Here is a 70410-nt window from a genome sequence, read left to right as displayed (position 1 = left end):
CTTGAAGTAGCCAACACTTTTTTTCCCCTCATTTTAAATTTCATGTTCTGAAATAGTCATCTTCTTTATGGTAGTCCTATCTAGTAAGCAGCTTACTCACACACTCATTTTAAACAATTTCCAATAAATTTTAGTTACAGTGCCATTTTCAAAGTTTTCAGAATGTAATGAAACTAAGTTTTAATATAGAGAGGGAAATTTTGAGGGGGAAACCAAACTTTAAACCTAATCAGGAATATTGCTGCTTACTCTAATACTGGTGTCATTTTATTACATAAACTGTTTGATAGCTTCATTTGAGCAGTGCTATACAGATGTAGAATAATTCTGAGCTGACACTCCCTTAGTTTATTAAAAGTGGTATTCCATCTTAGAATCTTTTTCTGGCTAACAGTAGCAGGGAAAAAATACTATATACAGACACCTCAGGGGAAAAACATATAATACATCTATTCCCTTTGAAGCTGTTAGATGAGCAAGGAGGTGGTTGCTAAAGATACTGAGACCTTTCTGCATGTGGCATCGCTAGACTGGGATGACTGATGTAGCAAGATGTGTTGCTCTCTGTGTAAGTAGTACTAATACAGGAAATAAAAGATTTAGTATATTAGTTAACAGCACATCATCCCAAGGTAGTTTAAAGGATGAGCAGCTTATGAAATTTCAGTTTCACTGTGGCTTCTCCATTTCTGATGAACTCTGCTTTTTAGTAGTGGATTGTGCTGGTAGACAGTTCTCCTTGATCATGTCTTTGTTCATGTCTTCCCTCTTGGAAGTAAATAGTTCTGCCGCACTGCTTTTTGTAATTGTGATACTTTGTTTGCTACTTGAATGTGCTTTTCTTCCCAATGAGCCCAACAACTTGCTCCCAAATAATCCTCTTGAAGCTGCCCAAGTAAAATGTTACTGATGGCAGTTTTCAAAATCTTGTGTACCTGGATATGCTTGTAGTATATTTAGGGGGGTGGGGATGGATATTGAAATAACTGGTTATCTGAAACATGCAAAGAGTTTGCTTTTTAGCAGGAATCTGGAACTTAAAGATGGTCTTATGGTACAGCATCAGATATAGCAGGCATTTAAAAGCTGGCATCCTTTTTTTCAGAGCTAATGTTTATAATCTAAACAGACACTCCTGTTAATTAGGCAGACTTTGAATTAATTCTAGAATGAAGTTTTAGTTGATCTACTGACAGAAGCTTGACCAGAAGATACTCATCTCTTATTTTCATTTGGGCAGCTCATCATATGTTTTCATTATCTTGCTCATTTTGACTACACAGAGCTAATGTGGAACTAAAATTTAAGCCTTTATGCTGCTTTTCACATCCTCTCAGCAAGGAAAGGTTTCTTGATTACTGGTCAGAAATGTGCTTGAACACCTCATCAGGACTTAAGCACAGAACCTCCTTTTCTGAACTTTGCCTGTCTGTGAAATCTTTGGGAGATTGTAAAAGTTTTTCTGGTTTTACTAATTTCCAGTTTACTGTAGTCTCTGATCCTCTCTCCTGACTCTCAGCATCAATCACAGAAAGAAAACAAATATTCCTTTGGGAGATAAGCATAAAATTAGAGCACAAAAGGGCTTTGATTTTGAGACTGTTAGAGTAATTTGGTGAAATTTTGTTGTTTTAATACATTGGTTCCATAGGTATTGTAAAGGTTTATTGGTAAGATACCAAGCATACATAGTACATTTTTTAAAATGAAGTGTTGAATGATACTCTGCTTTTACAAAACTAAAAAACTGAGTAGTTCAGAAATAGGTATCAGCTATATAAAAGTATATCTGGGTAAAGAAAATACAGAAGTATTTTGAGGAGTTTTTAAGAAATAGGTAAAAATCACATATGGCAGAGCAAGGACAACTCATCATCTTCCTGTTCGAATATGTTTATGCTTATAAATAATCTTATTGCTTTTCAGTGCTGTAACTGCTAGTCCCTGGTAACTTGAATGATTTGTAATAGTTCGTGAAACTTTTTCTGTGTACTGGAGGCTTAAAATTAATATTTGATAGTTATAGGGAAATTAGTTGGCTGAACAGTCATGTAAGGGGACAGCAGTGTAATTAATGTTAATGTAGGACTAAATATTCTGGTCAGATTTCTACAGTCAAGTTGTTTTTTTTTTTGCCATTCATCTTTAGCTAATCTGTTTGGTTAAGGAACAGAATTTGAAACCATTCCTCCCTTCACTAGCTCATTGGCAATACAGAAACTGTAATAAGCCTTTAACAGAACAAGCATGCTAATCAAACATGGTTACTGCTTCTCTTGGGATTAGGGACATCTTAAAGAACCAGATAGTGAAATTGAATAAATTTTAATGAAACACCATAATGATATACCATATTCTTGATAATTACTGGCTGTGTTCAAACTACTGTTTGTTTGATTGCTTAGAAAAAACAGAGAGAACTTGCCAAGATGAGAAGGTGTCTAAGACCAGAGGAGATGACTAATCAGTTGAACCAAATAGACCTAAACTTGCAACGTGAACAGTTAGAAGAGAGCTTCCAACAGCTTGTTTCAGATTACCGAAGAGTCCTAGAACGACTTGCACAAGCATGAGGATCCTACCTGTACAGGAAACTTGCAGATACCTATACAGTGTTGTAAAGCACATCCTTAATTGCCACTTAACTGCAAAAAATCTCATGTGACGTTTTAATCACATTAAAGGTGACTTGTGTTTCTGTGCATTTTGAATATTTTCTATTTTCTGCGTTGTAGATTTGAAAATGCTGTACTTTAGGTTTGGGGGGCACTTCTTTATGAAATAAACAATGTAGATTCTCAGATACAGTGTTATGTCAATTTTATTAATTTTCTTTTACCCTTATGTTTTGATCAAGACTTAACAAATACTTGAATAGCAAGTTAACACATAAATCTAGGCAATCTCAGCTTTCTCCTAACTTGATGCTCCTCGGGCTGTTCGCTTTGGATCCTGTTATACAGTGTAGGGCCTGTGCAGGTTTAATGTCATGAGCAAGATTGATTCTGTGGTCTCTCAGGTGTTTCCTGTGTACAGATTCTTTATACCCTTTGCTAAAAGGGAATCCTGCTGGAAATGAACAGACACATTCTGTTCAAGCCTCTAAACTACCTCAAGCACGTTCTTTTTCAAACCTCCAAGTTTTCAGGTTCATGATTTTCAGGAAGACACCTCACAGCTCAGGAACCAGCCAAGACAAGTCCAGTGAGGACTCCAAAAGCACTTCTACTAGTGAAAGAAACATACATCTCTGGGAAGCAAGTGCCTTTATATAGTTCCTTGATTCTGGTCTGCTATTCTGTTCTCTCACGCCTGGGATTAGTTTTTAACTATCCTGTCTGTCCTACTTCAAAGGAATAAATTATCTTTTCTGGTAGTTCAGACTTTAGAGGATTTAATCTGAATAAGGAACATTAAAATTTATTAACCGTGTTTGATGGTCCTAATGGGATTCGGGTCTAGCTTTCAAAACTGGAACTTGTAGGATGACAGTTCTCCACTCTGATGTGATGTGGAGGACGTGAAATAATTTTTAAATGTTTAGAACATGTATTTTTTTGTATTTTCTATTAAATTACTTTTAGAAATTTTAATTCTGGATTAGGATCTCTTGGCTGTTTGATATGTCTTTCATCTACTGCAGTATCCAGATCTTTTAATCAATTGTAACAGTTGTTAAATGACCTTTCCTGGTGGTAGTAGTAGTAAGGCTGAAGTTAAGTTGGGGAACTTGGGGTTTGTTTTTTTTCCTGTGAACAGTTTTGTTTTTTTACTGGACATGTTCAGATCTTGGTGATAAGTTGGAAGTGAGAGCTGAACTGAAGAATTGTGCTTAAATTTGGTTCCTGAGTAGAGGTCCAGGATATTTCTGGTGGTACTAGGTCAGCCTGCACTAACAGTCCCTGAGCTTAAGCCATTGAAGAAACTAGGACTGACAAGAAACACATTCTAGTGGGCTGTTTGCCCACTTAGAAATTACTGAGCCAAAAAGCACAAAATTGCTTTCCTTAATCACAATTTGCTTTTGCTATTCACAAATAGTGAAACTTCTCTCACACAGTGACGAGAGCAGATTTATTTTTTCGTAACAGATCAGATTTTTTTTTTTCTTTTTATGTTGATGCAGTTGAAAGAGTTTGAATTAGTGCTTCCAGTTCCTTTAGTGGTTTCTCATTCCAGTGTGGTCTTGGTAACATTCTAAGACGTTGGGATGTTCCTCTGAACTGCAAAACTTCTTGGCATAAAAAACAGGAATAAATAGCTTCTTAGAGGTCTAGAAACTTTGAATCTTTCCATCCTGCAACAGATTACAGCTTCTGCAGCTCTGCTGCCAGCAAAAACCTTGTGAGTACACCCTAATCCATTACAGTAAATTGTCAATTATCTGAAGCAATCGTTAGCAAATTAAACTAGCCCTGCTGACTTTGCCTGAAGTGATGTTAACTGTCTGGATTATCCTTTCCCTTGGCAGAGAAGGAGGCAATAATCGTGTTGGACAGCTACAAAACTACAACGGTTCTTCTGACACTGCTGGGGGTGTACATGCCAGTTTCCTTCAGTAGGCTTGTGGGATTCATCTGTTTGAGCTAACATTTTAGAGACTACGCATTTGTGGTAAAATTGACTAAATAGCCACATTTCAGGATGCTGCTAGACAAAGTCCTAGCTTGCCAGTGGATATTTTGTTCATGATTTTCAACAGGATAACAAATTTCTCGTACAGGTGAACTGCAGGCTGTTTGTCTCAAAAGTACACACAGCAGCAACTCCAGCTGTTCCGTGAGTCATATTGAGAAATAAAAAAAGTGTAATACTGTTTTATAAAAGTTTAGTAAGTTCTGTGTAATGTTTGAATTTCTATATTAACATAACTAAGAACAGGGACCTCCTACTATATTTAAACAAATACTTTGTGATGTAGTACACAACTAGTATTGTTTGACTTTTGTGTGCTGAGAAGACCTGTGAACTACTAACAGCTGTCTGTATGGAATTGCAAGTAGGTACTGGAGGGTTTCAATTGTGTGGATTTGTGAGCTGGCAAATTAACACAGGCTTAGTAGCAGCTCTTTCATTAGATATTGGGGGCATGAGAATTGGGGAGCTAAAGCTGAATGCTACTAGAGTCCTCTCCTATTCTCAGCACAATATGATGCTAAAGTAATCCTGGATTAAAAATATTTTTGTTCAAATACTTAAGATGTAATCCTAGGTTTCTTAAGGTCCTATGGTTCTTTTCAGTTATTACTAGCTAACAGAAACTTAAAGCAAGTACTAATAATAGTCTTATTAACACTAGGTTTTTGTGACTTTTTTCTGCATTTTGATAAAATCCATATTCTTCAGTCACTTCACTCAGATTTCAAGAGAACTTTGCACAACACTGATAAACCGTTTTAGAGAGTTTTTTACATTTGAATGTTCAGAATGTATATAAGATCTCTGAGTATATTTATAAAGTTTTTCATTGTAGATGCTTCTTGCATCAGGATGCTGGTTTGCCCTTCCATCACTTACAGATCCAGCCATGGCAACAGTGAATCTACTTCCAACTAATTCAGTAAAGTAGTGAATTTAGTTCAATTGACAGACACAAGTTTTCTTCCAATCTAAAGATATTGTCAATGGTGCTAATTGCAAGATTTTGCCCTAAGAGGTAAATAAAGCTCTGAAAAGTGTTCTGTGTTCAGAAACCTGGGTCAAACTGTTCCCTTTCAGGTATTTTGGAACATAAAAGTTACCTACTGCAGATACTAGCAAACAACTTCTCGTTCAACAAGTAATAATCTCAAGAAATACAACAGAATACCTATAGCTGCAGAACTGAGAAAGCAAACTACCACGAGCTGCAGGATTTGAAGAACAGTAACTGCTGTCGTTGTGGGAATAAAGGTCTGTGTGTTGCTGAAGGAGTGTCTTGGGCAGCAAATGTCTTTGCCTCCTAGGAACCAACACACAAAGCTGCTATGTGGCAGTTTAGGCAATTCAAGACTGACCTATTGTCTCTCTCTGCAATATCAGCAGGAGGGTAAGCAGCCCATAATGTCTGTATGAAGGATTTGTGTGTGCTTATATAGATTTTTTCAATTCCTTTTTTTGTCTCTTACTGAGATTTTGTTGTTCTTTATGCTTCTCCTTTATTTTATTTTATGACTGTCAGACACTAGAAAGCTTGAAAATCTGATGTTGTGTATTTTCCCATTTTACCTTTCCTCACAGTGTCAGTTCTGACCTCCTTTCTTCACTATCAAACTGTTAGAAGTAGAAATACCTGTTACATTGGTAAGCCTATCTATCATATAAAACCTTGGAGTTTCAGCCTTCAAATTTAAAATTATTCTGTAATGCTACTGCTTTGTAAAACATTGCTTGCTAGGATAAGGTGGACTTGAAAAAAAAGCACAGTAAAATATTAACATCTGTATCTCATAAGCAATTGTGTGTTGCAAATATTTCCATTTTCTGAAAAAAAAAAAAAAAAACTCAGCCTAAAGTCAGGGGAAATATTTTTCCCCATGGTGTCATTCATGATTTTCATTAATTTCAGCTGGTTTACACTGCTAGCTCTTTTTTCCAATGATCAGAAAGATTTCAGTCTAACCCTGGATTCTTTATATTAAAACATTCAATTTACAAAAGGCAGCTAACCACACCAGTGACGATACTTGGAATTGTGAGGCTAAAAATTTAGTGCAGCCAGTAAAAATGGTAGGCTATTACATAAAGCAATACAAATAGATGCAAGCTTGACTCAGGCAAGGCATGCTCTCTGCCTTCATACTGGCTTACAACTGGTGGGAAAATAGGAACAAGCTTGCCTCCCTATCACTTATCTTTTTTACAATGTAAAAAGAAAAATAATGCAACTACCAGTTTCTACCCATAGGTACTGATTCAAATACATGCTTACCAGGTTCTTTGTTCCTTGCACTGAAGCTTCAGTAATACACATTGCAAGAAACAAGATTACACACTGTATTTGTGCTTCCTTTTAGATCTTGAACAGTACAAGCTAGTGTACAAAGGCTCATTTATCTAACAGTTTTTAGATTTCCCTGTTCAGAATATTTTTAATTCTCCAGACCAGAGGCAGAGAGAAAAGGTTGGGAAAAAATGTCCTACTTTGGCTCTTCAAAGCTCATTTCAGGTACAAGGCTCCCACCCAAACTGGAGGAATCTCAGGTAATGAAGACAAAGCCTTGGAAAGACGATTCAGAATTCCCTCTTTGCCTTTACAAAAAAATCTATGTAGCAGGAGCAGTGCTGTGCACTGGGTTTTTTTCTGAGAGTAGCACTAGCTTCTTTCTTAAGTAAATAAAGAACATGTAATGCTGTAAACATTCCTCACACAGGAGGCATGTGCTCCATTTGTGGTTGTTGCACAGTTTGAGCTGAAGAGATAAAATGTAAAGAAAATCTAGATCAATGGGAAGAGCCTGACATCCCTTTTTCTGTTTCTAAATGGTAGGGCAATAAGGGAGATGTTCCATGCTCAATAGCTGCTATTTTTAGATGCTTCCCTTTCTTCTAGTTAAGCTTTTTTCTGAGTTGTATGGAGTGTTTATGTTTTACAACTTTATAGTTTCATAGAAAAGAGAAAATCTTTGCCTAGAATGAATTTAATATGATGGGGACCTGTAAATATGTTATTTTTCTTTCCCTTGAGTTGTAATATAAGTTTTATTTGGTGTAGCTTTACCTAGTTATATATATATTATATCACTGATGTAGGAGATTTCTGGGTTTTGCAAGTTCAAGGCTCCAAACTCTCTCACCCTGGATCAGATGAACATCAGTGCTGAAAAAAAGAACACATATTTGTTATTAGAGGAGGACCCAAACAGCTCCAGTGTCATCAGCAAAAGCTGCTGTGGAATTAAATCACCTTTTAAGACAATCTCAGGAAAGTCTAAGCCTCAGAAGTTAGGATCTAAGTCTAACCTCAACTGCTATACTTAAAGTAGAAGCATGTTTCTATATTACTGCATAAAAGATTTTGTGTGTGCATAAGATACAACTCTGTTGTCTTACAGGATGTTACAGATTGCTTTGAAACTTAAGTAAAAACTTAGCTTTATGTCTTCTTTAGCACAGTTTTGCTAATTTTAAGATCAGCCTGCCCAATTTTGGGAGGAAATAAAGTTGAGATTCTACATTTAGTGCTTGGTAATGTAAGAACAGAACCAACATAAGTGAAATGGGATGTGAAATATTCTTCAAGGAGAGTCTCACACAGACGTTAAATAAACCCTGCACTGAAAAGTGATTTCTCCAAAACTGCCTTTCAACCTGATGCTCAGGACATATTGAGACATCACTGTCCATCTTAAACATTTCAGGGGATTTGTCAATTGTAACCAAAAGACAATTATACACATGAAAAAGAAAGTGATGTATTGGTGACAATTTGAACAGAGCGGAGTATGATTTTTTTTTCAGGTTTGCTGTGTTAGGATCTGGTGTGTCTCTCTTTTTGGAGATATTCACCCCCACTTTACTGCTATAAAGGTCCTGAAAACTTAATCTGTTGTTTGTATTTCTTAGCAAAAGGAGAAAACCTGCATCTAAGCATAAATTAGAGGCTACTGAATAATGACTGTTGTTAGGCTTAAGATGCATCCAAAGACTGCAAAAATTACATAGTTCACTTGAAATGTTATTGATCGTAATTTGATTGATCCCTCTTGTTTTCTGGCATGCAAAAATAATTGGTCCAATCTAACCACTAGTCAGTACCTACAAGTATTTGTGAAATAGCCTGACACTTAAGGACAAGGTAATTACAAAGGTGGTAGCAGCATAACTAGAATTGCCTTCATTTTATTATGCCATCCACCAGTTTTCAGGCTGTTACAGTAAGGAATTCAGAGTTTACAGATGCAGACAAAAGCCAAGTGTTCACTTCATTTTCTCTAACAGTAGCCTCATTCCACTGAGTAGGAATGTACTTGCTGACTCAAATAAGAAAGGTGAGACTAGGCTACCTTAGAGATCTGTGTTTCTCTCCTTTAGTGACAGTTGAGGAAAACATGGCAAATAACTCGTCATACACGAATACTTCCACGTGAAGTGTGCTGTTCTCTTCAAGCACACACAAGCACACCCACTCAAGAGTATATATAGCTGCTTAGGCCAAGCAGCAGAATGTGTGATTGCTTTGCACTGCACACTGATGTTACAGAACTAGTGGTTGAGTGTCTGGATTCCTAAAGCCTTGCCAACATACAAAAGAGGGTAAAATTATGCCTAATGCAATTCACGCTCCTGAAAGAGCGTACTACATTGTAGAATTAGGGACAAAGTGAAGACATGCACATATCAGCCCTGCAAATGAAATGTGTGGAGTGAGCAGTGGGTAGGGGTGCTCCCAAGGTGTAACTGATCAGCTTAGCAATGCTTTCTCTGTATTTATTTTCTTTATCTTTATTTCTATGAAAATCTTATCATTCTCCCCTCACTGAATAACAATGATGAAACATGTCAGTTTATGCAGAACGTGGCTATAAAAAGTGGAATGTTTTATTTTTTGGAGGCAGTGCAAGGTATTGTATTGAACATTAAACTACTGTAGTCTGGATATAAGCCATATAATAGGCTGTCTATCAGGCTGTGGCAGCTGATAAAGAGATGCACCTTTACCAGCAAAGTTTAAGAGGATCACAACATATTTTTTTTAATAAGAGAATGCCTGGAATTTGCTCCTTATAAATCAGAAATGCTTGAAGTGTAATTTTTAAGTTAATAATTTTTGGGGGCTTTTTCTATAACACATGTAGGAAAATATGCTCAGCATTCCCATCTACCTTGGGCTTTGAGTCTATTCTTAATTATAAAGCTTGTGCATGGGAAGTTAAAAACTACTAATGGCTGTAACAGGAGGTAAATAAATCTGGAGATAAACAGCATCAGTTCTCATTTGACAGTTTCCTTACTTATTCTACAGTTTACCACTCTGTGTGTACACATCAACGCATGCAAGGACACGAATATCATTACATGTGTGCGAGGATGTCAGAAAGGATTACTTGGATTACTTCTGTATTTTGGAATGCATCCAGGTGGGTTTTGAATGTCTCCAGAAGACTCCAGCCCTTCCCTGGGCAGCCTGTTCCACTTCTCTGCCACCCTCAGCATAAAGCTCTGCCTCATGTTGAGATGAAATCTGTGTTTTAGTTATGGCCATCGCTGAAAAAGACTGCCAGACTGAAAAAGTTCTGGCACCATGCTCTTGGCACCTGCCTTCGAGATATTCCTTTGCATTAATTACTTAATGAAGGGTAGTTCGTATTTTATTCACTGAAGTGGTGTTTGTTTGCTTGCTTACTTACTTGGTTGAGTTTTGTTTATTTTTTAATGGCGAGAAATTATGAGGTAGTTCCAGCACTCATGGAATAGCACGGTTGCAACTCATGCGGGACGGAGCGTCCCTTTGGGCAGCTCTCACTGCCACGTCTCCCGCTGCCGAGGGAGCACTCGCCAAACCCGCTAGGGATGCTGTGGAGCTGAGCAGGGTGCGGCCGTACAGCAGGGCAGCTAGCAGCACCTCCGGGCACCGGGGAGCCGCGGACTGATGGACGGATGGACGGACGGACGGATGGACGAGCAGGTGAACGGACGGGCGCGGAGCGGAGCGGGTGGACAGGCAGACGAGCAGACGAGCGGGCGGCCAGACAGGCGGGCGGGCGGGCGGACGGACGGACGGGCGGGCAGGCAGACGAGCGGGCGCGGAGCGGGCGGCCCCGGCGCGGCGGATCCCGCCCGCCGCCCTCACGGCGGCCGAGGGTGGGAGGGGGCCGCTCCCGGCCCGCCCGCCGCCACGCTCGGCCACGTGACCGCCTCACATGGGCAGCATGGCGGCGCCCAGAGCCGCCCGCGCGCTGCGGAGCGGAGGTGAGTGCGCGCCGCCGCCGCCGCCGGGGTGAGGCGCGGGCCCGGCCGCCGCTCTGCCCTGCCTTGCCCTGCCTTGCCCTGCCCTGCCCTGCCTTGTCCTGTCCTGTCCTGCCTTGCCGTGCCCTGCTCTGCCCGCCGCCGCTCAGTCGGGGCTCGCTTTGAAATCGAGGAGCCGAAGGTCGCGCCGCCGAGAGCTGCGGCCGGGCGGGGGGCGGCGTGTGGCGGCCGGGCCTCGCAGCGGCGGCCGCAGCTGTCAAGTCTCGGCTGCTATGAAGGCGTGTTCCCCCGGCGCTGTGCCCGCCGTGGGGCCGGCACGCGGCAGCTCCCGCCCTCCCGGGGACCCCGCCGTGCGGGAAGGCTGTGGCAATGTTTTGCTCTAATTTTGCTGCGGTGATTTTTTGCTGCTGAAGTAATCTGACATAAGTATACGGGTTCCTTCTTTCTTCTGGCGACCCGTTCAACTGCAGAACTTGTTACCTGCCGGCACGCCCGCCTGTGTAAGGGCATTTCGGGCCTGCTGTCCCCAGTGTCCTGAGGTGCTCTGCCAGCACTTTTCCTACCACACAACCTTCCACGAGCCGAAGTTGGGCTCCCATGTCCTACATCCGTCATCAGCCCCACGCGCACTTAAAAACCCAACGTCTTGTCATCTGGTTAAAATAACTTAGCAAATTAAATTTGTTAAGCCTTCCTACCTTCCGTTCAGGCATCAAACCTTGTTCATCTTCCCTAGGAGGTATGCTTTGAGATTTGAGGAAGTGAAACTGTCATGTTTAAGACAAGACTGATTAAATGAAGTCAATTTTTCCCTGAATTGGACAGTTCAGTACAATTTAATTTGAAAATACTGAAAGACAAAAGTAATTTAAATTAGGTTTCTGTTCACCTAAGGGTATCTGTTCTACCTTAATTGTACAAAATTTACATATTTATAGTCTCTTTTGTGTTTTCTTTCTAATATATCTGATGCCGTTTTTTATAAATGATGAAAGTTTTCCTTAGTATGGAATTGTTTGTGCATAAGTGCGTTTGAGCAGCAACAATCTTGGAGGTTTGTATACTGATTAAATGATTTCTCCACATATCAGAAGGACTTAGGCTAGCCTAAAATAAACCCGTATTAAAAAAGAAAATTGGCTGAAAGATACTAAGAAAATAAAAAGTACTCTTTGGTAATCATATAGGGAAGTTATTTGAATAGTCTCTGCCTTGCTAATGTCAGAATTCAAGTACTTTAAACCCAAGGAGAAGGCACAAAACTCTTTAGGGTGTGAGTGATTTCCACAAACCTCTGTGAAATTCTATATGCTCAAATGCTGCATTTCAGAGTGGACTAGCAGTGGATTGAACTGCACTTTAGCTATGACTTTTTCTTGAAGAGTATTCAGAAAACTTTTTACAGGTGAGGCATAGGAATGTGAATTGAATTTACTGTTTTGTAAAAGAAAGCTGGGAAACACCCAGAACACGGACACATCAAGTCACTGTCACAGTTTGTAGTTAGAAATAGTCAGAATAGCTCACAAATAGATTGTGTGCTGATTCACTGGCTTGTAAATGGTCTGATTAGATATTATCACATTTTCATGTATTATCATAATTGAATCCCTGCTGCTTTATTGGTAATAAAGTAGATGACATGAAAGAACTGCATTTATATCTACAATTGTATCTTACATGATTTAAAGCATAGTAATCTCTTACAGATCTATTAATTTTATACAGGTAAATTATTGTAGAGTAGAAACCTACAGTAGAGTAGATTTCTTTATAATGAAATTTCAGGGTTTAGAGACATTGGGAAATAATTGATGAGAAAACATCCCATGTAAAATGAGTTACTTTCGTGTTACATACTGATATACCTGCTTCCTGATCTTGCTTCCCTAGCAATGAACAAGAATTCTGTGGTAATCTGTGTGATTTACTGTGGGCCAGGTTTTTAAAATCAGTTCAGTATAGACTGACAGGGTGTGATACATCCCTTCCATATGTAGTTTGTGTTCCCAGGCTGGCTGTTTGCTTGGGGAGGGGCTGAGCTCCTTGTTCAGCCCCTCGTGGAACTGGGAATTTGTCCACAGGCTCCTCCTCAGTGGGGAACCTGGAAACTGAGTCTGACTGGAAGCTGTAGCTGTCTCCAGTACCACAGAATGTGAGATGTTGTGAGGTGCTTCTTCTTCTGTGACTACAGAGCCTTTTAGAAATGTTTGTTTTCAAATTTTTTCTGAGAATGTTACTCTTTCCCCTCTGTTCTAAAATGAGGACATACATAAGTGTGGTTTTAAACCTTTTTTTAGTTTTTTTAAAAAAAGAGGGACATAGCTGGAGTTGATTCTGTTGCAGTACAGCTTCAAAGCCTCACACTTTCAAGTTTGCCCAGAAGTGCCAAGTCTCATTAGAAATGAGTTTTTTTGTTTGGTTGGTTTTTTTGTTTGTTTGTTTGGGTTTTTTTTTTGGCCATATAGGTCACAAGTTTGGTTCACAAATGTTGTCAGTAATGCATGGTTGAGTATTTTCTATAGTTCATAGTAAGGTTAGCCAAAACTGTGTATGTTAAAAGAATAATAAACTCTTCTCCAGCAGGGTATTTATATGAAAATCCTCAAACTATCCTGAAGCACTACACAAGTTAGAAACATTAGTTGGACTAAAAAAGAAGTTGTGGCAGGTGACTGAGGCAATGTGATCTGGTTTACATGCTTTATATAGAGTGCAGACATGTAATTTTACATAGTCTTTCTTTCTGGTCAGACATGGCTTTGACATTTACGAAGTAAACTGGTAATCAACTTTTAAATTGCCATTTTATGTTGGATTTTGTGTTTTACTGTATAGAAGTGTGCTATGGCGTCTCCATCTGAGAAGTGATTAAATAGATAAAGTAACTGCTTTACTGAATCTTTTACTGAGCAGTATTTCTGATACAGTTAATTTCTTACATTTTTTTTTTAATCTGCAGACCTTGGTAATGCTCATGGTTTTACAAAATTCAAACTTTTCAGTATTTCTGAGAGGAAGTGAAAAGACTCAAAATTAGATTTTTTTTCCCCCTGAAATCAAAGTATTCATTTCAACTTTTTTTTCAGCTGCCATGTGCTACTGAATCAGTGTGTTTCCTTCTTTCTGATGGTGCAGTTTGAAACAAAGTTATAACAGGAGTTATATTTATTTTTTTAAATTGTTATAGCTTGCTCTTTGATAAGCATATTTAACCACAAATTTCAGCATTTTAGATACCATTCTCATGTTCAGAATGAATCATGAAAATCTTCTTAGCACTGTTAATATTCAAATGGTAGAAATATCTCTTAGTATCTGTATTCTCACTGTTAAAAAGAAATTCAGAAATATAAAACTCAAACAATCCTCACCTATAGTAACTTCCAGTACTTTTAACCTAATGCTTTTTAAAAAATTAGCCACAGAATATACAGATAACACTTTTGGGGAGACTTGATTTTTTTCCTGGTATTCCAGACTTACAATTAAATGTCCTGTAGTTCTGATTTTTTTTGGCAAATGAGAAAAAAATATTTAAAATATGTGCAAGAGAGTTTTCAAGACCAAATGTGCTTGGCTGCACTGTGCAATATATGAGTTGGGCAATTAGCTGGAAGAAAATATTAATTCACATTATCCATTAATTTGTAGACAGACTCTTGTCTCCAGAATTTAACATTAGCATTATGAGCTGTAAGTGATGCATGGTGGAAGTTCAAACCATTTGACTGTAGTACACTTTCAACATTTTTTAAATGATCCTAAGGTATTTTCATCCCTGTTTCAAAAATAATCAGGCAGGCAAGGAGTTATTCCCATTTCAACTGTGCAGCAGCTCTGGGGAAGACATGCACTTTCATGGTTTGAGGCACGAGAGAAAAATATTCCCCTTTCAATAAAGTGTTTAATTGTTCTTTTCTTTCAGCTGAGAGGTAATGTGTTGTTGGCAGCACACTGTGTCTTTTTTTCTTACGAGATCTATCACTTCTGGTTGTGGGTGGATGTGTAGGGTGTGGTTTCTCTGTGAGCTTAGGTTTCTCAGCATTAGCTAAGATTGCCTTTAAATGAAGGAAAGTCATTAGCAGATGTCCTGGACAGCTCCTGAAAACCAACATTTTCTGCCACATCAACAGCTTTTGTGACCCACACCTACTCTTGTAGCCATTCATTTCAGACTAAGAAGTCTTCTCTCCTTTGTAGGAAGGTGCCCGTTGCCCTGGCACCAGAGCGTCACCATTGTGGTTACAGCTAAAACCCACATAGAGACAAAGTTAATGACAAGTTCCTGAAGAGTACTAAGTCTCAGCTTTTTGATAATGCTTTCTCTGCAATGTGTGCCTTATATCTTGGGTGCCCAGGTCCCAGGTATTGTCCTGTATCTGCCAGTGTTTAGGCTGTGATAAATCTATTACACAGGTGCTATGCCATCAGTTAAGGAAAGTAAGTCCAGCCATAATCCTTCAGGCAAAATCGACCTTGTTTGGAAATGTATTTTGCATTTATCACTTTTCACTTTGTGGAATTTTCCTTAAAGCTCACCTGGAGCTTTCTATAAGCAGAAAAGAGCTACTTTGCACTCCTGTGGCAGAGCTCTGAGACTTTTCCACCACCTGCAGAAACTCTCTGCCCTGGTGTGGTCGCTGAAGGACCATTGTCCAGCTTTGTGCATAGGCTGCTGACCCTGAAGGAAAATACCAGGAAGCTCTGGGAATGACTCTATCAAGAAAGTGGGATGCCCCATGGCAGGGAGTTGTCTTGCTGCTGTGTTTCCAAAGTGGATTTTACAGTGCTGTCTCTGTCTTCACAGTTGGACATGGGGATATCTGTGAGCAAGGACTGTTTGCATGCACAGCTTCCACACTCCCTGCCAGAGCCTGTTGTCATCTGGCATTTCCTTACCTGGCTGCAGACGTAGAGGCAAACGCTCAACATAATACCGTGTAGTAGGGTGGAAAGTCATGTCTGTGATTTTAATTCAAGACACTCAGTTCAGTGCTGCCTCTGGGCAGCACAGAAGGCAAACTTTGTCTCTCCTTTAGGTGTTGCTTCAGTCTTCTACTCTTCAGGCTCACAGATGCGGTGTTAACCAACACACAGAAATGTTAATGTTATTTTGCAAAGAACCAAATAACTGATTTAACTTCATCTGTACTCATACAGCAAATCAGGGAAATAAATAATACCACTTCACAATCTCTAGAGATTAATGAAAGGGAAGAAAAATTCTAAAACTCCTAAAATCTATACTGGAATGTGACCCTGCTGAGGCTATGTGCAGGATCAAACTGTGAAGTGTCTGGATGCTTGGTCCTTGCATGTTCTGTTACTTAAAACATCAAGAATAGTGGTAGAGTATATGACGTCTGTGGCGGCCTCAAAGTTTGTTTAGGGTAATATATAGCGTTTAAGGAGACAAAATGAAGGATTGAATCATTCCTAAAGAAATTATGGACCTCAGATAGTGAAGTATCTTGTATTTTAGAGCAGATAGCTTCACTCCCTAGAATCACAGGACCAAATGTGAGCATACAATAAAACTTTTTTTTTTTTTTTTTTTTTTTTTTTTGCCTCTGAGAACTCACAGTGCAGATCTCTAAGGCAGACAAAAGGGGCTGAAATCATGAGCACTAGCTGATGGATGGAGAAACTCTAGCACTGAGGGAGTAATTTCTGGAGGGTTTTGTGGCAGCACAGCATCAGCTGATGGATGAAACAGGGCCTGAGCCTGCCCTGCTGCCTGCTGCTCCTGTTCCAGGCAAACATCCAGTTTAGCAGTGGACTTTAGGTAAAGTGGCTTTCTAGACTGAGTTATTGAAGTTCTTTTACTCAAGTTTTTGCACTGAATTACTCTACCTAGACCAGAAGCTGAATTTAAGGTGCGTATAAAATCAACATGTGACATACCTGTAAAATTTGGGATTTGTGTGTCACAAGTGTTCTCTAGCTGTGCAGGGGAAGCCATGCTTAGCCAGTTTGGAGCACTTTAACTCATTCCTTGTGTGACTTCCCATGTACAGCTATAGTTGGAGTGTAAGATTGAGGCTACCAAAAATATTTCTATGGTGTTATGGTATTTCCTTTTTTTTTTATTCTGAAGAGATGTGAATTTTGGCTGAAGTCACCTTAAAGACAAGCTGCTTCTGGTTTTGAACCTGTTTTAATGCTAAAGCTGCAGTGGAGGCCTATGTCATGAAATCTAAGCTGGTTTTCCTTTCCATGATATTTGGATGTAGTAGACATGATGTTCTGATTGTGACAGTTGTGAATCAAGAAGAAATTTAAACAAAAGCTTAGGAGCTTTTGAACATTCTTCAGTGGCAGTCCTGCTGGTCCACTGCAATGTGTGATTTCAGAGTAGTATTTGGTCATGTATGCAGCCTGAAAAGGCCTTTTCTGTGCTAAAACTACCTGTAGGACACCCAGTTACAATGATCTTATCAGCTGAGGATTGATAATTTTCCTTTCTTTGGTTCCTCCTTCCTTCTCCACTCCCAAACAAGCGCATTCCTATAGCACTTCAAAATGCACATCTGGTGAGAGTCTTGCTGCCTCTTCTTCTGTTTGACAGTTTGACATGTTGATGTGCCATGATGGGTAGCTTGCAGTGCTTCTAGACACCACATCCCAGTGCTGTTGATCTAGCAATACTTATTAGCATGAAAATTTAATTTGAAAGTATTTTGAAGTAGTGTAGTGGGAGGAAGAGTAGGTTACAGGGCAATGACTTCTTTTTAGTGTTTTCTCTATTCAAGCCATGTGTATTTGTCACAGTAGTTTCTTTCCTAAGCATTTCTATTTAAAATCAATGTTTGTTAAAATATGGCTGTTTGCCCAATCCAGCTTTCTCATTATCTATGGGATAAGGCAAGAGAACATATATAAGAAGCAGTCTGTATGTTGTAAACTCTTTGCCTTACAGTTACTGCATCCTGTAGAAAGAGGCTGTTTGGCTACAGCCTTGTTTTAATTTCATTTTTTAGTTTTCAGTTACACATTTCTGGAGTCTCCCCGACCACTGCTGTTACCTGATGGCGCCTATATTTCATCAAGTTTAGACAAGCAGTCTACCTGGACTTAGGCCCAGAGGAGCTGCCGTAACTGATGAACATGATCCCCTCTGCCTGGGAATTCAAGACCTATAGAACCATGATTCCCAAGGGAATTGAAAGAAAAATGTGTTCAGACCTTGCCTCTTGCTTTTTTTATTTTCTTTGTTGTTTCTGTGGAGCATTGCCTTGTACTGATGGGTAGCATACTTTACCACAAGTGAAATCTGGTATTGGTTTGCGGATGATCAGGAGAAAAGATTCTTTTTAACTTACCCTGGAAACAGAAGCAGGGAAGAATAGAGTTCTCAGAGACACACATGAGTTGCTGTGACTTTCCTTCATTACTGTGTACAAATAAAGTGAGGAGTTATTAAACAAAATAGCAATAAATGTTGCAGTGTTACTGTTACAATTTTGGAAAATTGTTACAATTTTCTACTGCATCAACATTTTTAGGCTTCCAGAGTTTAGTGGATACAATTGCACAGTTTATTTTTTTTTCTTGTATGCTGCTCTTTAATCTGTTTAGTTCTGTTAGAAAAAACTGCATTATATAAAGATTGCATATTATTTTAGCTGTAGAATATTATGGTGGAGTTTTTAATTTAGAAAATGTTTTTAGATTCTTTTTTTTTTTGTGATTGCAGAGTGAATGTTAGTGTTCAATGTAATTAAATTTAATTGCATTTCCTGTATGTGACATTTTAGTTTGCTCTTATATGCCTTTATTTTCATTGGGAGTTGTAGATTTGACTTTTTTTTTTTAAGGATGGGGTTGGTGGACAGACACAAACTCACTTTAAATCAATGAAATAATAAGCTTAGAAGTCTTCTAAATTTGGGGAACTTGTAATTTCTGCTTAATGACCAGGAGTTGTTTCTTCATGTTGTTTTGGATTATATGGGCTTGTTTTTGTTTTTTTTTTTTAATAAGTTTAAAACATTAAGATGGGGAAGAGTAATTAAAGGCTGTTACTTTCTTTTTATTCTGCCTTTTATGCCCAGGTCAACTGGGCAGGCTGGCAGAGCTCTTTTAGCTACACACGTTTTTGCCATTCATTTATCTTTTGCTCCTCCTGTTTGCTTAACTAACATGTTATACCATTATTTGTACAGAGACTATTTTCTTCGAAAAAAGAAGAAAAAGTGGGGTTTGTTTTTCTGTTATTTTAACACTTTGTATGACTGACCTAGAATTGTGTTGTTTTATAATAAGGGCTTCTTCTCAGTCGGTGATTTTCTACCCTCTTTATATGACTTGTGTTTTGATTGCCAAATTCCCATGTTAACAGCCTTTTTTTTGTTTTGCCAACTGCTTCTTCTGACACTTCTTCTGACACTTTTTTGTCTGAATTACTGTAACTTTTCTCTCCCAAGGTACTCTCCCTGACCCTTGCATCTGTCTCTGCAGTTGCCATCAAGGCTTGTGTTCCTCTGACAGTGGTTCTTGGCACTCAGGTTTCCCTAGCCCTTCATCTACCCACTGCTCACTTTGGGGCTTCCTACACAGCAACCCTACCCCGAGAAGTCTCCTGCCCCAGGCACTCATTGCCAGCCAGTGCTGCACAGTATGGTGCTCTTCTTCAGGGTGCTCCTCCAGAAATGTCACAGTGAACTGCCTGGCATGCAGGCAGAAACTGCCCAACAACAGAAGGGACAAAGCTGCCCTGGGCTTGGGAGCAGACCTTCCTGGCTGTGACCTGTTGGTTCACTCTTCTTCAAGCTTTTTGAATGCTGTTTTTTTTAAGCATCCTTCAGGGGCAATGTGGACTCCCATGTGGAAAGCTGAAAAAAACTGTTAACTGACTTGCTTTTTGAATAAAAGTCTTGCTATCAAATTCCCAGGTTTTGTTGAGTCACAAGTTGTAAACAGCTGCATATCATTTGTTATGTATCAGAACCATGTAGTCTGTCCAGCTTGGATAATTAAATATTCACTTTAGCCCCAATCTTGGTTTGCTGCACTGGGTTAGAGATGTGATGGAAACAAATGTCCCATCTTAAATAGATTCACAGTCATATGTAATTACTTAACTGCAGTCACCCTCACTTCATAAGATGTGTCATGTAACCAGAATAGTGCATGTTTTAATTGTAGGAGTAAAATGCAAGACAGTATGCATGAAAATTTGCATACCACAGGGTAAGGTCCTGTAGTTTATTGGATGCAATTCAGGCAGGAAAATATTGTATGTAATTATGTTTAGTATAATAAGTGTCTCTAGAATTCTCTATTTTGTCACAGTTATTATGTTATATTGCTATGTTTCTAAAATTATCTAGGACAAGTGGATGGTAAATGTTACCAACTGGACTGTTCATTGGCAAAAGGCTTTATCTACATGATAACTGGCTGTTCCTTGGAGGACAAGGGAAGTTAGAAATTTTTTTATTTTTAATTCCCTCAAGGTACTTCATATTGAAAACTTCATTTGAGTGAAAAACTTTGGAAAGATTTTATGACATAGAAACAAGGTACGGAAAGTTTGTTTGTTGTCCTTTTAGAGATTATGTCCTCTCCAAATCAGTAATATCTTTTCCTTCGTAATTTCTGAAGAAAAAGGAGACTGTTAAAAACCGAGTGTTCAACAAGCTGCTCTGCTGCATGGAAGCCTTAGAAGGGAGAATAAAGGGCTCTTCAGAGCTCCTTGGAGGTCTTTTGGCAGACATACTCTTCTAGCAGCCTGAGAAAACTTCCATGGGTATTTTTGAAAGTCGCACTATTCTCTTTTGAGTTTAGGTTATAAATAACAGCCACTCTAACCAGCTCTATAAAGTCTCCAGCTTTCACATTTTAAAAATATTTATGTTCAGGTATTCATTGTTAAAACCTGTTTAAAGCTGAGTTTTGTTTTAGATCAAGCTTATTTTGAACCATGAAGAACTATTGCAGTAATGAACACGTTCTGAATTTATACTTTGATACTTACAGCATATTGGATGTTCTCTGTAGAAATTTGTACACTTCTCAGATTATCTGCTTCATGCTTTCTTGTACATAAATTTAAATTACATCCTGACTTAGGTATTTTTTAAAAAAGAAAGTCAATAGATGTGGTATAACATTGAAAGAAAATGCCAGGTTTGTCTCTCATATAAATTCCAGCTGTTCAGTCTCAGATGTACTGATAGACACAGGTGAAGATGGAGTTGGGCAGAAGCAACAGTGAACTCCTAGCATCCCTCCATGTAAAATGGACATGCTTTATGTAAGAAATGGTGCAGTCACTGCACATATGCTTGTATTCTGCTTGACTTCTCAACTCTTGAGTGTGCTTGTAAACTCATCTAGAGCTGTTGAGGTGAGGTCCTTGTCCACTGGACAAGGTGGATAGGCATCTCACAAAGACATGCTGGGTTGACACTGAGAGGAGGTGTTGCCTGTAGTCATTTGTGCAGGTCTGAGCATCGAGTCACACTTGTGCCTCGTGGTTGAAATGGTAGGTGAAGACAAGGCTCAATGTCATTGCCATGTCCTTTTTGAACTAACACCTGTGAGGTGCTAGGCAGGTCTGATCTCTCTGAACCATTTCTCGTTGTTCTGCACTGATTATTATTAACATAATTCCTATGAGTAGAAATGGTAGAAATGGGTGTTCTTTAAAGAAGTAAATACAGTAGTGGGTCTTGTCTGGGTTTATAAAAATTTATTCATGCTCTAATACACCCTGCTAAATCAGCAGAAGCTCATCTCATGAGAAGAGTTCTCTTCTGGGGAAGTTTAAATCAGTTGCTCAAAAAGATCAAGTTGTACCAGCAAGAATTTGTTTTGCTGGTATAACTGTCCCAGCAGCTTTCTGAGTAGTAACATTATGTTGTCTAAGAGTTTTGAGTTGTAGAGTACTCTCCTTAACTAATACATGTTTTCTGGCAAAAATGTAATTGCAGAGAAAACCAAAGACTGTAGAAGTGGCTGTTTCTAAAATCTCCTTGATAAATACAGTCTTGTTTTTGTTCATTTGGAGGCTGTTTTGTCCAAATAACTCTTCTGTAAATCTGCTTCACAAAATCAGGTATAGAATGAGGTAGCTGATGGGAAGACTTGGGCAGAGCTTGCTTCAACAGTATCCCCAGCTGTGGAAGCCAGATGTGTCTTGCAAACAGGTTGGTGAGGTTGGCAGCTGGAAGTTCTAGCAGATAAAAATAATCTGCTGATGTGTGTGGGGAAAGGCAGCAGTTCTCTCGTGTCTTCTCCGGTGTGACAAGCGGTGACCATGGACTACCAACCACTGCAGGATGAGAAAGCATGGCCCAGGCATGGACATAAGGCTTTCATTGACTGTGCCATTGCCAGGGGAACAGCCACATCAGAATCAACTTCATTGTAGCTTTTTGCCTGCTGAGTCCGATCAGGAGCCTTGACATTTAAGAAGTTGTGGCCGGGGCTGTAAGACTCAGATTCACGGTCACATCACTTTTCAGTAGGCCATGCATGTACATTGAGATAGACTTCCCATTTTCCGTGTGAAAAAATAATGCAGCAGGATTCTTAGCATGTAATTGACTGACTTGAGAAGTTCTGAGTTGAGTTTACAAATTAGTAATTGATTAAATGGATATCCCTATAGAGAATTTCATAGATTACTGCCCAGTTTTGCAGACAAGGTAGCTAAACATGCTCAGGAGAATTGCCTGTCATATTTTGCTGGCAAGTTACATTTTCTTCATCTTATGGAAAGCAAAACATTTATTTCTTCTTAGAGATTTACTATCTGTGCAGAAAAGACTGTGTAAACCCTTTTTGGTCTAGTAAAAGGAGTTTGAGACTTGAATTCTTGCAGACTCCTTGTTTACTCTGTCTACCTTAGAAAATCAGACAATAGAATAAGCCAATAAACAATAAACTGTACAAAGTGGGTGAATAATCTGGTGAAGATAGTTCAGAAATGAGGTGTTTTGGTTTTTTTTTTTTTTGTTTAGCTTAATAATATATTTTTTAATAAATTAGTCTGAATGGTAGACAATCATTCTGTTCCTTTCTGTCTGTTTTATACTTATGTTTTTCCCTTTAGCATTTATTAGAACGGCTTCCCTTTCTCTGGAAGGGCTATGTTATTTATAAATTGCCATTTTATTTGCCACATGCCATATATGAAGTGGGCCGTAGATAGCAGTTACATGGCTTGAGAATAGAACCCTTAATTTTTATGTGTTTTATAAACAATTGGCAATAAATGGCCTCATCCTGTGTCCTTTGACTTTAGTGGGAGCTCTGACAAGTGTGTTTACACCAGAAGAAGCCGGCTGCCAGCGCAGCGGAGCAGGCAGCGAGCCTTTGCTTTCAGCACAGTTGTGTGTCCCCGTGCCAGGAATGAATTTTGCCGATTCAGATTTGCTCAGTTTGTCAACACACAGCTCCCATTGAGGTTGGCAGGACGAGAATCATTCTTGGCACGGGGCCGCAGGCAGCCCGGGGAGCTGTGCCGAGGGGAGCAGTGCCCAGCCTGGCCTTCCCAGAGCCCCACTCCTGGAACATGTGTTTGCTGTTGTTGGAGTGCTGGGAAGAGTCAGTGATAAAAAGAGATTTCCTAGGTTAGTTTTCAAGGCTATTTTTTTGTGTGTGGCTGTCTGGATGATTAATGTGAATAGGAAAATACTGTTGACCCATTTAAATCATGTTAGACAACTTCCATTGCTCATCTACATAATGAAATACACACTGAACGTTACAGCCTAAGTATAAGAACCAGTGAACTACAAAAATAATATTTTACTCATTTAGATTATGAAGTAAAATATAGGACATTAGTACTAATGATAGTATTAAATTTTAAGCCATGCAAATTGCAATTGTCAGTGAAAAAGAACTATAAGTTGAAAAGGCTATTAGCATTTCAGCTTTAACAGTTAATTTGAGTAATTTCTCTTTTCTGCTGGTGTGCAGCTTAAAAAAGTCTATTGCAAAACATTTAATAGCAAGTGCAGAAGTGTTTGTTTTACATTGTTATTTAATTTCACTCATTAAAGAAATGTTAGAAATTAATTTGCAATAATAAAATATATTAACATTCTATATTGAGAGAGTGAACTGCAATTTCTACTTGGGTAAAATCAAATACAAAAGGCAAATTATTAGCAACCAACAGATGAAATAATTTTAAGCATTTATTTAAGTACCAAAGCAAAAATTAAAGCCTTTAAAAATGCGGATTTTGTCAAATAGTAACAGAATTGTCTGCATTTTAAGCTAAATACAAATTTTGAAGTGCTGAATTTAGGCTGACAGGTTTCTATGGTTACCTACCTTTCCAATAGTTTGGTGAGATGTGTAAATAGGCCTGTGAGTCACTAGTAATTATTTGGGTTTTGTTTGTTATAGTTGTAATTCTGTGTTCAGTTTGAATCTAATACAGTTCATACCACATGCTTTGGTTTATGTATATTTTAGTGTGTATGATTGACAGTGATTGAGCATTTCTTATGGAGTGCTTGGTTTTTTTGTCATAAGTGATGTATGTTGGTACTTCTGAAAACGTAAACAACTTCTTCCTGTATCACTGTTTGATAAACAGGGATTTTTATGCTAAAAAAGATCTTTGTAAATGTTGAGCGAGGAGATAAGTGAAAGGTGTTAAAAAACATTTAAAACACCTCCCAAACATTATACTGTACTCTTCCAAATTTGATCGATAATTCCATCATTGCAATTCACTCAGTGACCCAAATGTCACATATTTATGAATAAGCTTCCAAGTTACACATTAATAGCACACAGTAATGACTGACAGGTTTAAAAATAAATGTTTTAATCAGGATGCTACAAGTTATCTGCAGCAAGCTCTTGATTAGGACATCTTCTTGTGCAAAGCATTTTCTTGAAATAAAAATAAGAGCTTACTTCTGCCACCACCACAGCAGTTTAACAGAAAAAGCTGTAAACTCTTAGACCTCTCTGCTCATATATTTTGAAATCTGGATTATGGCATGTAATTCCCCAGCCTTAGACGCATTACTCTAGTAAAGGACCCATACTTAAAGGACTTATTGTCCTAACATAACTTGTGTTTTCATGTGAAAACAGGACAATAGAAGTAATTAACAACTTGTAACACAAGGCAAGAAATACTACTAGCTGTCAATTTTACTGAATGAGTAGTAACGTAATCTTACTTTATTATGGTATTCATCCCAAAGTTGCTGGCCATGTGCACTTTTCTCCTTAATTCTGAGATAAGACTGACCTGTGATTCAGAAATCATCTTGTGTCCTTAGAGATTTGGCTACAGGTGTGTGGAAGAATACTTACTGCAGAAAAAAAAAGACTGACTGCCTATTCTCTTCCCATGTGTCAAGCTACACAAAACATCCTGATACAATGTTCAGGAGCATTCCTAAATTTCCTATGCAAAGATTACTCTTATTTCAGCAATGTTGCTTGCCTACTGAAAGGGTGGGAAATAGATTTTATGGTGATCCAGACATATTTTTCCCATTTCAGGTGGAAATTTAAGAGGTTAAAGTAGATTTTTTTTTCTTAACACTTAGTTAACATTAGTGTCAGGCATATATACAGGACATAAACGTGCCAGTTGAAAAGCAGTTGTTTCACAGAGCACCTGAAAAGATTTTAACCCGGTAGGATTTAGTGAATGTTAGAGCTGTGGGTGGGTGCATATAGACAACAAGATTTGGTATTGTGCTGTGCGTAAGGACTGTTTGAATAGCTTATTATTTTAATCTGAGACAACTGCTATTTTTAAACTAACTTGTTCCAATAGTTGTTACTTTCCTACAAAATCAAAATCATTAATACAGTGACCAAATACAATACTCTTTCAAGCTAAAGTAATTTATCTTTTAAAAAATCTAAAGATATATAGAAAGTGCTTGGAAAATGTATTTAAATATGGAAGCCTAAACAAAAGCCTAATTTATTCATTTTATGATAAATTAATTTACTCAATAAAGGAATGCAGTAACATAAGAGGAATGTTTCTCCTGCTAGTCAGAGAAGTTGAAACTTGCCAGATGCTGTGATCTGGAGCCTGAATTCCCTTGCTAGTAACTGTGATTGAAACCCTTAATATTGCTTTGTCCAGCTTTTGTACTGGACTTATCTCATTTTGCAGTGATATTGCTTTAGACAACACTGTCTTTTTATTTTCTCGCGTTTTTCTGTCAGAGAGAGAAAATGTAGTAGAAATAACACTGGGATGGAAGGCTCTGTTGAAGGACTGCAATTCCCTGTTCCCAGTGTCTGTACTGCTTGATCCCATGTTCTGTAATAGACAATTCATTTCCTTTGGTATATTAATGAATATCACTCAGTTATAGTTAGATTGTACTCTTTATTTTTTAAATCCTATATTAAAAGGGGGAAGTACTGCTTAATGATACCTGAATTTTACTCAGTCAGTTATTGTATTTCTTATACTGCCTTGGTGTGACTCCCTGTGTGTATATATATATATATATACAGAACTGCTCAACTGGTCAAAGGAGATTTTGAAGGATATAATACTAATTTTTTCTTCTTGTTCATTAAAGTTGCACTGATAAGTTGCACTGTCAGTTGCTGCTGATAAAAGGTGGCATCGAGCCAGCTTCCTGAAGGAGCTATGGGGAGGGTCATGGCTTGTCATGACCTGGGCACCGGTACTTGAATGTTGTTATTATTGGGATGAAGTACCCTTAGGCTGTCATCCTTCCTGTAAATAGAAGGGGTTCTGATTCTCTGTGGTTTCCCAGTTTACCAACTTGCAGAACAGCTATTTTGTTGGCTCTGAGTTTGACTGAATAATGAATTTGAAGCACAACACTATTCCAGAAGGAACTGATTCATAATTTTAGCCTGTTAGTCTAGACTAAATCATAGTAAGTAAAGCTAAACAAGAATCTGTTTCCATGTAGTTTATATATTTACAAACTCATTTGTATTGGCATATAGCCAACAAATTGCCCAGTTCCACTCTGCATGAAGTAAGGGCAGAATTGTAATTAGCAGGGAGCGTAACTGAGGGCCACAACTGACTTCTTTCAGTGGCACGGAGGAGTGACAGTGATGCTGGCAGAGGGGCTGACTCTTCTCCCTTGGAGTCGGTCACTGTTTCACCACTGCTTTGCTTCATTGCCTCTTAGGAGAGTGACAAGAACAGTTCTGTTAATGCCTCTATTAACTAAACAAATTCTGTAATTAATTTCCAGAAAAATTAAATAAAACAATCCCAATTAGAATATCATGTTTGCAAGATACTGGCCTGTGTTTCGGTTTATCGGGGTAGGGTGGTAAGCACGCTGTTGTTGAAGTTTGCGCCAATGTGTTGCTGTTGTAACTGAAGTCACATCTATCCTGATGAATATTTCATTTCCCCAATCATGCTGTTAAAAACAGAGTGTTTTTACCCTTTCATTTCTGCTTTCTCTTTTCCAGTACCATCGTGACAGCTGTGGCTACGTCCTGTTTACAAATTGCTGCTAGTCACATTTTCAGTAGTCCTTACGGGTTTTGCTTTCCCCTAATACATCCAATTAGGAGGAAATATTTCTCACAAGCACGGACTTGCTCTTCTCCATGTAATGACATAGTTCTGCAATCCAGGAAACAGTGCTGCATGGTGTCCATGTCCACAATTTCCTGATGTGGGAAAAACGTGTGGAAAGCATCTGGAGAGGAGGAGACCCCCTTTACCAGCTTGTTTCCTGTAAGCGAAATTGGAAGACCTTGTCTGTGCAAATAGATTTCAAAATAGAGTCTGCCCTTTGACTGTCTCCATAATTACACAGCGTTCTCTGTATTTTATTTGGCTGCCAGAGCAGTTAACCCCTGGAAGTAAGGGGCTGATGATGGCGTGACCAGCACGGGTATGCAGACATGACCATGTGAATACACTCTTGTTTGGAAAAGCCTGTCGTTAAGACCTTCTTACAATATACTTTTACCAAATTTGAGAATTATCATGTGTTGGATCATGTTGATTAAGACACATTATATCCGTAATGTATGGAAAATGTGGAGGTATTAGTTGCAAAAAAGGGGGGAAAAAAGAAAAAAAAAGTTCTTTCATGGCTTTGATGTAATCAACATCTGTCAACAGAATGAATTTGCTTTTGTTTAATTTCAAGGGCTCTTGTCCTTCTACTTTGCCCAATCAGTTTCAACTTCTGCCTCAGGCATTTCCCTGTGTTGTTCTTGGAGGTTTTTTCCTTTTCCTTTTTTTTTTTCTTTCTTTCTTTTTATTTTTTTTTTTTAGCAAATGCACAGGTTATTGCATGTGAAATGTGAGCTGCTCTTCTGCTACACAGGTTACATGGAGCTGGAAAGAACCTTTAATCTTCCCCATGCTATTTTTGAAGTTTGGACATACCTTTGCATGGGGGGTTACAAAGTCAGTGTTTTATTAGACAGAGTTACAATTACAAGTAAAGATCTTTCAAACCACAGCCATTATTTTGGATTGAAAAATGGGAACACTTGGCAATTAGCAATAAGAAGCTATGTATTCTTACCTAGTTGCATTGGCTGGATTCCATATATTGTTACCCTTAGTGATTTTTTTATATCTAATTTTAAGCTTTAATCTTCAGAAGTTTCAGCAAAATGAGTATTTGCACAAGAACCTAAATTATGCTAGAGTATTAAAATTACCTGACAAGTCAAATGAAAGATCTCTAGTGTTTTACCTCCAAATTATTATATAGCAAAAAAATCTCCACAGTCATTCTTTTTTCAGTTTAAAAAGAAAGATTAAATCATGTATTTGTAAAAGAGTTGTCAGAACAATGCTTTTGATGTTGTTAACTTTATCAAGAGCAAGTTGATTTTATTTCCTAAATAGTTTTGGATATTAATTCTTGTAATCCTAAATAATTTTGCTACTGTGCTTCTCTTGATACTGTGACTGAATTATTTTAAAATATGTTAATTTATTTCTTGTCTCTTTTAAGATGTACCCTTGTATTTCTTGTAGCTCAGAACTATTATGAAGTTTTTCCATTGGTACTATTTGTTTGTTACTTGCTTAGAAAATTTAAATCTTTCATTAATAAATACCAAAAAAATGGTTGCTAACAATCACATTTGATGAATCATGTAAATTAGCAGGTTTTTGCCCAGCTACCCCATCCTTCATTCACTGGAAACATAGCTTGATAAATTGCTGTAACTGTTAAATAAGAAGCATTAGAAAAGGGCTTATGTGAGAGTTCATTTTCAACATTCCCGTTAAAAATAGTTCTTGACCAGAGGAAAATCACATTTAAATTACTAAAATCAACTTAATTAAGGGTCATTAATAGAGATACACATAAAAAACTCTCCACTCTAGGAGTGAAATGGGAGCATTTCATTATATAGTGTAACATGCATGAACAGATAACAATTAAAATAGCCCTAGAGTAAAAGGCTAATAAATATAGGGCACACTGTGCTGCAAAATCAGTCACTTAAAAATGCTCCCACCCATCATAATTCTTGAATGCCACATTCAGCCCCTCTGACTGACTCGTTTAAAAGGAAAAGAAATGCAATTTCCACACAAGATAAATTCATCTGGTAATTCAGAAGAGCTCACAGTGCACGTCTGTATTCTGAATCCAGATGAAGGTCTGGGAGCAGTGCTGCGGAATCCGCGGCTGCGGCAGGACCTGCGTGCGCACGGATTGCACAGTGGGACTCGCTGGCGGCTCCGCGCAGCAGTTGTCAGTAATTTTCTGTGCTCCATGCGTCCGAGCTGCTGATGTGATTTGGTAACGCTGCTGATAATTCTCCTCAGTGCAGCTGATAGTAAATATTCTATTGCTCGTGGCAGGTGACCTCGCCTTGCTGTTGGGGTACAGGATAAACACATAGAGGGTCAGCTTTGTATCCTGATCGTGCTGGTCTGGTACCAGCCTACCCAGCTTCACAGGCCGAGCTCTCCAGTGGCTGCACTTTCTGCTGGAAGATGCATAAATGCCATGGTTATGAACTGTCTTAATAATTGGTATACACAGAAAGCTTAACAAAAGGATGTGCTTGAGCACCGGTGTTGCAGAAGTAAATAAAGTAAATAAAGACACTGAGAAAAGCTTTGGTGGGTGTAAAGGGTGGGGAGGAGGGAATCTCTGAGCCAGACTTAGAGAATACAGACAGTTGTTCCTGTCTCAGGTGATTGATGATGTTGCTATATCGAATTAGCTGGGAATATGGGAGCTTGAAAAATAAAAGGAGCTGTGGAGGCATTAGAAGGCCTTCTTAAGGAAGGAAGTGTGTGGATGGAGTCCAGATTTTCATTACAGACCAGTAACTTCATTGTATTTTAATGCCATTTTATTTAATTTTATTTTTATTTTGTAGGAGAATGTTTTCTCTTACATTTTTTTATATTTCAAATAAAGGTTTAGTTGTCCTGTGTTTATAGTTCTTGTGATATAATTTAGGAATTGTATTTTAGAATGGTGATACTTACTTGCTTGTCTCATTTCAACTGTTCAAGTAGTAGATATTTTTGTATGCATCTGGTTCATAATGAGTAGTTAGTAGAATAACAACAGGCTACAGTACCTTATTATCCTGTTATTTTGTGACAACACTTGTGGTGTATCTTTGGGAGAATAGAGGTAAAAATTTTATTCCGAATAAAAAGATAACCCTTCTGAATGTGAGCTAGTCAATAGACGTGCCCCCATGAATATGTTTTAATATATTTAAGAGTGTGTATTTGGGGGAGCACATTGGGAGTAACTGACAAGCACACTTGCACCTTTTCTTCCCCAATTAAATTGCGACACAGTTGACAACGTGCCCGGGGAGCACTGTGGGCATCAAGCAGAGCATTTAAAATACACGGTCACATGTCCATGCCCATGTCCTCAGCTAACCACATCAGTGACTGTGGGACTTCCATATATTTGTAGTACCTTTAGCTGTGCTAAGAGCAAGATACTTCAACTGCACTTGGTAAAAGAGGCAACTCGGCTTACTGTCAGAGTGATTGCTACTTCTGATAGCCCAAAAGTTGCTGCCTCAGCAGATTATATACTTCCAAATTCCAGAAATAAGTACAAACCAGACAGGGAGTTTGTTGGATGCATTCTAGTTCATAAGCTACCAAATCAATCCAACCCCTGTTAACTGGGCAGCTCCACTTCCTTGGAGATGCTTTCTCCTGTTTTGAAGCAGGCAGCTTCCATTGGGTGCTTAGATTGTACTGAGATCTTGAGGTGAGCCTCACCCTTCAGCTCCACTTTGTTATTTGCCAACAAGTAAAACAAAAACAAAACAAAAATCCAAGCGAAAAACCCAAACAAAACAAACAAAGAAACAAAAACAACAACAACAAAACAAAAAATTTGCTTGAGTACAAGTTTCTACACCTAGGTTTTATCTTTTCAGATATTGGTACCTAAATGTAACCCAGACCAGTGCAAACAGACAATTGTGAACGTTTCTAACATTTCTAATTCAGTCTGGGTTTGGTGCATAACTCAAATCTTTTGTAAGTCAGGGAGTACTGTAAAAGGATGTATTTGAAAGATTGCACATGTGGGAGGAAGGTACAATAGAATAAAAACATGCAAGATACAAAAAAAATCTCTTCTGAAAAGAAACATTTTTCCATAGTTACAAAATATGCAGTAGATTAATTTCTTAATTTCTGTGAAATAAAAATGTTTAGTTACTTCTGTTTAAACAAAAACTTTTTACTGTAGAATAATGATTCATCTGGGTTACTTGCCACAAGATTGTTCTTGAATTTGTATACATAATGACATTTTTCAGAAGCAGATCCACTGTTATGTTAAACTTCTGTTTCAGATAAAACACTGTGCTTATATTGTAGAACATTTGAGTAGTGGAAATACACACTGTGTGTAATTGTACTGTAATTGGGCAGTGTCAATAGTACTTTTGAATTTCCTGGTTTTGATGCTAGCATTTTCTTTTGTGGTGCATTATTTTGGTTTTGATGTCTCTGAGAGCCTTTGGGCCTCAATTGCCCTTTCTTTTCCCTTTTCCCCTTTTTTCCTTTTTTCTTTTTTTTTTATTTTTTTCCTTTTTTGCAAAATACGTCATTGCCCAACAAAGTTTGAGCTATGAAACTTCTGTCCCAAATTTCCATGTGAATTAAATGGAAATCTGATTCAAATACTCCAAATAAATTGCAAATTTTAATCCATTCAATTACTTCTGGCAAAGATTAAAATATCTCCTGAAGTTTCTTCTGTTACCCCCTGAACAAAATGAGCTGTTCTCTGTGTCTTGAGCAACAAGACAAAGAGCAATATTACCTCTGTTATGCTCAAATTTGTGACCAATTCGGGAAAAATAAAGCTGAAAATACTGTATGAAATAACATTAAATCTTCTTTTTTTTGTCTTCTCTTGTCTTGTTGTTGTGCCTTATTAACTGCTTTGCCAAACCTTGAACAGTGCAAATTGCTCCAAGCAGAGGCCAGTTAGAGCATCACTCCTGTCTGTAAACTGTGGGGAATTTACCCACGCTGCTTTTTACTGCATCAAACCAAAGCAGATTTGGTATTTTATAAAGCTTCAGAGTATTGTTTGGGAAATTTTTTGTTCTTATTTCTTCTTGATCTTTCTGCTCTTTCTTAAATAGTACAAGATTTGAATTACCCTTGGCAGCTACATGAGTTTTGTGCTTTGTTTTACATGATGCACTTCTTTTTGCATACTTTCCGTTTTGTAATGTGGAAGTAGAAAAGAATGTTAATAATTTTTAATTTATCTGTTAACAGGTTCCATGACTGGCTGCCACATAATCTTTTCTTTGTGCAGTCATAACTACCTGCACAGGCACTCAAGCAATCATCAGCAAAGATGCTTCTTCTTTCAGGGACAGAGAAATGCTGCTTATAGTATAGTTTGGCCAGCCATGGTTTCTCCAGCTCACCGAGTTCCTAAGGTACTGCAATTTCTGTTACCTAATCTGTTCTTCAGCCAGTGTAGAGTTTGATTGCAGTCATGATCAAGTGTATTTGTTGTCCAACAGCTGGGGGTTGGATCATTGTGCTGTTGCTTGGTCTGGTATATGAAACAGGAGAGCTGATGTTCAGCTGTCTACCATGTTAAACACAGTGATGTGTTTAGTTATGGGGGATTTCAAACCTGGGGCTTGTTCAGTTGTAGTAGAATAAATGTTGAGTATTATAATTATCTGTCAACAATTCTGGGTCCAGATTCTTGTTTGGAGCGATTGTAGATGTTCTTACCAGAAGTCAGTAGGAATCATTCATGATCATCTGAGTCCCCTTCTGTATAAATCTCTAGCAAGCTAATTATAAAAATACTTACATTTTGCAGATGGTTTTATTATTTGGTTATGTGAGAAAGAGAATGTACAATACCTGCTGGTAGCTATCCTGCAACCCCACTGCATGTTTTAAACTTGTGGTTTTTGTGCCTGAGTGTTCTTTTTCCTTGCAACATATATTTTTTTGGTTTTATTTACTTTAGAGCCAAAAGGGACTTTTTGATGCAAATGCAAATTTAACATGTGCTCCACTTCTGGTTTCCTTTTTTTCCTTTTCTTTTTTTCCCCTGTTTAATTACAGCATACAGATTAACTGTTTAGTATCTTTCCTTTAGCCAAAAGAAACCAAAGTACCCTTTCTAAACAGTGCTTCAAATTATGTGTATTAATACTTTTTACAATTTTGTTTTTCATTTTAATATAGATTTCTTATGCCAAATATAGGGCATTTCTGTGGGCCAGATATACTAAAAAGTTGTTAAATAGGAAAGCCAGTAAGAATGATGAAAGTAGGGCTTTTAGCCCTAAAAGGCTGTGGAAGCTTTATGTGCAGGGAAAACACAGGGTTACATGCTCTATATATTTTCAAAAGCTTAAAAATAGAATTTTAAAACTTTTTTTTCTGTATTCAAATGCTTCTATTAGGATAAAGAGGAAGAAATATACTGTCATAGTGAAAAGTGTCTTCCCAGATCAGCGTTCTCAGATGTCTAAAAATCAGTCCATGTGTGTGAGCTCTGAAAATTTGAGGGCAAGTTACTACTTTTATTCAGAGTATGCCAGAAATCACAATGAAATAACAGGCTTTTTTAAGATGTTTGTGTGAAACTGTCCACGTAGACATTTGCATGTACACTGCTTGGGGCTTCTCCCTTCACAGTTCTTAGAGGTCAGTAGGATCATGTCTCAGTTAAAAGGTAAGTTCCCTCCATGGGGAAAGCAAAAATGGGGTTGCTAATCTAAGAAATGGTGTTGTTTTGTTTTGTGTTTTTTTGAACTAAGGCCCAAACTACTTCAACAGGACGTTGTTAGGGTTGACATGGCATTAATTTTGAAGAAATGGGAATCTGAAATTCTGTTGACATAAGTTCACTGCAGATAGCTTCATGGCTTTTATTGGATTAGACATAAAATACCTGTAACAGTAACAGTGGTCTTCCTATTTAAAGTCCCCATAGAGTTTATTAGTTGCCCCACTCTTTGTTACTCCTATACCCTGTTGTTGTATGGTTGTTTTGCATACAGCCAAAATGCCTACTTTGTTTTCTGCCTGCCAGCTTGACTCTCTTTTGTGAAGTCAGTGCAAAACTCACCCTGTGGCCAACATGGCAGAAAGTCAGCCTGGCTGTCATAGGTAAAGGGATTCTTCTGCAGCCAGTAAAACAGGCCAGGACCCTCTGAGAGAAAATGCATTTCCAACTCTGTGCAAGACATTACTGTTCTTATTAGCTTTCATGTTTATAAATGTTGTTAAATTGTTGTGGATTTAAAAAAATCAGATATTCAATTTCACTTCATGCAAGGGATGAGAAGTTCTTGCATGGAAAAAAATTAGGTTTATTACACTTCCCTTGACATAGCAAATTGGGATACCTTTGTGTAATGTTGTAGTTGGACAAATTTGGACACAGCATATGAACTAGACTAATGTGTAAAAGCCTCTAAATTAAAATCAGTTAAATCCTAAGGTTCTCATGGATTTCTCAATAGGAGTTTTGTTTGAATGAGAAACACAGGATTTGATCAGGTTTAATTTTGAGTCTAATTCTGTACATTTGTCCCATCACTTCCAGTGTTTAGATAACTTTTGTAGAAAATGTCCCACTTTGCAAAAGAAAATGAAGAGTTTTTAAGTCTTTCTCCCAGTTTCCTAACTTGAGACTGTCTGTGTTGGAAGTCAGCTGCAGTATCTGGGGTTTCAGCACTGGAAGGCTAACAGACTGTGTAAGTCAGTAGTAACAGGCAATGTTAAGTTCAAAAGGGCAGTGGAAGAAATACTGAGGCAGCCTTGAGGGTTTGCCCTGATGGCTTAGGAAGGTCGATACTACGACAGAAAGGGCAAGCTGCCATGAAGCAGGAGGCAGTATCTGAGAAAATGATCCCATTGTCATGCTCAGTTTTCTGATCTTCATTTTCAATCCTTTTTCTCCAAGCACATAAAGAAGCCAGACTATGTGACGACAGGCATTGTACCAGACTGGGGAGACGACATAGAAATTAAGAATGAAGATCAGATTCAAGGGCTTCGTCAAGCTTGTCAGTTGGCCCGTCATGTCCTGCTTCTGGCTGGAAAGGGCTTAAAGGTAGCAATTACAGAAGTCCCATAACAGCTTGGGTGTCTTTTATGCTTTCACTTATTTAGGTTTTGTTCCTACTTTTTTGTTCCTTTAACTTTCCTATAATGTGCATCCAACTTTAAATTTGATCCTGAAAAAATAAGGATTTATTAACTTTTGATTCAGCTCATGATATGCCTGCTACATTATTTCTGTATTTTGGACCTACGTAGTGCATAGTTACTGGCTCAGGTGTAATATCTCTGTGTTTATAATCTCCCTCTTTTCAGATTGTGTCAAATAATGTGAGCTTCTCCTAAAGCACATGCCACATTTTTTCCTTTCATTTCATGGCCCATCTACCTCATATGTCTTGCTTTCCAGCTTGGCAAGTGTACAAGCCCACACTTGGTCTGCTTTTTCCATTCCTGTCCATCCTTCACTGTCCTGTGGGATCCAGTACAACTCACAGAGCTGCCATTGGAAAAAACAGCTGCCAAATTCTATGTGGTTTTCCAGTATGCATTGATGATAAAGCCTCATGATTTCCAGAAATTTTCCTACAGTATGCTTTTTAGGATACCTCCCAAGAAAAAATGTAGAGGGGTGGAGCCTACTACCACCAGGTTTTGCAGATGAAGAAATGCTTTTTTAGCCTTGCCTTGGTATTTCATGTAATAGCATATTGGATAAGGTGAAATGGGTTGAGTAGCTATGAGATGCAGAGATAGATGGGGACTGTAGGTCAATGCCATTGACTTAAAAGGGGATTTTTCTTTAAGCTATCATCACTCTTTCAGAAAGGTTTAGTTCTGGAGCTGGAGATGGCAAATAACAAAATTGCCTGAAGCTTTAATCTTACACAGCTTTGTGCATGTTTAACTTTTTAATGTTCGATTATTTCTCAGTACAATAAAACTTACTCATTTAAAGGCATATACATGTTTCCAAAGGATCAGGATGCAGTGTGGGTTTAGAACAGTTTTTCACAAATACTTTTTGGTTGTTATCATGTGTAAATGCACATGTATGCAATATTGTGTAGTTTATAACACAGTTCATATAATGTGCCAAATCATGCATAATAGCAAAATACTACGCGTACATAATGAATGTTTTGAAGCAAAAAGGTGTATAAGGTAATAATTACATAACCAGGACCTGTGCACTGGGAGAGAGGTGGCATTTGGGGTTGCAGTGCTGAGACCATGGCCCAGGTCAGTCACAGGCTGATGGTGAGCTCTGTTTTACACAAATAAGTGTTTGTTCAAGACTCCCCTGACGGGGAGCATGCTCTAAAACTCTCCCCCATTGACAGTGAGCATCTTCTGCTTTCCAGCCTGTTGCTGCACGTGGTCAGTTTATACCCATCTGTTCTTGTGCCAACACTGCTCTTCAATTTAAACAGCTTCCTACCTTTCCTTGAATCTTCCCCTTCATGCAGGAATAGAGCTGTGCACCAGACTAAAACAAACCAAGCTCCTTTAGCCTATTCTCTATAGCTGAACTCTACATTCCTATTTTACCTGAAGAGTCCTGTCCCTCCACCTGTTCCTTTTATCTTGCTGAACCCACCTTGCACACAGTTCTCCAAACTGTCTCTTGTCTGTGCTTTAGCTCATGGCAGTAAGATCCCCCAGTATAACAAAGGTGCATTATAATCCGTGGATTCAGAGAGATATAGTTTGAACATGGTTTTGATGTTGCCATTACTGCCTGTGGGATTTCAAATTACAATACAGTATTATATATGATAGCTTTCCTGGGTCTGAGTTACAGATTTGGGAATAAAACCACAGATTCTATGACATGAAAATATTTTATTATATACCATTGAATTGTCCTGTTCCGAATAAGGGATTAGGGGCACAGCAGGTGCCACCCCAAACTTGCCCAGCTAGCAAAAGTATCTTTAAAAGTAAAGCACATACTGTTAAAAGCAGAACTTTTCACAGAGTGTAAGCCATGCAGAGACAAGAGATCTGTCTGCTGAGTATCCAAAAACCACATCAAATTGCTTGAGCAGAGCAGCAGTAGACAGCAGCCAGTCGGGTACATAGCAGTTCAGTTTGTCTGTGGGCTAAAGATGAAGATGTTTGAGCAAAGGCAGGAGCAACAAACCTGAATTTATCCAGTACCAATGGCTGCTGTATCCAATCCAGACAGCCTGCCAAGGCTGCAGCTGCCATCCCAGCTCTGAGGCTGCCATGGCTGCTGTGCTGTAAAGCAGGGGGCATGTGCAGTAATCCCAAATCCTGGTGTTGAACCCACATTCATTGTTCCTCACCTGCCCAGCGTTTCTGTGCTGAACAAAATTCAGCTGAGTAAACAGACCTGGTTTTATCCTCAGCACAGTACACAAGTGCACTTTCCTGTCCTGTATTGACTGTGCAGTATTTCAGTATATAACTGTCACCTGCACCACAGCCTACCTGTATTCCACATGTCACTCTAAAATCACAGCTACTGTGATATTTCCTTCAGTGTCCTAAGAATGGTACTTGTATCTGTACAAAGTATGATTTTCAAAGGCTTGGAACTCATTCAAAGCAAAATCCATTTATAGAGGAGCCCTCAAAAGTACTTCTCAATTAAAGAGGTTTCCCTACCAAATTTCAGCTCCAGTTATTCCAGAGACACAGTTGATCTAAAAGAAAAGCAAGAATGTTTTTTAAGCATGTGCACTTTGCACTCCATGGATACGCAGAAAATGGCTGAATTATTTATGAGTGGGGGTTGTTTAATACATAAAATATTGAGGCTAATCTAGATTAATCTAGAAAAGATCAAGCATAAAAATGAGGATTTCTAAAAATGGTGGGTCAGAACTTGTAGATTCATTATGATCATCCAGGCTATGGCAACTTTAAGTAAAATATCCTTAAAATTTGAATCTAAGTATTTTGATGTTGTATAAAATTTAGGAATACCTGGAAAACAATTTCTTAAAACGCCTAAATACATTATGGTGAATGTACTGGGTAAGACTTAATATCCTTTCTTTTATAAATAAAAGGGGAAAGTAATGTTGTCTTTTAAGGGACGGAAAGCATTGAATCGAGATATTTCTATAGCAGCTACTGAAACGATGCCATGGGAAATTGGTGTCTTTGAGAAAGTAGATAAGGAAAAAAGAACAGAAAGGAAGTAGACAGGATTTTAGATTTTATAGGAACCTTTGAGTGCTCATTCCTACTATGCTTTATTTAATTTTTTTGGGGGGGAGAAAAAAGAGTCCATATATCAATAAAGTATATCAGACAGCATAGCCTTTTGTATCAAAGCAGCATATTTGAAACATCCAATATTTCATTGAAGCTTGGCTGCAATCACGTTCAGTAAATATGAGAAACTGTCTTTGCTTTTTTAACAGGATGTTATGTTTGATATTTTAGGTTGGCATGACAACTGAAGAAATAGATTCCATTGTTCATCATGAAATAATCAGACAGAATGCCTATCCATCACCTCTGGGCTATGGAGGTTTTCCAAAATCTGTTTGTACTTCTGTAAACAACGTGGTATGTCATGGTATTCCTGACAGGTATTTCCTCAATAATGTACATTTTGCAACTGAAAATTAAAGTGTTAAACTGAAATTAATAAATTGTATTTAATATTGAATATACTTCAGCTTAACTAAATGTCATACTTAAACACATTGTAGATGCAGAACATGTTACCCTATGATGCTGATATCTGTTATAGAAATATATGTGAAATTGGAAAAAATTATCTTGTTTTTCCAGAAAAAGAGCATATTGCATTTTGAATTTAGTTTGTATGGGGAAAAAAAAGTATGGTCTGATTATTTGTTCATCCAGCAAAATAAGTATAGGCTAAGGAATAAATATATTTGAATTTATGTGGGATTTTTTTTTAATATTCTCAATACATTCAGCTACTCACAAAGTAAAATATGAACCCTAGTGAGAGAAAAAGAATAAATATAATGGCAGATTTTTCAGGTGTTGATATGTTTTTCTGGTAGTTGTTTCTCATTATTTTATATTCAGCTACACTTGTTCTCTAAATAGTCAGAGCTGAACATTAAAAATGGTTATTCTGTTTGCTTCTGCCATCCTCCATCACAAAATATCTACCCCTTGATTTTTTATGTATGTGTCATTAGGTGTTTATTCTTATATTCTCTTTGTTGGGAACTGTCTGTCACCATTCTTTTTTTTTTTCTGTTTATGTTTCAGTCGACCTCTTCAGGATGGAGATATTATCAACATTGATGTCACGGTGAGTAATTCATATAAAAAATAGTCTTTGATCAACTTTAGAATCACTAGTAGCAACAGGAAGAATAGTGGATTGGAGATGGGGGATGCACAGATGGATGTGCTGTTTACTTCTGAGCCAAGGCACAAGCAGCTGGTTTCCTTTTTTGTTTTTAACTGTGTGTTTATTCCAGCTAGACCCAGGCCTGACTTGAATTTAGGACTGGAATCAGATGCACTGAGATCAATGTTGGCCTAAGTGAAATGTCAACCCAATCCTGCTATGTGTCATGTTTTTGAGAAGGTGTAATTGTTATTGATCCACTGTGTAGTTAATGCAGAGCACCACAGTACTGGGCAGCAGCTGAAGATAGATATGTATGAGATGAGCTAACATGAAGAAAGCCAGCATTTTTCCTTCACTCTGCCAAGATTGATCTTCCTCTTCCTGCTGATTTTGAGTGGGGCCTGACATTATCTTACTCTGTCATTAGAGGCTGCATTGGCCTGGGTATGTCAGTCTATTTGGACAGCAACTCTTTTGCTAGCAGTGTTCCCTACATTTATTAAAATCCCTGAAGGTAGTGTTGTGTTCCATTTCTTGTATAGAAGCCCTGAACCTTTTGAGCAGAAACAGAAATAGTGTGATATAACCGTGACTTATTATTTCCAGGGAATCATCAATTACAGCTATTTAAATAAACACAGGCTGGGTTTTCCTAGGAGCAAGAAAGCACAGGAACTGGGAAAGAATTCTCATTTCATTTATGAAAAAAAAAAATATTTGTGTCTTGCATAAGTTTTTTTCTTTTTTCTGTGCATGTTTTTATTTTTCTGAAGTGCTGTTTATTTCTAGTTTAAACACAGAGGTTTTTTGAATCCCACCATTATTTTGCAATAACATGTCACATACAAGAGAGTAGCATCTCATAAAAACAATCTTTTTAAATCATTAAAGGACCTATTGGTAACTTGATAATATTTTCATACTGGCAGAGTGAATAAATATTCAGCAGACCTACCTCTGAGCATGAGATTCAAGCTTTCTGAAATATTTTTTCTGTTAAAATTAGGGTGAATTACCTTTTCCCCATTATATACTCACATGTGTTCCAGAACTGGATTTGGTTTGGCTTGGGTTTTTGATCTTTTAAAATTCTTTCCCATCGCCATACTTTCTAATTGTAGAATTCTGACTATCAGGTTTGCACAGTGCAATCTAGCATTTTTAAACTTTATTTTTGGTGAACTGATGTCACTTTTCTCTGTTTATTAAACTAAACCAGTTTGCAGCAACTAAGGATTTAAATCATATTTCTTTGTACCTCCTTAAGGTTAATTTTACTTTTTATTCAATCTGTCAGGATAATAATGATACCTTAGATTAAAAAAAAGCACAGACTATATCACAGATGCTTTCCATGATAAACTAAATGAAACATTTTTATATTAACATAGTATGCATGTCTTGTCCACTCTGTTTCACAAACATCTGACTAAATGTTGCTGGCCTTTTTGCAGATATATGTTTATTTGCTTTTAATTTACTCTCATAAAATAAAATAAATCTTGACATTTCTGTGAATGTGAAGATTCCTGCAAGAATGGGAATTGCTGACTATCTTTGTAAGATTCATTTTATTATTTAAAACTGAACTGTGATGTGTGTGATAATTGCTTAGTCCAAAACAGCTGGGGAAAAAACACTACTTTTTAGCATTATTAACTGATTTCTTAGCTTATTTTTAATGAGCAAAACTGGGACGTTTCACAGCTGGACAGAATAAAAATCAAAGTAAATATTGCACAACAAATTGTTTATAATTATGTACAGATTATATAAAGTAATTAAATAATACTCAGGTTGTTAAGTATAAATACTAGCACTATGTACAAATTATCTGAACAAAAAAATCCATTTTAGCCCAATTAAGATGGTAGCATTTCATAGATGAAATACAAATTTTATAGGCTTGAAACATGTAGGCTTGAAAATGTGTTTTAGTATAGAGACAATAGTGTTATCCATTACTGGATCCTCAGCATAGTGCAATTTTCAGCCTATTGTTACCAGGTTAATCTTTCTTACAACTTGGTTCTTTCACTGAATTTTAAGGAAATAGTATGTTATAGTTGCTGTGGTTGTAGTTTATTAACATCAGAAATATGTAATTGCAGCTGATGGGCTGCAGTAAATATTATCATTCAGTTTGGTGTTGGATTTTTTTGTTGTTGTTGTTTGTTGTTTTTTGGGGGTTTTTTAACTCTCCTATGTTTTAAATCTCTGTTTGCTTTTCCAGGATGATGATCTTTATGTTGGGGGGCTTTGTGTTTTGCTTGTTAGAGCTAAAAACAAACTAGTTCAGTTTAAATATTAACTATCTACTTTAAAACCTGCCCAATGGGCATGAAATAAAACAAAATTAAAAATATTTTGTGCTAGTCTGAACTGGCAGAGGAAGGTGTAGAGCAGAGGATTGCAGCTGCTTTTTTGCCAGAGCAGTGGCAAACACAGTTGGGCCCTTGCTGGCACTCACCTTTCTTTAAAATACCCCTTGCTCCTAATGGCCTGCATTTTCTTTATATCTCAGCCTGAAGACAAACCTGGCCTTGAGATAAACTGTCTGTAGCATGGGGTTCTTGGGGTTGTGTTTTTTTTTTAGTTTGGACTCAACCAAAAAGAATGTGAGTCTGTCTTTCACAAATAGCTTGCCAGTGGCAAAAGTTCAGTGATTCGAGCTCGGTGAGTAATTAGCTGTAGGATAGTTGCCCGCTGTTGGGGGGAGAAAAAATGTTTTAGAAGATCAAAACTGTGCACCATTATAATTTGTCTTTTTGTAGGGAAATATCACTTAGTCTTACAATTATGGGCCTGCCTGCCATGTGCTGATCTGTAAACCCCATTTTAATAGTGTGTTGCAGAGCTCCATAGTGCATAGGCAGGGTTTCTTGTGCTCAGTTTAGAATTTCATGAGGGCTAACATTTAAAACCTGTGAAATGTCAAAAACAAAATAAAATAAAAAAAAAACGGTATTAATTCAACAGCATGTTTTGTTTTTAGAACATGAAATTTTTCAGTACCACAGCAGTACATTTATTCTCTCAAAATTCATCTCTAGAAATCAGAAGTAAAATCCAATGTTGGTGCCACATTGTATCTTCAAAATGAGATTAAAGAAAACCTGCAACAGCTGACAGTGCATTTGGTCCACGTCTTCCCTGGGGTTTACTTTGGCTGTTGGTGGCAGGGTGCAGCTCTCACCTCAGAGCTCCAGCGGGGGCTGCCTGCGGGCACTCACCTCCCTGCCAGCCACCAGCAGGTCCCTGTGCCCGTGGCCAGCGCTGGGGCTCAGTCCCTGCCCCTCTGGGGTGCCAGCAGGTCCCTGGCTGCAGGGGCGGGGGCCAGGGTGGCTGGACACCCCCCAGGCCCACTTCAGCCCATCCATGGCCAGCACCCATCTCCCCACTGGCAGAGCCCAGCTGCCCTCATGTCCTGTGGCTGAGCAGTGTCACTGCCTGGTGCGCGGCTGGGCACTGATGCACGGTTTCTGCTTCTCTTGAATTTTTAATTGGTGTCACTGGCAACCCTTAGGCACCTTGCAGTCTTTCAAGTTGTTGTTTTTTGGTTTTTTTTTCCCTCTGCAATGTTTTGCTTTTCCAGTCTTGCAAATACAACTTACCTGTCTGTCTGAACAAGCAACATACAGCTTGTTCCTAGAAATAATGGATTTAATTAAGACTAAGATTTGTTTCTGGATGCAAAATGAGAAAATGTCTTTACATTTCTGCATATGTTTAGGTGTATTACAATGGCTACCATGGTGACACTTCTGAAACCTTTTTGGTGGGCAATGTGGATAAATCTGGTGAAAAGTTAGTGGAGGTTGCCAGGAAATGTAGAGATGAAGCAATTGCAGCTTGCAGACCAGGGGCTCCCTTCTCTGTAATTGGAAACACAATCAGGTAAGCCTTATATTGACAAGTAAAAGGAGGGCTGGCAAATGGGACAAAGGTTATTGGTGGTTTGGTATAAAGCTGATGACATGTTTTATGATTCAAAACCATCATTTCAGTCTGATATCAGTATGTGAACTGCCAAGCTATAATGTTGTTCCTTGGGTAAGAGGTATTTTTTTTAAAGTGAATTACACTAGGGTCAGCAAAGATAACTAGAAAAAGACAAAGATATTCATAAAGTAGATTTAAATTAACAGATGTGATTTGCAGTGGGCTTTTGTCTATTTTTTATTTGTGTGTGACACTACACCACATATGTCTAACAGTGTAAGACAGCTAGAAAACATTGTTTTCATTGAATGTTACAAAGGAATTAGTCAACATAAATAAACTCTTTGTTTAAAAAATACAAAAATATTTAACTCGAGAGCTTCTGATCTTACAAAGAGCAGTGCCTGCTAACGTCACAGGGGGAAAAAAGTGCTGACATTCAGAGATTTTTCCCTATTTTGCATCTCTTCTAGCCTTCACATAAATGCAGTCATGACTCTTCTGCTGATGGCTTTAAATAAAAATGCGTCTTAGTTTTTTGAGGGTACCTATGGATTATTTTAAAATGTTTGCCAAAAGAAAGAAATAGACATATATCATATACATTTCATTAAGCAATACTTCTTCGGACTGCTAATGGTCCCAACAAGCTATTGAATTCATTCTGATTGCTTAAAAGCTGCAAGGCTCAGTCATCTTGAAAGGATGCTGCCTTTTTTTTCTTCTTTGTAAATCTTCAAATACTTTAAGAAAAAAGAGAACGGCAAAATATCAGTTAGATGTATTTATAGCTTTAAAAATATTGTAACAGAGTCTGAATCAAACTTTAGTAAAACCTCTTTGGGTTATATCTGAGAAGCTTTTATTGAAGACTTTGTATAAAATTGTGTTTTTGACAGTTTTAAATTATAGGCTAACTAGCCTGGAGAAAAAGGATAGTGTCTTTCTGTTCTTTCATAGGAAATGTTGAATCAGACCCCTACTGGGAAAAGAAATTTAATGCATATCTCACTATCTTACTGTCCATGAATATAATAGAAGTGAATTCAAAATGTAGTTTTATTTTTGCAAATGGGATGAGTCGATAGATGCACCTCATATTTTTGAACACCTAGGGTTCAACAAATTTACTGGTGGTGCTCTTGCATTTTAACAAAATTTATTCTTGAGTAGAAGGGGGCACAGAACACTGGATTCTTATTCAAGCATTCTATCGAGCTCTGCATTCATGGCTGTGTCTAAAGGGCATGTCAGCCTTTGATTCTCTCTGAGAGGTAATTATCCTTTTCCTGTCACGGAACAACAAATGATAGCTAACTACAGAGGCACATTTGCAGTAGTCACATTCATCAACTGCAGAAAAAAAATTCAATTTAATTGTGCAACACAGCTGCACATAGGCTTTTTGAGCATTTCTGTTGTTCTCCCTGTCTTGCTATTCCTCCCTCCAGATCTATTTTTTAAACTTTTTTTTTTCTGGTTATTTTTTCTCCCTTTTTGTCTCTTCTTCCATTTTTACTCTCTGTACTTTCTTGTTAAAGTAATTTTCTTTTGTGGCTCTCATTCTTTTTTCCCCATTGAAGGCTATGAATGTAGAAAATTATCACAATTACTCATATAATTGAGCCTCTTTGTAGCAAGTGCAACTCCAGTAGCCTTTCTCCATCATGAAAATGGTTTCATTATAGGGTTTTTCATATTCTCTGACACCATCTACACAGAGGAACAGGCGTGCAGATGAGATGTACTAGGAACAGGGTAGATCAGTAAGGTCACAGTAGGAATAATTAGCTCTGCTATGGAAAGAGCATCTAGGCCTTTTACTGCTACATAAATGTACTGTCCATGGCTTTTAGTCACAAAAAAACTTACTAACAAATGGAGCTCCCGCCTACTACTTTGAAAAAAAGATTTGTATCAACACTACAATTTTCCATCATTAAGACTAATAACACAGAGCCTAGTATACATCAAGGGGAATAAAAAGAAAAATCTCACATTCAAGTGGCGGCTGGGTGCTGACCTTTGTTCCCTTTTTTTGTGTTCAACTTAACTCTTTACAAAAAAGAGCCACACGCCACACCAACATGCAGGTGAACTCCAGCTAGTGCTAGCAAAGCATGGCATTCAGTTGGAAAATCTGATAAATCTCCATGCAGGATAATGCATTTCATTACAGATTCACTACATTAATTCTAGCTGGTTTTTAAAATAAGAAAAAAAAAAAAAAGAAGAAAAAGAAAAAGAAAAAGGACAGAGTTGAATGTGACATTGGATTTTTGCTGCGTTGTTACAGAGGTCAGTTTACTTGCAAAATGTAAATATATAGTCAGTGTCCCCTTTGCAAAGCAGATTAATTGAAGCTAGTAGCTGTCCAAAACTGTATATGAAACTGCAGGTCATTAACTTTATTTCTCAAAATTTTATCATGTTGACGATTTAAATGTGCTGATTTGTTTAGAACTACTGTAACACTCCCTCTACTGAAAGCTCACCTTGGCTTGGTGAAGCTGTGTGTTCCAGGTTATTTGTCATTTGACATTTGCTTGCAGACAGATATACAATACATACATATATATATATATATATGTATAGATATAGATATAAATCTCAAGTTTCACAAGAGTTAGATATTATGAATGCCTGAGAACAAGGACCTACAAGCTGAAAACATTTAGGTCCATCAGAATGGGAATGTGTCTAGGTTTCTTTCATCAGTTTTTCTATAAAGGTGCTCCAGTCATATGCCAAATGCATCTTATGCACAAATAATGAGAATATTTCCTTTCTACAGTACATCTCAAAATAATTATATCTTGGAGTAAGTTTGCAGTCAATAATCTAACATAGTCTTTGTTATGGAAGCTCAATAGCTGACACTGAGTATTTCATTGATAGCAGTTCATTCTCCCATCGGCTACAAGTTACAAATAAAAGATTGCATGGATTCATGAGCTACTTTGCTTAGAAAAATTTGGGTCTTTGCTAATCTCTTTCTACTGAAAGGCATATCAAAACTATTGATCAGTTCCAATGTAAATGGAATTGGTCCCTATGGTCCATATTATTCTACCATTTTTGACATTTTCAGACAAAAATATATCTAGTTTGAAATCTGCTTTTTAGACAGTGAGTCGAAGTGCGTGAAATTGTTATGAATGTAGAGAGCTAAAGAACTTAAAAGTAATGTTGTTAAATAAACCAAATTTCAAGTCCTACAAAAAGAAATAGTAGTGATGAAAGTATTAATAAATGGTTTAAAATGTTTAACTCATGTTTTGATATTAATTTAGAACAATATAAAGCAGATTTTTTAAAAAAATCTGTTTCTATCAGATTATGCACATTTAAACAATAAGTGGCTCAGGCAAAATAAGTCATTTTAATGTCATCTGTGATAGATTTTCCTTGACAGCTACTGTAAATTACAATTACACTGCTTCTCTCTGCACTTGAAAGTAAGCATTGCAATAAATTATCTTTTATTTCAATCCATCATGTCTGCTTTCTGAAACAGAGAACCTCAAATAAAAGTTCAGCACTATTGTAAGAAAAATACAGTAATTTGTGTTCCAGTTTGAAACTAAAAATGCACCTTTCTTTCAAAAAACAATTGTTGGCTTTCAAAAATATTACTAATTATACCTCAACATTTATTGTCATTATGGGGAATCCCTGAACTTGTGCATTCCCTCAGTCTAGCATTACTATATCAGAAAAAAAAAATTAAAAAACCAAACTTGAATATTTTCCTTGTGGAATTTTGTGATTTCTCAAATTAGATACTATGGTACTATTCAAAATAGGTATTTTTATCACAAATAAACATAGCTTAAGATGAGTCTGGTTTCAATACTTAAAAAAAAAGTATTCCATTCAGTGGCCATTTTGCTATTATTATAGCTAAGACAAACATGATTACTTCTGATTTTAAAAAAAAATCAGATCCCTACATAAGAACACAATTATCTGTCTGTTACCAGTTTCAGTGTTTCTCAAGTGTATTCATTGCCAGCAAGTGTAAGACAAATTTGTTTAACAACTTCAGCCATTCATGTCATGCTGCTCTGCAGGATAAAGTTTCATCCCTGGTAAGAGAAGCTGGAGAGATGCATCCCTGGCTGAGGATCAGTTCACCAGGATGCTCATCCTTGGCAGCAAAGTAGTCTGTGCCATCTTGTCCAATCAGTCCAATTCTTTCTTCCCTTGTGCCACCACAGAGCCCAGAGAAGCAGTAGCTGTCAATGCTGAAAATAATTTCACTTTTTTTCCTTCGGTGAGTGCTAAGACTATTAGACCAGACCTACACTAAGGAAAAAGTGACAAAATCTGGTAAAAAGAAAAGAAAATGCTCCTCTAGGTGCTCCTAGGCAGTATCTGCACAGGACAGCCCCCTAAGGAAATTCTTTCAACCTGCTTTTCAGCTTAACAGGAGGGATTTATCACCCAAGAGCTCCTTTGAGGGAAAGCTTTCTAGAGAGTCAGTCCTGCCTGTTCCTCCTTTGTGGCAATTTCCCTGTTAGGCTGCTGTCAGGACAGCAATGCATGTCTCCACACTTATCCCTCCTTTCAGAGAATTAGCTGTTGTCTGGCAACATGGGAAGAGGATGCTCAGATGGCAACTGACACCCATCTCTCCTGTCTCCACTCTCCGAAGCATGACACCACCATGTGACAGGCTCTGACAATGGCTTCAGGAGGATAGCTTGGCCCTCAGTGATGTTCCTTTACCAGCTGGGTCACTGCTGCTCTATCCCAATCCCAGACACTTGGCCTGGCTTTGCCATCAGCAAAAGAAAAGCAGCACTGCAGCTACTCTTGACTCCACAGCCACTGGGCTGAAACACATGGCTGCAAAACATAAAATCAGCTACCGGGTTCACTAAATAATTATGCATTTAATCCTGCCCAATTCACCTCTGCCCAAATATGAAAAAAAGATCAATATGTGTGATAATAAATGTTGTCAGTGGGTGTTTTTAACAGTGATTATTCTGAAGAACCTTTTTTTTTTCCTCTTGATGCTATCTTGTGAGGTGTACTTCTGCTGTCCAGCATTTGCTCTGGAAATGATTTTCTGGGATGTGCCCCATGCAAGGGGAACTGGCAGACTGGCAATTCCTTTCCCACAGCAGATGCCAGGCAGCCCAGCTCAGCCATGGCAACCTTTACCTCCTGCCTTCGCTGCTTTCCCACTTGCAATCAGGGCTTCTCCAGCTGTCTAAACTTACGCTGCCTGTCTGCAAGAAGCATCTGATGAAGTTTGGGCTGCAGTCTTGTAAGATTGTCTTAGGGGAAAGCTGCAAAGAAAGGCCACCCTGACAGGTCCTGAACTGGGCAGCAATACAGTGAGACCAAAATGTTGAGCTGTTGTCAGCAACAAATGGTAAATGTGTGCAAAAATACTCCACTCCCTGGCATCTTGATTTTTTAATCCGATTCCACAGCCTGGGAATCATGGAGATGGAAGAGGCTAACCGAGACCAATAGTTCAATTCACTCTTCTCAGAGCCGTTTCAAAGTTGCAGCCAACATGTACATTTACAGGATTACCTTTGCAAGTTGTAGCTAAGATTAGCAGCTTTGTTTTGTTATGAAGGCTGGGTGTTTTACTGTAACCCCCCAAGGATGTAAGAGTCAAAGTAAAGCTAGTAGTTGTGGAGAGTTCAGAAGGTACTCACAGGGCCTTCTGATGTGCACGCAAATACTAAAACCAGATTGGAAGTGGCTGAGTTTCAGACCTGCAGCTTATTTTCTGTGTGTCACTTTAGGTCTGTTGACCGCCTTACATTTTATGTAGAGAATACCAAGGCTCTGTATGTAAACAAGAGGGAAGGAGGGGCACAGTGCCTGTCAGGGTAGATGTCAAAGCCTGTGAGCTGCAGGATCCCCTCTCTTGATCATACCTGTAACCACTGAAGTACTGATGTTGACAGAGCTGGTTTCAAGCTGTTTGGCAAGAAAGTGGTAGAATTCACCTTTGAGATGCATATGAACCATTTCTTGGACTAGATGAGGACCAGATACTGTTGTAACACTGCCTTCTGTGTGCCCCCGTGCTTGTGTGCTTGGTGCCCAACATGCTGCTCCTGCTGCTGCCACCCTCCTTGGCAGCAGCTAAATGCTGAGGCTGGAGCTTCCCCTGCTCACTGGAAAGTATGTAGCCGTGGTGCTCAGAATAGCTGCTCAGAGAGAAACTATTTCTGTCTTGCCACAGAACATTAATTTTTCTGGAAGAAAAAATCCTGCAGTAATGCAAAAAATGACCATGCTCTTGTCAGTGGTCAGAGATGCCATGTAAAGACATCAGCTAAGCTGAACAGTTAGTGTCATTGTTTATGATTTTCAAAAAGACTGGCAGAAGAAGATGAAAGAAAACCTTCTCAGGTGTTGCATGGATGGCTTCTCCCATCTCTCTTCAAAGAATCACTTCACTCATATGGGAATCATCATCTGCATTGCTTTGGGTGTGGTCATTGGAGATCTTGGATTTTGTGTATGTTTCTGGGGAATCTGGCTTTCTAACTTATTGCCATTCCCTGTACTTCTTGCTTGGCCTTCAGCAGCATTATAGCCAGCAAGCCAAGTCTCTGACGCAGATATGGGGGACATGATAGAAAGGCAAGGGAGAAAGTATTTTCCATCTCTAGTAGGACTTCTCATTGCATAATCCTTCATGATTTTTTTCAAAATAATTGATGCATAAAGTTTATGTATATAAAAATTATTTATAAAGCCTGGACTTTGAGTGCAAACAAATGAAGCCCCAGTTTCTAGCTTTATCAGTAATCCTCTTTGCCAGTACTTTGGAGTTTTGGGGTAGCTAAACCTGAAATTTCCATTCTTCTCCAGAGTTAATGAAGAAATGTGATGAGTCTTTGTATCAGAGCAATGGGTAGATAAAAGGTAATGTACGAATCCTGTTAAAACATGCTCTAAGGTCTGAACACTGCAGCATTATAACCAGCTCTACTCTCTCACTGCTGTTTTACTGTGGTTGAGCAGCGTGTCCCTCAATTGAGTGGCATTAAATTCTGGGACGATGACCCATGGTCACTGGAGCCAGCACTGCAGAGTCTGTGGAGCCTGATGTGCAAAGGGGATTACTCTGTACAGCAAGCTGAGGCCACTTTGCACCAGAATAAAAGCTACCCCATGGGGATTAACAGGCTTTAATTTCTGCAACAGCTTTACCTTTAGTTGAGATTCTTAACTTTTTCAGCTTTCCACCTGTAGTGAAACTGTGAGAGAGCATTTCCTAAGATGTAAATACAGACAAACCTGAAGTTCTTCAGTGCCTACCTTCATTCAAAAAAAGCTAATGAAAAAGCAAATGAAGTTTTTAGTGTTATAGACAAAATCTCTTCAGGCTAAGTGCCTTCCTTGCTTGCTCCTGTTTGGTTTTAGAAATAGGATGGAGATTGTATGCAGGGACAAGGGTAACTTTCTTGTCACTTCTAATCCATCTCCAGATCTTCATGAATCTCTGCCTTTTTCTGGTTTGGATATGGGCAGGCCTCCTGACTGAGCTGCCTCAGATCACTCCATCCACCACTGCGTCCACCACTGCTTGAATGCCTGAAAGTGAAGCCTGCAGTGGTGGGGCAGGCCAGCAGCCAGAGGATACCCCATGTATCTCCAGGTCCTCCAGTTTTGGGGAGCTGGGATAGGAATTTGCTTTCCTACCACGGGATCAGTGCCCAGCCATAGTCCTGCAGGCAGTTCTCAAAAGATGCTTCTCCCTGAGGCAGGCCTTGAAAGGCATGGCAGGTCTCACTGGCAGAACCAAAACACTGTAACTGTTATGATTTGGCTTTGCCTCTGTGGCAATGGGTTCATTAGAAATACATTGTTATTTAGCATAAATGTATTTGCTGGATTTTCAATAGGATTTTATACTAAATGTTTGAAGCATTATGAAAGTGAAGTAGTAGGGCTCTTCATTCTCCCTGTTGGCAGCAAGAGCCTCCTTTGCAGGAAACGCAGTTTGGGCCCGTGGGTATGCAGCCCAGCACAGACTCTGCACTTACAGCGAGCTCGACAGAATCTGCAGTTCGGTACTGTGCTGGGGCCTTGGCTGCCCAACTTGGCAACTTCGTCTGTGCCATCTTAAAATGGGTTCCCAGTGCGCTTGCGGAAAAGGTTACCCTCCATCAAGGAGGGAGACAACACACCGCCGTTTTACCTAGACAGCAGGGCTGGCACGGGAGCTGCCAGCTTCTCTTGGCAGGCATGTTAACTCTGAAACCTAACAATGGCTCAGCCGCGCTCGCTTCAGTGACTGTCTTTCGGAACGGTGGCAAAGCGGTGACCCAGCGTCGGTGGCAACGCGGTAGCAGGGGCTGGGGCCGTCTAGCGGGGGTGGCGGTCAGGGCACGCACCCTGACGGGTCCTCTTTGCCCCCGCAGCTCCGTGGCGTGGCAAGGTGGCTTCCAGGTCTGCCCCTTCTTCGTCGGCCACGGCATCGGGTCGTACTTTCACGGGCACCCCGAGGTGTGGCACCACGGTAAGCGGCCCCCGCCCCGCGGGCCCGTCTCCCCCCCGCGCCGCTCTGCTCCGCCCGGGCGATGAGAGGGCTCCGGGAGGGGGAGAGGGAGGGCGGTAAAGCGAGCGGAGCCCCGCACACACAACACACAACAGCGCGCTGCCGGGCCGGCGGGGCGGGGGATTGCCGGTGGGGAGATTAAATCGCTGGGAAGCTGGAGGGCATCCCCGGCCTCGTTTTCTGAGGGTCGCGTGGGTATTCTTGAGGACAAGTCGCTCGTTAACGGAGTTGGGGCAGCTGAGCGCCGCGGACCGCCTCCCCCGCCCGCTCCGGGCGGCAGCCGCCGTGTCCCGCGCCTCCGCGTCCCGCCCGCGCCCCAACCGCGCCGGGAAAGTTTGTCACGGGGCAAAGAAAAATCTCTGCTAAAACATTAAATCTCCCGGCCTGGACGGAGCCGCCGTCGGGGTGGTCTCGCTGCGGCTGGGGTGGGATCGCTTTCGGCGGGTGCTCCGGCTCAGAACGGAGCTCGGGTGCGCGGTACCTGCGAGCTGGAAAGGGGTTTAAACAAAGGGCTTGGTTGCGTTCTCTTAAAAAAAATTAAATAAAAAAGGACACAAGATGCATAAACGCGTTTTTTTTTTTCTTTTGTAGCCAATGACAGTGATTTGTTAATGGAAGAGGGAATGGCGTTCACAATAGGTTAGTAACTCTCTGCTATGGTTTTCTGTTAAAAAGCACACACGGAACAGCCCAGATCTGTAAGATTTCTTTATTGGGATGTAAAAATAACGGTGCAGACAGGGGGACGTCGGTGAGATTGACCTCTTAGGAAATAGATTAAAATATAATTTTAAAAATGCATTAGGAGCTATTTGGATTAAATATTTTTTCAAATTACAAGTTTAAAGAATGAGACGTTAATTATAAATTTTGCTAATATTTTGCTCAGGCAGAGACTCTGCCAGCACAGTTGATTTGAGGAGGGTGAGAAGGATGCGATCGTGTCCCCGAAGCCGAGCAGCCTGGTGGCACTCAGTCATTCGCTGCCTGCCAGAGCTGCTGTTGAGTTTGGGGACTGCGGCGGCGGTAACCAGCCGCAGCCTCGCCCCGCAGACTGATCGTGCTCACTTCCAGTCGTGGAGAACTGCTGGGGGAAAAGCCTTCTTTCTCACTGTGGGGCTAAATGGCACGGCAATTAGAGGGAAATAAGAAAATTGTTGTTTTGCTGATTTAATGAACATTTTAAGCCTGTTTAAAAAATTCAAATATTTAAAACTATCTGTTGTTTATAAATGTGGTTGGTGCTTTGGTTATTATCCACACGGTCTTAATTAAAGCTTGATTAAAATTCCATGCTTTTACAAAAGAGGAATGGGCAACTTCCTACCTTGCTATTTTGTCTTCCCTTTTAGTTCACATTTTAGTGTGTCAAGAGAATGCCACCCCAGGGAGATGGGACCTGTGTGAAAGGGGAGCTACCTGCTGGGATCATCCCTCCCCCCCCCCCCCCATTTCTTGCCTGTTTCACATTCCACACAGGAGTGCAACTAACTTTAGAATGCATTTTGTTTTTCTTGCTGCAGAGCCAATAATAATGGAAGGATCCCCCGAATTTAGGATTCTGGAGGATAAATGGACTGCAATTTCTGTAGATAATAAAAGGTGCTTGATTTTATTTTTTTTTATATTTCCTAAAACATGGAACTCATCACTGACAGCCCAAAAAACCCAAACAGATGAGTTTCCGGGCATGGTGAATGTGTTTGCCCCTTCATAACTGATAAATGTGAATTTCAGATCGGCCCAATTTGAACATACCCTTGTGATTACCTCAGAAGGAGCGGAAATCCTCACTAAACTGGTGGAAGAAGCCTAAAGATGGAGCAAGGAGTGGAGAGATTTGCTGTACTTCTGGGATTTCAAGTTTCACTCAGGACAGAGAAGAGGTTTCAGTAATTTCTGAGAGGAATGGGTATTGCATAAGTCACTCCAGGGGACAGAAAAAGCAATTTAAGGGGTTGGCTCTGGACATAGTTCTTTCTGTATATTACCTGGTGAGTATTTAATAAAAGTCCTTAGCTTTTCTGTGACCCTTGGAGCAGCCAAGCACAGTCTGCAAGTGGCAAAGGATTTGGGTTATTTGGGATTTGGGGCAGAAAGTGGTTTCCCTCTCTTCCAAATCCTATGTGGGACTAATAGGTATCAGATGATACAGTCTTTAAACAGCTGAGAGGACAGAGAAACGTAGTGTTTTCCCTTTATAGCTGAGGTATGGAGTCAGTTTGTCTTCATTGCAATTAATGCTGTTTCCCAGGCTGTAACTTTTGCTAGGATGGGAAAAAGTTTCCTGGGAGTGTCAGGCAGAGGGAGCAGACTTTTCCCAGCATCATTCCCAGCAGCAATCCCCTGCTTTTTGCCTCTTTTTACACAGCACAAAAAGTGATTAAAAATGAGATGCAAAGCACGCCTCTCCGGGGATCAATAATTGCCCTGCTTGAAGAATTAGACAGTTTGGGGTAATCACTGCTCTGTGGTGCCCATGTTAGTTAAGGGAGAGGCACTCTGCAGTTTAAGCATTTTATGCAGGCAGAGGAGTTTGCAGTCCGGGAGGTGAGCCCTGTCTCCTGCACAGAGTTTGGGACTGATGGACCTCATGAGCTGCAGATCTCACTCGGCCCTGTGCTCTCTGCAGTCCTGTCCCAGAGCTGCCAGGGGTGCAGGGACTGATTTGCACTTTAGCCAGCTGCCGACTGCCCTGTAGGGCCAAACAGGTCTGGCATTGATATTTGGAGGCTACCAGAGCAGGATTTGGGCCTGTGAAACGTAGGGTAACCTTGTAGATAATTAAAGGACTTTCAGAAGTTCCCCAGGCCCACGGCAACAGTGGTGTGGCTTGGTACAAGGGACTTGGCCCTCGTTGCAGGCAGATGGGGTCGCAAGCCGGCCAGTTGCACGTTCAGGCAACCAGAGTGGCTCAGCACTGGCTCCCTCACTGGTCCTGGACAGAAGTAAACTGGTTTCTTACAGCTTTACTCTGCTGTTTGCTTTCATTCAAGTACAGTGAGCTCTCAGCTCTAATAGTTTCTAACAGCAGTTTTTCAAAAAGCAGGGACCCCCCTCCCAGAATATGGCTAACACCGCGGGGCAGCCACTCAGCTTCTTCCTCCCCGAGAGGAGCTTGGAAGCCATAAAACCTGCAAAACAAACGACGGAGCCAAGTTTACAAATACACAGAGATTAAACAATGCGAAGGACAGCCGGCATTGCCTGGAGGGGCATGTATTTTGTTCCCTACATTCCATCGCCCAGCCGCACTGCCCCTTCTGAGGGGCGCTGGAGGCAGCTGGCTGTCCGGCGTGTCCCAGAGGCGCACCAGGGGCGCCTCCCGTGGATTTTGGCCACGCCGGGAGCCCCTTCTCACCGTCGTCTGCCCTGTGCCTCTGTCCTGCTCTTACCGCGGCGTGGGATGAGGCGGGAGCGGGGGAACCGGGAGCAGGGAACTCCCCGCAGCCCGTCCTAGGGGGACTGCCGGCAGCTCCTGGTAATCACTGCCTCTCGGATGTCCCACCGGTAACTCTGGTGGGACTGCGAGTTCTACCGGCCGCTGCAGAGCGCTGGCGGCCAGGCGGAGGCATTGATAGCGCACCTTTGTAATCCTAATTACGAACGGGCCTGAAGAGATGTCTCGGCTGTTCGGGGACAGTCAGCGCCTCGCACAAGCCCGTCATGCAGAAGGTCTTGTCGGGCCAGCACGAGAGTCCCGACGTGGCGATCGCTCCCGCGGGGTCAGGACGTCCTGTGGCCACGGCCCCTCCGCGCCCGCCGGAGCCGCGCTGGCCGGGGCCAGCAATGCACGGAGGGGCGGGGGCCCTTCTCCGCAGGACGGGTGCGGGGAGAGCCTCGCCGACCAGTCCGCGGGGTTTAGGCGGGGTTGGAGAGACTGTGGTTCGCCCGGGACCGCCTGTGTCCGGCCGATGGGAGGAGAAGACAGCAGCCCCGGCGGGCGCGGAGCGGCCTCCCCGGTCTCAGTCGTCAGGCTGAGGCGGAGAAGGTGCCGGAGCTGCCGGGGCGCCCTGTTCCCTACCCGGTCAAGCTCGCTGACCCGCCTCGGGTGGTCCCTTCCATGGCCAGGAGGGCAGAGCTGGCTGCGGGGGAAGACCGCGGGCGTGCGGAAACACCGCCAGTGCCCCTTCCGCGCCAAGCCGCGGAGAGTTAGTGAGAATGAACTTCGCGTATTGCGAGCAAAGCACAGAACCCCCTAAAACACTGAGAAGGACAAAAAAAAAAAAGTGGGGGAGGGAAGGAGGTAAAGAGTCGTTAGGAAACGGGCAATTAAAACCGACAGAGCCACTAATGAAAGGGGGGGGGGGGGAGGCCAAGAGCAGAGGGACTCGGTTGTGCCAGCTTTGCACAGTCGGGGGTCGGCTGCTTCTAGGGCCGTCGCTGCCCGAAGGAGCCTGAACACTATGCGGGCTCTGCCGGGGGTGCCCCAGCCCCGCTGCCGGCGCTAATACCTCTAACGACATCAACGCTGCGATTTGTTTTGAATATTCACTTTTATTGGTGTTCTCCCTTTGCCAAAATGTGCTTGATTACATAGATGTAGTGCCGTGATAACTGCGCACCCTAGACAGCCTAGGTGTAACCGGGAAAGTTCAGCCCAGGCCAGATCAAATCCCAGGCTGTTTAATGCTGGAAGGCTGCATGTTGCTATTAGTGTTAAATATATGGCTAATTATGCGTATGAAAATTAAACATCAGTGTTATGCTAATGGGGCCGCCTTCAGCTGTGGATCAGAGCACTTGAGACTAGCATTTAATCAAATGAATCAGTAACTAATACATCTGCACGTGTGAACTTTCACAAGATCATTTTCCTGTTACAGTCACACCGCAGAATTATGAAAGAAATAATTATCAACACTTTCTAATTATCTAGCAAAGTAATTTGGGATTCATCGTGGGCTTTCTGGGGAGGATCTCCTAAGTCCCACCTCATTTACCGCTCACGCACGCGGAAGTTTTCATTTTAAGCTCAAATGCGCCGTCGGGCCCTTTCAGGGCGATTTGGTTTGGTTGGATTGCTTTTTTTCCCTTTAAAACAATGACGGCGGCAGCCGGGCGGCGCTGGGACCCGCGGGCCGGGGCCGAGAGCCACTGAGCGCCCGCGGAGTGCTCGCGGCCTGGCGGGCGGGGGCCGCTCGCTTTGTCCGCGGGTCCCGCCGCCGTCTGCCGGAACGGGGGCAGCTGCAAGAACCCCTGCAGCCCGCCGAGGTCGGCGGAGCGCGGCTGCTGCCCCCTCCGCGCCGCCTTCGCGGCGAGGGGCGGAGAAGGGCGGAGGGGGTTGCGGTGCTTGCCGCCGAGCTCCGGACCGGCTCCCTCGGCCGCCGGCGGCGGGAGCGGACGGCCCGCGGGTGGGAGCGGGTTCCCCGGCGGCTCCACGCCGGGGCCGGCCGGCAGCGGGGCGGGCGTGCGGCCGCGCTCGGGCAGGCGCGGCGCTGCCAGCCCGGCTCTCCGCGCTCTCCGGGGTCCGGGCGAGCCCCGAGCGCCTCGGACCAATCCAAAGCGATTATGCAAGACGGCGGACCAATCAGCTCCGCCGTCTCATGAATATTCATAGGCTTGGCTGAGTCAAAGCTTTTAGGCGAGTTTGTGTAGATCTACAGCATCATGCTTAGACTTTTCAAAGAGACAAACTCCATTTTCTTATGAATGGAAAGTGAAAAACCCTGTTTCGCTTAAATTGGGTTCTTTCCTGTCCTGAGAAACACAACAGACCCCAAAAAGGCAAGCTGAAGAGAGAACACACACACAGACCAAGCGACAAGAAATGACCATGACTACCATGCCAGAGAGTCTAAATAGCCCCGTCTCAGGGAAGGCTGTCTTTATGGAGTTTGGGCCGCCCAGCCAGCAAATGTCTCCTTCTCCCATGTCCCACGGACACTATTCCATGCACTGTTTACACTCAGCGGGCCACTCTCAGCCTGACAGCTCGTACAGCACAGCTTCGTCCTTCTCCCGACCGCTGGGCTACCCCTATGTGAACTCGGTCAGCAGCCACTCGACCAACCCCTACATCAGTTCAGTGCAGTCCTACCCCAACAGCTCCAGCCTGACTCAGACCCGGTTAGAGGAGACAGGTAGGTGCACTCGGCTTTGGGAAGGGGGGGAGGGGAGGAGGGAAGGAAAGGCGGGAGGGAGGGTGTTGTATTTAAAAAAATCTATCGGGGGAAAAAATTAAATTAAGTTACAAAATATTAGTCATGAGAGGCTGAGGATCGCAGGGGACCAATACACAGAGCACACAATGCTTGGCTGGAAAAGAAACCAACCCAGATGTGCACGTATTAGTCTTCGTAATTATTTATTGCGTAGCGCTATAAACAATGTATGCAATTAAGGGTAATTAAACCTAAACTGCAGCCTGTAAAAATAGCAAACTTTCTCTGGGAAGAAGCCTGGGCTGCCATAATCGCCCGGAGCCTTTGTTAGCGTTACTCGAGCTTCACTTTTCTTCCTTCTCATTATTGTTATTGTTGATGTTGCTGTTGTTATTGTTACTGCTGCTGCTGCTGCTGCTATTACTGTTACTGCTATTATTGCTATTGCTGCTATTATTATTATTTATTCTGCACCGTTTGTTATTTGTAGGGGCCGAATCGGAGAAAAGCACTGTGGTAGAAGGAGGGGAAGTTCGCTTTAATGGGAAAGGGAAAAAAATCCGCAAACCCAGGACTATTTACTCCAGTTTGCAGCTACAGGCTTTGAACAGAAGGTTCCAGCAGACCCAGTACCTGGCTCTCCCCGAAAGAGCCGAGCTCGCAGCATCTCTGGGACTCACCCAGACCCAGGTACAGCTCCGACTGAGCCGGGCCCTCTCCCGTGTCCCCTCCGTGTCCGCACCGTCGGCGTGGGAGACCACACGGGTCACAGCCGCGGGCAACGGGGCGACACCCGTCCCGCCACGGGGCGCTCCCGGTGCTGTGGAAGCCCCCGCAGAGCCCGCTGGAGTGGGCCCAGGAGGATCCTGCTGGGTGGCTTGGCGTCACAAAATAACACAGCAGTCGAGGGGGGAATGAAAGAGAGAAGCTGGGGGGCCGCTGGGTGGGGGGCTCCGTCGTGCCCTGGAAGGGATGGGGGGATGCTGGACCGTACCGAAGGATGCTGAGCCCTGCCCCATTCCCCTTTTCAGGTGAAGATTTGGTTTCAGAACAAGCGCTCCAAATTCAAGAAGCTGATGAAGCAAGGAGGGGCCGCCCTGGAGAGCAGCGCCTTGACCAACGGCAGGGCTCTCTCGGGCAGCTCGCCACCCGTGCCTCCAGTTTGGAATACCACCTCCGCCTCCGGTAAGGCCTCGTCGGGGACCCCGGGCACCTACATCCCCAGCTACACGTCGTGGTATCCTTCGGCCCACCAAGAAGCTATGCAGCAGCCGCAACTGATGTGATTATATATACGTTTTCCCCTAACGCAAGCACTATCGGTCCCAAAAAGAATTAAAATTATTACAGGGAAAAAAAAAGAAAAAAAAAGAAACTAAAATAAAAGGAAAGGGGAAAAAAAGAGAGGGGAAGAGAGAGAAAAATAATAATAATAAAAAAACCCACAAAATAATCCCAAGCAAACAAACAAACAGGAGGTCTCTTGCCCATCCAGCCATTAGGACGCTGCACGGTAGCTCGGTGCAGGAGAGCACAGATGTGATGCGGGCCGGTTCCCACCGCTGACAGCTGACGGAGCGGCCCCGAGCACGGCACAACAGCCTGGGAGCAGAGCGAGCGCCGGCCGTGGCTTTGTGGGACAATCAGAAAAAGATGTCTGGGGGGCGGGGAAGCCCTCTACTCTGTCCTGTCTGTCTGTCTGTGTCTGTTGAAATGTAGGTCATTTATTTACTACCCCGATCTGACGGTCTCTTCAATTGCAAAGGGGAAGGAACCTGTACAATTTACCAGAGCTTCTTTCCCGCGACATTTTCTGTACCTTTCACTATCCATCTGTATATTTTTTGTTGTTGTTAAAAGGGGAAGACAGGGGGTTTATTTATTGATTTAAATTACCACTACGAGAGTGCTAGAAACAAACTCAGCTTGCTGAGTGTACTGCTTGGACGCACAGTTTAAACAAAACCACAGACGGTCCGTCGTCCCGTTCCCCCCCTTCACCCCGAATAAATCACCACGAGGGAAGGATGCGATTTTAACTTTTACAATAACTTTTATACTTCGCTGGTGTGGAGAGTTTTGGTCCGAATGATTTGCATTTCTCGCGTATTTAACAAAGGAAATAAATGCACATTGTTTGGTACTCTGAAGTGGAATTGCAGCAGCTGCCAGCGCTTTGCTGAGGTGAAGCAAGGCGCAGAGGACGGAACGAGGGCCTGGAGGGCGGCGGGGGGGACCCACCGGGAGGGCGGGCGGGCACACCCGCGCAAAGCCGGCCCGAAGTCGAAATGCACAAACCGACGTGCAGGAGCTACTCGCTGTACATATTTTATTCTTTATTATTATTATTATTATTATTATTATTATTATTATTGTTCTGTAAACATGTTGCACAAATTTAGCCTTTTTAATTATTATTATTATTATTATTATTATTATTTTTATTTCCGTTCTGTTTCGTGTGGCTGTAAAACATGATGCTTTGTGTACTGAGATCTTGACATTTTACTTGTGAAATTCGGAAAATGTGATAAACTGAGCTCGGCTGTGTTTAGTGTTCTATATGTCAAAGTTTAGTTTTATATTGAGAATGTTAACTTATTGCTTTGTATCTGGGGGAGGAAATGGAAAAAAAAAAAACCACACAAATCTTTGTACATAAGTTATAAAGTTTCTTTGAGACAGTAAAATTATGGTTTGGAAAAAGAGACACGCATGCTCCCTGTCTCGTAGCGCGGCCGGGAGCGGGGTCCGGGCCAGGCTCCGCGCTCCGCGGCGGGACGGCTGCGGCCGTAACCGGGAGGCGAGACGGAGGAGCGACGCGGCCCGGGCAGGGCAGCCTGTCCCCCGTGCGCCCGGCCGGGCCCAGTTAGGCGGCGGCAGCCGTCGCGATGGGTCGCGGGACCCTCGGCGCAGAGGTCGCTCGGAGCCGGGGGGAACCGGGCACAGCCGCGGGTATGGGAAGGGGATTTGGTCAGGCCGGGAGAGCCTCGGCCCCCGTTCCGACAGCCGAGCCGGCTGCCTACCCGCGCATCCCACGGGAGGCGAAGCCGTGCCGTTACCGCCGCGGTCACCCCAGCCCCGGGCTGAGCCGTGCCCGCTTCTCTGGGCTGGCGCAGCGCCGGGCGCAACCCGTGGCTGTTGCTGGGGTGGGTAAAACGCCGCAGAGCGGAGAGAGCTCGCAGCGGCTGGGCTCGGCCGGCCGCCCGTGCGCAGGTTCCGCGAGGGATCGGCTGCGCAGCCCCGCGGGGGCCGCGCTCACCCTCCCCGAGGTACGCGCCCAGTCCCCGGTGCGAGGGGCCGGTGCGCAGCCGATGCGCGGCAGCGCAGCGTCCGCCCGAGCGCGCACCCGCGGCGCGGGGCCCGCGGGGATGCTGTATCCGGCACGGAGAGCGCTCCGCAGCTCCGCATTTCCCGCGGTGCCACGGCCCGAGTCCGGTCCCGAGCGGCCCGAAGTCCCACGCGGAGCCCTCGGGCTCCGCGGCCCCGTAGCGAGCGCCCCAGGACCCGCGCAGCTCCCGCGGCGGCTCTGCCGGAGACCAAACACCTTCGACCGGGCCGAAGCGGGGTGGTCAAGCAGCTCGAAGGGCTTTAAAGATATATTAGCTTCTCCTAATTCACTAACATCTTGTTTACAGTTCAAATAGAGAAATTATCAGTTTTCTCTCAGCGAGGCGGTATTGAGTTAGAGGCTATTGTAATTGTACATTTGAAAATGTTAATCTCAATACAGGCCTAATTAATTCTGCCTTGTTGCTGACAAGTAGTTCATCAAATATCTGATTCGAAGATTTTCATAATGAGGATATTAATTAAACTATGAATAATCCAAAGGTGCTTATATTGAAACAATACCTCATTACAATGATTAAGCCCTGATTTCGAATATTATACCTTTACCAATTGTCACCCGGCAAATACAACCTTATGGATGAGCCCGTAAATAGCAAAATGTAATTTTGGGATATACTTTTCCTTGTTGGGGGAAAAAAAAAAGTGCCCCTCATTTTCAAACACTTCTGAAATAGGTTACACACAGCTTAATGATGATCAAAATGACTCTTTTCTGCAAAAAAAGACCCCAAAGTGCGCGTACAGCTGCAAACCCAAGAGGGTCAGCATCATTTCACTGTATTCTCTTCTTGATTACAAGCCGAGCCCATCAAACACAACATAATTACAGTAATTTCAGGTTTATTTATTCTAATGCAGTTTCCCCATCTCTCTGGTAATTATGAGCAATTTTTTCGCCCAGGGAATCTTTTTGCATTAACAAAAGAGATAACGCACTGAAAGCCAAATTTGCTGTGCATTGAGAAAAGCGAAGAAAAAAAAAAATAAAATAGGTGCGAGCTGCCATCTCTGCAATTCTCCTATATTGGAGCTCTGCAAATTGCTTGCAGGTGTATGGAGCAGAGCTGTCAATAGGAAGGGGCTTCCAAATTAGCAAATGCACAATGTTGAAGTAATGAAGACAGACTTAGCAAAATTGCCAAACAACAGATACCTCTTTAATATCTTCCACCCAAAAAGAAAAAGGGAGAAAAAAAATCCCCTTGGAGTGTCCCCGCGAACCCCCTTGAATAGCTGGGGATGTTGTACATGTGTCAATCTAATTGCAGAGCACAGAGCGGCCCCTGAAACTAGAAAAAAATCAAATATCAGAGCCCAAGCCCGTTTGCATTCGGAATTCGCTCCCTTCGTTTGACAGAGGGGGATAAGAAATCCCCGCCGCCGCCCTCCTACCCTACTCCTGCCGCCACCGCCACTCTCATGCCAGTGAAAAAGTGCCATGTCCCCCCCGCGCCGGCGCCTTTCCCTCCCCGCCTCCCGGCTCGGGACCGGTCAGTAAAGCTTCCCTTCGCAAGGAACCGACAAACGCACACCACGAAACCACCGCCGAAACCGAGCTCAGGCCGGCGCCGGCAGCCCCCGGCAGCGCGGCGGTCCCGGGCGGCGAGCGCCCCCGAGCCGCTCTGCCCGCGCCGGGCTCCGCGGCTCGGCTCGGCTCGGCTCGGCTCGGCTCGGCTCGGCTCGGCTCGGCTCGGCTCGGCTCGGCTCGGCTCGGCTGTGCAAGGCATCCCCACCGCCCGGCCCGCCGTCCCACTCCCTTCCTCGCCCCGGTTCCGCCGGGGCGGAAGTTTTTTCGGGGAGACTGGGTCGGCGGAGCCGCCGCCGGTATTTCCCCCCTCTCCCGGCCCGCGCAGGGCATCCGTCCACGCCGCGCCCCGTACACTCACCTACCCCCGCGAGAAAGGAGCCTGTGTCGCCACCCTTACCTTCAGCCTCAGTCCCTGAGGCTCAGGGCACAAGCCTTTGCTTTACAACAAACCAAAGGACCGAACGCGGCTTTTTGCTACGAAAGTTAGAAGAACGAGAGAGTGTGGGAGAGAGGGAGAGGATCGGGGAGGGAGAAAGAAAGAGAAAAAAAAAAAAAAAAAAAAAAGTCGAGCACAATAATAATATCCTGAGAGTGCAAATGTGGATTGAGATCCCCCAGAGATGCACATGCCTCTGAGCGCAGCAGCCTTTTTGCAGCTCTGCTCTTGCAGAATATGACTGAAATTTTCTGCTATATAGCCTCTGTCTTTATAGCTGATGAAAAAAATTGCAGATTATTAGCATAAATGTTTACTCTTCATTACGCTGATGACATTGTGCACTCGAGATCTTGGTAATCTTTGGGAAAATTATGAGTAATTTTTAAAAATTTTAAAGCAGCAGCAGTTACCATGCAATTCAGGCTAATTCTGCGTAGGCTCCGAACGGATATAATTATCGAGGAGTCAAGATGTTATGCTAAAAACTATGCATTGATATTCCCATTTATTATGTACATACAACTTTGACAATGTTGATGCTTGAAATAGCAGGAAATTGTCTTGCGCAAAAATTACAGTCCATATTAGGACATGTGAAATTGCGAAGAATTATATAGTAATTGCAGGCTTTCAGATGGGAGAGCCAGAATGCTCAAACTAGTGCAAATGTGGATAAAATTACAGATCAGAGCAAAAATTAGGGAAAAAAGGGGTCTGGGATTTTTCAAGTTGGCTATAGGATTCCGGAAGTGTCTAATGCCACATGATTGCTGCAGCTTTAGGGGAGACATTCATGCCTCAAATAACTCCTTTTGCCAGAGCCGCTTTAATTGAATTTCTCGTGCTTTCTCTTTTCACCGGGCAAATGAGTAAATCGCCTCCCCACGGTACCAGCCCGGCCGGCCCCGCCCGTGCTCCGGGGGGGCACAGGGTGCCCCCTCGGCCGGGCTGCAGCCGTGCCGCCCTCCCGGACCGGGCTGGTGGCGGAGCCGTCACTTACCCCGGCCGTCCCCCCGGCACCGGCCCCGCTCACCGCCCCTCCGGCCCGGAGCCGGGAGCAGGCCCGGCCGGGGGCGGAAGGGGGAACCTCGGCGCTGGGACGTGGGGTGGGGTGGAGCCGTGCCAGCCCCAACACCAGGCTCCCTCCCCCGCTCCGCAGCCCTTCCCGGAGTGCTGCGGAGGCCAGGCCGTCTCTCGCCCCCCGGTTATCCCGCGACTTTGGCCTGCTGCGGGCGGGCGGCCGATCCCCCCGCAACTCGTGAGGGGGATCATGGCTCTCAGCGGTGCGTGCCCCGTCCTGCCGGACAGGAAAAGAGCAGAAGAAAACCGCTTACAAACACACGCATTTCTATACGGGTGCATCTGCGGTGCGCTCCGAGCTGCTGTAACGCGCCTCTGCACCCGCCGGCCGCCGCCGACCCCCGCACGGGGTGAGCCGCATCTGGGATGAGAGCAGCGGGTGAAATACGGAGCCTGGGAGGACTCTGGAGGATACAGGGATGCTGAAGCACGAAAAACCTCATCGCATACACCAGGCGTGGACAGCCCAGAGAGGACTGATACCAGCACACAGCAAATAAATAGCAATAAATAAATAAATTGTAAAATACTAAATAACAGAAAGAAAGCGCGAAGGCTCCCGTCCTGGGTGTGGTGTGCTCTGCTCCCCGTCCGCTGACAGCGGTTCGCTGTTGGGCAGGTCCCTGTCCCAGGGACCCCACGCCGTTCCCGGCATCCTGCCCGACCCCACGGAGCTGAGCAACAGCCCGCACCGCAGTGCTACCATCGGACCGGAGACGCTGGGCTCGGAGAGACCGGGGCGCAGATGTTTGAGGGGAACCTTTATTTAACTTCGTGAAGCGCCTGTGAAAGCGATGGGGCGGAGGGACGGGGAGGGAGCGGGAACGGGAATCGTCTCCGTCCTGGCCGTGGCCCGCGACCACGGCTTCTTCGTGCATCCCGGACGACCGATTCAGTAAAACTTGTCGCCTGACAAAGTAGTGTGTCCTACTTTTGCCCCTCTCCGCCCCCCCCCGTCGTAGCCCGCGGGAACACCGCGCTGCCGGGAGCAGAGCTCCTGCCGGACCACGGGGCGTGGGGCCCCGCGGTGCTGCTCGCCACGCGTGCCGCCCCGCTCCGTGCTCGCCTCCCCAGCGCTTCGCCGTTCGCCAGCGGGGAAATTTCTTCTCCCCGGTCCGACCGGGCGACCGAGGCCACTGCCACCAGGTTTCCCCGCGGTCGGCGGGCGGGGGAAGGAGGGGAGAGATACGGGATGGGTCTGCCCCGCTGTGTCTTGGGACGGCTCTGGGCCCTCATCCCCGTCCTCACCGCAGGGTCAGCGCCGGCACTGGAGGGTAGCTACTGCTTTCCCCTTTGTCTCTCCCACTCCCTCCTCTCGCTTTCTTTGCACCCGACCCTCATCTTCCAACATCCCCCCATCATTCTTCGCTTTTCTTCACTCCTCCTTCGACCCCCGCCTCCCCTCGCCCCCAAGCCTTCCCAAGCTCTCAGAAGCAATCTGTCCTCCTGCTTCCCCCCTCCCTCTTTCCCCCCTTCTTTCTCCCCTCCTCCCGACGTGTCTCCTTGTGGGGCCGCCCCCCTCCGCCTTCCTCGGCCCCGCCCGGGCTCCTCATGCCAGGGCCTCTCGGAAGAGTCTCGGCCAGGCTGCGCATTCCCGACCACAGGCACGCTGGCCTGGGCCTTCATCTTGTCTGCAATGGGATCTTCAGCACCGCTCTCTCTGCCCGTGCCCTCTCCAAGAATGACGGGGTCCTCGTGGTGATGAAAGCCAGAGATGCCTCCTCTCACCCGCTTTAGCTTCTTCCAGCAGCACTGCCTCCAGGGATGCAGCCCGCAGGGGTTTGCCCTTCAGGGTTACAGCTTGGACGGGCACAGCTGGGAGGTGGCATCCCGAGTGGGGCGTCCCCGAAGGGTGCAGCAGAAAGGTCATCAAAGTGAGGGCTCAGCTCAGAGGCGTGCAGGGAGCGTTCCAGAGGGTTACATCCTGGAGGGGGTCTAGCCCTCGAGGGATTCATCCCATGAAGCTGAAATTTGGAGGGGGTCCTGCCTGGGAAGGGGTTCAGCCTGTAGGGATGTGCCCTTACGAGGTACATCCCAGAGGATTTCAGCTAGGCGGGATAAAGCTGAAGGGCTGCGTACCACAGGGCAGCATCTTGAGGGGCCCAGTCCTCAAGGGGCACATCTCAGAGTTGTCGTGCCTCCAGCCCTTGAAGCACCACAGAGGGGCTCAGGGCAGCCACCAGCTCTGGCCCAAGCGAAGATCCCATGCAGGTTACTGGCCTGGGTGCCATTGCCGGAGGGGCAAGGCGAAATGCCTCTGGGTCAGGGCTGCGCCGTAGGACCAGCTCCAGGACTGCTACAAATCCCGGGAACGGCCCTGCCCCAAACCCCTCCGGACCGCCATGGGAAGCTGTGAGACTGCAGCAGTCTGTCCCGGGTGAAATGTCGCTGGCGCCAGCAGGCGGGAGAGGGGGAAGGGGGGACAGCTCTGGGCTGCTGCAAGGCACTGCTGAGTGATTCATGGCCTCGCCGAGAAGACTGTCAGGGGCGAGATTTTATTGTAGACGGGAAAGAGGGGAAGGGGGGGAAATCACAGGCTTGCGGCAATAGTTAGAATGAGGAGGGCGTAGAGAGGACGCAGCTCTCCCTTCCAGTGAACACCCGGGTCCGAATCGACACCCTCAACCTCCTCCATCCCCCAAAAACTCAGCGTGGGCACCATGGAAACAATAATTTATTTAAATAATCTCTGCTTATTGTAAAAGAAACATTAATGACTGTATAAGTTTTCCATAATAAATAACCAAAAATACAGGTTTTTGTTGTTGTTTTCTTTTTTTCTCACGACGCTAGACATCAAAGAGATCAGGGACATGTCAGTGGGTAGGTTATCGGCGGGGGAACAGCAGAGAGGGGCGGAGAGGAAGGGGTCGCTGCGGCTGGCGCCCGATTCGGGGAAGCCCCGTCGGGGTACGAAACCAGCCCGGAGGCAGCGCACGGGCGGGAGCCGCACCGGCACCGCCGCCTGTGACCGGCCCCCGCCCCCGCCGGACGGTTTCGTTCACGGCTAAAAGGGATACCTTAAACACGGGAGGCTTCTGTTTTAAATCTACATATAAAAATTAGTTATCTTTATCTTTTTTTTATCGTTTTATTCTTTAATCCCCAACATCAATGTGAGGTTATCCGCAAAGGCACCTATCAACTTTAAAAAAATAAAAAATAAAGTTAACCAGAGTACTGCACCGGTGGTTTGATGAAAATGTTAGGGAAGAGGAGGAAGGTGGACGGAGAGGAGGGAGGGAGATGAGTACTTGTTCCTCAGCGTGGCTGTTTTCACGGCGGGAGCGAGGACCCCACGGGGCCGAATGCACACGGGCCCCGCCGCCGGTGGCAACGGGGCGGGACGGGGCGCGGAGCGGTTCCTCTCCGCCGGGACGGCCGGGGTCGGAACCAGGCTTCACCAAAACACCGGTGCTGCACGTCGGTGCCCCGCGGCTGCCGGGGGCGGCCCGCGGGCTCAAGTCTCTACAGCGCCTAGAAGATGCTGCTGCTACCGTGGTGATGCGGGGGCTGCGCCGGCTGCGGGAGGGGAGCGGCCGCCGGCAGGTGCGCCGGGCCGGCGGGGCCCGGCTGGTACCACGAGTAACTACCGAGGAAGGCGGCGGCGGGGCTGGGGCTGGCGGTGCCGGCGCCGCCCGCGGTACGTGGGTGCGGAGCAAAGTCCCAGGTTGGGGGCGAGGAGGGAGACGGCGGCGAAGAGCTGCGGCGAGGAGGCGGCTCCGCTGGGATCTCTCCGCTTTTCCACATCTTCTTGAACTTGGAGCGGCGGTTCTGAAACCAGATCTTTACCTGCGGGGAAAAGAGAGTCAGGCGGCCGCCGCCTCTGCGGCGCCTTCCCGGCGCCCAGACCGCCCGCAGCGGAGCAGGGACGCGCAGCTTTCGCAGCCCCGAGCATCCCCGGCGCTGCCTCAGCGGCGCTGCCGCTTCGCCAGCGCTCCCATCCCGGGCCGTCGAGGCGCCATGGGCCGGCCTTCCTCCCACGTTCGCACCGACTCCGCGGAGCCCCCCGGCGGGGCGGCACCTGCTCGGGGTCCCGCGGCGGGAGAGCCTTACCTGCGTCTGGGTGAGGCCGAGGGAGGCCGCCAGCTCCGCTCTCTCGGGCAAGGCGAGGTACTGGGTTTTCTGGAAGCGCCGCTGAAGAGCCGCCAGCTGGAAGCTGGAGTAGATGGTCCGGGGCTTCCGCACTTTCTTCGGCTTCCCGTTCACGATCCTGATCTCCGGCTCGCAGTCTTCCTTCTCTGCTGCGGCAGAAACGGCAACCCCAGTGAGAGGAGGCACCCCCGTCACCCCGGGCCCTGCTCGCAGTTCGGCATCACCGCCCCCCCCCCCCCCGTCGGGGCGACCCACCGGGAACGAAGGCTCTCCCGGCCCACCCCGTGTCCAGAGCCCCGACCGCCTCCTCGCCAGGCTCACCGAGCCGTCCCCCACGCGGAGCTCAGACGTACCGGAGTCGTTGTTGGCTGGAGAGGCCCTGCTGCCGTAGGGCCCGTAGGAGCCGTAGGCGCCCCCGTAACCCACGTCGTAGGCGGCCTTGGCAGAGTAGGGGGCGGTGCTGCCGCCCGCGTAGGGGTAGGAGCTCACGGGGCCGTAGGGCGGCCCGCCCGCCGCCCCGTGCTGCTGGTTGGTGTAATAGCTGCTGTCGGTGGCCGTGGAGACGGGCAGCGTGGGGGACTCCTGCGGCTTGTGCAGGCCGCCGTGCTGGTGGTAGCCGCCGGCGGAGATCTGGCTGGTGTGCATGTCCGGCATCAGACTCTCCAGCACCCCCGTCATCCCGCGCCCCCGCCCGTCGGGGCACGGGTCGCCGCCCCGCGGCCGTCCCCACCGGGGACAGGCGGTCAGAGCCGCGCCACCATGCTCGCCGCGCTCCGCCGGGGCGGTGCAGCCGCGCTCCCGCCGCCGCCAGCGGGACGGACTGTGCGCGCCGCGCGCCGCCGGGACGGCATTTAACACCGGTCACGTGGCGCGGCGTACGTCACCTAGCAACAGCCAATGCGGAGCCCGCCCGCGCCGCTCCCCGAGGGCTCGCGGAGTGCGGGACGGGAGCGGCGCCGGGCGTGGGGACGAGCGGCCGCGGGGGACCGGGACCTTCCCCGCCGCACGGCTCAGGCTGCTGCCCCTTTGGCTGGACGGGGCGGCCCGATCCGCACCAGCGAGGGCTGGGGGCCGCGGCTCAGCCCGGACTCTTCTGCCGTGCTGCCTCTGGTGCGTGCCCCCGTCTGACCGGCAACCCCAGGGAAAAGCCGGCGCATCGGTCCCTCCGTAAGCGGCATGCCTCCGCGGGCGCGCCTGACGGCGGGCGGAGCTGGGCGGCCGCGTTCGGGGGTGGGCTATTCTGGCCCCGGCATAAGCGTGCGCATCACGGGAGATCAGTAACCCGCTGTCTGTGCCAGAGCTTTCCAGCGACAACTCCGTAACATTACACGCGGAGGGGCGACATTCCGGCTTAGCACGCGTGTTTTGTACAGCAGCTGCCGACAGCGCCCGCGCCTGTTGCAGCCCAGGCAGAACGGCGGGCCGAAGGTGCCAGGCACCTGCGAGCAGCCGGCGGTGTCCCTGCCCTGTCCGCCGGCGGTTGCCCCGAGGCTGTCGGGGCCGGTTGTCGGTCGGGAGCGGCGGCGCTGCCCTTGGCCGCCCTCTGCCGGGGGCAGCGCCGCGGGGCAGCAGCCGGAATGGTGTCTCAGGTGCGCTGAGTAGCCCCTTCGGAAAGGATTTTTATT

General features: G+C 43.4%; 4 protein-coding genes across 6 annotated transcripts in view; 3 read left to right on the top strand and 1 right to left on the bottom strand.

Annotated features, from left to right (window-relative positions):
* HAT1 (histone acetyltransferase 1) overlaps positions 1-2795 on the top strand; it is an 18239-nt gene extending 15444 nt beyond the window's left edge. The window contains exons 11-12 of one of the 2 annotated variants that reach the window (XR_009933427.1): positions 465-568; positions 2406-2502. Coding sequence is in view for 1 of the 2 variants with exons in the window: in XM_062498305.1 (XP_062354289.1) it covers positions 2406-2573 (168 nt within the window). In the remaining variant the exon portion in view is untranslated. Of the gene's footprint in view, positions 1-464; positions 569-2405 lie in introns of both variants that reach the window. The other variant, XM_062498305.1, reaches the window with a different exon arrangement.
* Positions 2796-27516: 24721 nt separating this feature from the next.
* METAP1D (methionyl aminopeptidase type 1D, mitochondrial) lies at positions 27517-54001 on the top strand. Its single transcript, XM_062498503.1, has 10 exons — positions 27517-27580; positions 32615-32781; positions 35283-35432; positions 38801-38949; positions 39611-39653; positions 43432-43595; positions 52049-52146; positions 52777-52824; positions 53709-53787; positions 53923-54001. The coding sequence occupies exons 1-10, from the start codon at positions 27517-27519 to the stop codon at positions 53999-54001; spliced, it is 1041 nt and encodes a 346-aa protein (XP_062354487.1).
* A 3954-nt stretch (positions 54002-57955) lies between these two features.
* DLX1 (distal-less homeobox 1) lies at positions 57956-60109 on the top strand. 2 transcript variants are annotated; one of them, XM_062498441.1, is made up of 3 exons: positions 57956-58268; positions 58780-58979; positions 59321-60109. In XM_062498441.1, exons 1-3 carry the CDS (start codon positions 57956-57958, stop codon positions 59573-59575), a joined length of 768 nt encoding a protein of 255 aa, XP_062354425.1. In that variant the 3' UTR covers positions 59576-60109. The 2 variants fall into 2 exon arrangements, with proteins under 2 accessions (XP_062354425.1, XP_062354426.1); XM_062498442.1 differs by lacking the exon at positions 58780-58979.
* Positions 60110-68167: 8058 nt separating this feature from the next.
* On the bottom strand, positions 68168-69463 carry DLX2 (distal-less homeobox 2). The gene is made up of 3 exons (XM_062498505.1): positions 69139-69463; positions 68747-68934; positions 68168-68482 (listed from the first exon to the last, which is right to left on the bottom strand). Exons 1-3 carry the CDS (start codon positions 69461-69463, stop codon positions 68168-68170), a joined length of 828 nt encoding a protein of 275 aa, XP_062354489.1.
* Between the last annotated feature and the right edge of the window lie 947 nt (positions 69464-70410).

The sequence above is a fragment of the Cinclus cinclus genome, chromosome 9 (genome assembly GCF_963662255.1).
Source record: "Cinclus cinclus chromosome 9, bCinCin1.1, whole genome shotgun sequence".
Taxonomy (NCBI): Eukaryota; Metazoa; Chordata; class Aves; order Passeriformes; family Cinclidae; genus Cinclus; species Cinclus cinclus.
Note: the sequence above shows the minus strand (reverse complement) of the source record. Positions and strands in the feature narration are given on the sequence as shown.

Excerpts from the sequence above, each read along its gene's own strand:
- METAP1D (XM_062498503.1), top strand. The coding sequence starts at position 27,517 with ATGTGGGAAAAACGTGTGGAAAGCATCTGGAGAGGAGGAGACCCCCTT. Across the intron at positions 39,654-43,431 it reads TTATCAACATTGATGTCACG|GTGTATTACAATGGCTACCA; the intron begins GTGAGTAATTCA and ends GCATATGTTTAG. Across the intron at positions 53,788-53,922 it reads ATTTCTGTAGATAATAAAAG|ATCGGCCCAATTTGAACATA; the intron begins GTGCTTGATTTT and ends TGTGAATTTCAG.
- DLX1 (XM_062498441.1), top strand. The coding sequence starts at position 57,956 with ATGACCATGACTACCATGCCAGAGAGTCTAAATAGCCCCGTCTCAGGG. Across the intron at positions 58,269-58,779 it reads GACCCGGTTAGAGGAGACAG|GGGCCGAATCGGAGAAAAGC; the intron begins GTAGGTGCACTC and ends TGTTATTTGTAG. Across the intron at positions 58,980-59,320 it reads TGGGACTCACCCAGACCCAG|GTGAAGATTTGGTTTCAGAA; the intron begins GTACAGCTCCGA and ends TCCCCTTTTCAG.
- DLX2 (XM_062498505.1), bottom strand. The coding sequence starts at position 69,463 with ATGACGGGGGTGCTGGAGAGTCTGATGCCGGACATGCACACCAGCCAG. Across the intron at positions 68,935-69,138 it reads TCCAGCCAACAACGACTCCG|CAGAGAAGGAAGACTGCGAG; the intron begins GTACGTCTGAGC and ends TTTCTGCCGCAG. Across the intron at positions 68,483-68,746 it reads TCGGCCTCACCCAGACGCAG|GTAAAGATCTGGTTTCAGAA; the intron begins GTAAGGCTCTCC and ends TTTTCCCCGCAG.